The following is a 71702-nucleotide window of genomic DNA, read 5'->3' on the forward strand; positions in this document are numbered from 1 at the left end:
CATTGAATGTTACTAACCATTGACTAACTTTTATTGCCATTGTTGACTGTCGCCACTACCGTTAACCAAGGTTAAAATTTTTCAACAGGGCTTATCTTACTCAGTTTTTCACATAGATTCCGATTTTGGGTTCCATTTTTTCGTTTGAGGTATTTAAATCCCTCTTTTTGGTCATTTTCTTTATTATGGCTCAAGAAAACGAACGGGATATTATACGTCCTATCACCGTTATCCTGGATGGTCCTACTACCTATCATGCATGGTCTCAAAATATAACTATCTTTCTCAAAGGTCGCAAACTATGGAGGAATGTAATTGGTTCGATTCCTAAGCCAGTGCCACTATCTCAGTCCAAAGCCACTGCTAAAGCCGATGCCTCTAAGACTACTGCTGTAATTGAGGATGATTGTGAAGCACACCTAGAGGAATGGGAGAGTATTCAGAGTAAGATTCTATCTTGGTTTATCTATACCTATTTACCTTCCATTCACAATCTTCTTCCTCGTCTTGGTACTACTGTGGCTGCTTGGATATTTTTGTCCAATCACTACAATTGCACTAATGATTCAAGTCTGGAGTTCCACATTGAATCCAAGTTTTATCAGATGTGCCAAGAGACAGGTCAATCTATTTCTGATTATTATTCTCAGATTTCTTCTATGTGGGAACAACTTTCTGCTGTAGATCCTCCACTAAAGTATCCTGAGGACATTGAGCTCTTTGCCAACTATCGGGATTGCCATCGATTTATGCATTTCATGATGGGTCTACGTGAGGATTTTGAGCCCACTCAGGCTTCTTTGCTTAGCCAATCTCTTACTCCTTCTCTTGATGCAATGGTCAAGGAGCTTATCTCCGAGAAGAATCGTCAACCTACTTATCACTTATCATCTTCTGACCATGTGATGGCTACACCTTCTCCTCCCCCACCGCCTCCCATTGCTGCATTCACTGCTCCTCCACAAATAAACTCTAGGCATCCCACCTCTCAGTCTTCTAAAGGTATTCGATGCAAGTTTGCAGTGCCAAAGGCCATAATATCTCTGTTTGCCACAAACTACAAAAATTCATGCAAGAATAGAACAAAGCTCCTTTTCCTCGAGCAGCCACTATGTGTCCATCAGATTTATCAACTTCTACAAGTCTATCTTCGGCTTCCTTACTTACTACAGCTGATGTTGAGGCAGTAGTTTAACAAGTTTTATCCTGAACTTCCATTGCCATTTTTGTCATCTCAGGTAAAAATCTTTGGTTTTTTGATACTGCATGTTGTAACCATATGACCCCTGATGAATCACAAATCTCTGATAAGACACCCTTAGCACATCCCATCTCTATTTACACTGCTGATGGAACTCTTATGTCTGTTAGTCATAAAGGAAGAATCTCTTCTCCTAGTTTATCCCTTAGTGGCACTTTTCATATTTCAAAGTTGTCCCTCAATTTACTTTCTGTTGGTCAACTTTGTGAATTAAGAGTAGATATTCTATTTACTAATCATGGTGTGGATGTGCAGGATCCTTGGACGGGTCAAGTACTTGGGACAAGTCGTAAGATTGGACGTATGTTTGAGGTTCACGACTTGAAGATTCCTTCACAAGTTGTTTCTGTTGCTACTACTACTGCCACCCTCTCGCCTGATTTATGGCATGCTCGCCTTGATCATACATCTTTATCTTGTCTTCAGTTGTTAGTTTTTCAAGGTCATTTAAGTTCAGTTCAATTTCTGAAATTTGATTCTATTTCCTGTCATTTTGGCAAACAAACAAAATTGCCCTTTAATAATAGTGACACTTTTTCTTCTGCACCTTTTGATCTTATACATTTTGATATTTGGGGTCCTGCATCAGTTCCCATTGAGGGGGGATCTAGATATTTTGTCATATTTGTGGATGATTTTTCTCAATGTACCTAGATTTATTTGCTTCACCATAGGTCTGAACTTGTGTCCATTTACCAAAGATTTCATAAAATGATTGAAACACAGTTCAATCGCACTGTTAAGATCTTTCGGTAATATAATGTTCAAGAATATAATGATAAATCTTTCCTATCATTTTTAGATAGCCATGGTACCCTACCTCACCAGTCTTGTCCTTACACCTCTCAACAAAATGGTTGTGTAGAACGAAAACATCGTCACATTCTTGATGTTGTTCGCACCATTCTTATTTTTGCCTCTATTCTTGAGCGCTTTTGGGGTGAGGCAGCACTCATTGCTGTTTACACCATTAATCATATTCCTTCACCAACCACACACAATAAATCTCCATTCGAGCTTCTCTATGATCAAACCCTTGACTACTCCTCTCTTCGGGTTTTTGGTTGTGCTTGTTTTGTCTTTCTTCCTCCTCATGAATGAACAAAGTTTCAGCCTCGTACTCGTCTCTATTGTTTCCTTGGCTATGGTGTATCCCAAAAGGGATTTCACTGCTATGATCCCATAACTCATTGCCTTCGTGTCTTCAGTAACGTTGAGTTATGGGAACATCGTCCTGTCAGGAGTCTTTAGCAGTTTCCTATGTCCTTTTTCTCAGTATCTCCCATTTTTACTAATCTTTTCCTCCCTCTTTATCCTGAACTTGTGAAGGATTCTTCAACGTTGGTTGCCTTTTCAGACAACTTATCTCTGGTTTTGTCCTCGGCATATGACTTGCCTGTCTTGGATCTTGTGGCACCACCGACTCCTGAGCCTCCTGTTGGTCTTGACCTTCGTCATTCTACTCATGTAAACATTCCTCCTCCTTATCTCATTGATTATCATTACTCTTTTGCTCTTGCCACCTAATATGAGCCTCGCACCTATCATAAGGCTCATATTGACCCTCTTTGGCAGTAAGCTATGTTCAAAGAACTAGATGCACTTCACAAAAATCACATTTAGGATATAGTTGATTTGCCTCCTGGTCAGTTTGTAGTAGATTGTAGGTGGGTTTACAAGATCAAGACCAAAACTGATGGATTATTGAACGATACAAGGCTCGTCTAGTTGCTAAGAGCTTTACTTAGGAATATGGAATTGACTATGAGGACACATTTGCTCCGATTGCTTGCCTTGCATCTGTTAGATGTTTCATTGATGTGATCGCCGTTCGCTGTTGGCCTCTTTATTAGATGGATGTGAAGAATGCTTTCCTCAATGGAGGCCTCAAAAAAGAAGTGCACATGCAACCACTCCCTGGCTATACTCATTTAGGCCGTCTAGTTTGTCGCATTCGCCGTGCTCTTGATGGCCTTAAGCAGACACTTCAGGCTTGGTTTGAAAAGTTTAGCTTCGTTGTTGCTTAGCAAGGTTTCACTTCGAGTCCCTATGACAATACTCTCTTCGTTCGAAGATCCTTTGCTGGTATCACTCTTATTCTTCATTATGTTGATGACATGATTATTATAGGAGATGATTCTGTAGGTATCCACTCTTTTCAGCACTTTCTTAATCAGCATTTTGAGATGAAAGATCTGGGAACTCTCAGCTATTTTCTTAGGCTTGAGGTTACCTGATCCTCTGATAGATACTATCTTTCCCAAGCTAAATATGCTTTTGATCTTTTATCTAAAACCGGTATCACAGACAACAAGATTGTTTCCACTCCCTTGGAATTCAATGCCAAGCTCACACCCTTGGATGGTAAACCTATATTAGATACTACTCGTTACCGTCAGTTGGTTGGTAGTTTGATTTATCTTACTGTCACTCGCCCTAATATTTCACATACCGTGAGTATGGTTAGTAAATTCATGGACGCCCTTCGTTTTGTCCACTATGCTTCTGTTCTTCAGGTTCTCTGATACATCAAGGGTACACTTTATCATGGTCTTCACTACTTCTCTCGATCTTCTCTTGAGCTCCATGCTTATTCAAATGCGGATTGTGCCGGTGATCCGATTGATCAATGCTCCATTATCGGTTTTTGTTTCTTGTTGGATACTTCTCTTGTCTCATGGCATAGCAAGAAGCAGGACGTGATTTCCCGTTATAGTACCGAGGCTAAGTATTGTGCTTTTGTCAACACCACTTGCGAACTTATCCGGCTTCGATGGCTCTTGGCTGACATGGATGCTCCACAGCCTATTGCTACTCCTCTTTATTGTGATAATCATAGTGCTATCTACATTGCTCATAACGATGTCTTCCATGAACACACCAAGCACATTGAGATCGACTGCCACGTCACTTGCTAGTATCTCAAGAAAGGCAATCTCAAGCTGTTTTTCATCTCCTCTGCCGACCAATCTGCTGATATCTTCACTAAAACTCACTGGTCTAGTCGCCTTCGAGATCTTATGTCTAAACTCCAGTTGGCTTTTTCCTTGCCACCTCGAGTTTGAGGGGGGATGTTAGTATATAGCTTAGTCTAGCCTAGCCCAGCCCATCGTGCTTCGCCCAATATACTGTACTTGTAGTATGCTTATATTACTTGTACTTCACACATATTTAGCCTATATAAGGCTCTCTATTGTACAGTGATTACACACACAAAATATACATAAATATACAAACTATTCAGTTTTTTTCTCTCTCATTTTATATTCTTAACAATTATTAGACCCTAATGTAACATGGTGCTAGCCAGTCGACCTTTTAAATCACAAACTTCTAAGATGACCTATATAGGGTGGATAACAAATGCAATATATATATAATATACATTCAATCAATTATTTAAATGCTTGTCAAGAGTTTTGTAACTCAATTAATTAGTATTTTTTATTGTTTTCAATGAAGATATCCAAAATTCAAATCATCTCTCTTCTTCCTTTCATTGTAACTATTAAATTATCAAAATTAAATAAAATTACGTGAATAGGAAAAAAGCTAAGAAGTAAAAAACCCATCAATTTAGGAAAGTATTATCTTCTTCTCATAGATCTGTTGTCTTTTTTCTTTCTTATTAATTTTCTTTGAACTTTTTTTGGTTCTTCATTTATTTTCCACGGACCTTCTGCAGATTTGGTCTTAAGTTTGACCTCTGGTACCGCAAATTCCACACCACGAACCATAGGTTCTTTTTGTCTGTCTTTCAATAGAGCTTTTATGATTTGTTTGACCTGTGGTCCATGTGTAAACAGAAATATTGCCTAGAAAAGTGTAGCTCAATTAGGCCTTACACGGCTTGGCTTTGATGGAAGCCCATAGCCCCTTTAATGATTAAGTTCAGAATCCATTAGTCAGAAATTATTTGGAAATAATTTTTTAGTTGTAAGGGCCCATAACCCAAAACCAATTAGGGCTGTAAATTAATATAACTATTGACAAACAACTCTAGCTTGTTTAGCCCATAAGTCAAGTTTAAGCTCAAGTTTAGACTTAACTATTAAACAAGTTAAGTTCAAATATAAAAACATGTTTGTGAAAATAAGGCTCGATTTAATTATATAAAATATTATACTTTTATATTCATACTTGTCTAAAAATATTCTTACTTAAGATTAGACTGCATAAGTTTGTAAATAGATTTATATGATATCAAATTATTATTTGTACTTTATTGATTACATAAATAGGTCCATTCATGATTCTTAAAAAAAAGGTCAATTCATAGTAAAAAAATCATACATTTGAGAGAGGTGAAAATTTTAGTCTTGATTTTATTATACATGAGAAAAAAATAAGTTAATCAAGTAGTTTATGAACACGCTTGAGCTTGTTTGACAAGAAAATAAATAAAACTTGAAAATGTAATCTTATTAGTGATAAGATTGAGCTCAATTCAGAATAAAATTAAATGAACAACCTGAATTAATTTTTAACTTTTAATACTTGACTTGTTTGCAACCTTAAAACCAATCACATCTAAGTCATCTGCCACTTTGTTGATGTTTATAGAATGTATCTGAAACATGTATCAAGCATCTTAAATGAAAAATCCACAGTTCAATAATATCTGAGCCTAAAATAGAAAGCCTTTTTTTAAAAGAAAAAAAAAAAAGATTGCGGTACAGGTATCAACAAACAAAAGCCAAGATCTTCTGATAAATTGAAAATGTCCAAGCTCCTCAAAAGAAACTAATGGTAAAAAATATGGACAACTGTTTACATCCAATAATCTCAACCTTAACGTTTGGAGAACTGTGGGGCTTTACGAGCTTTCTTGAGACCAACTTTCTTCCTCTCAACAACTCTCGAGTCCCTAGTCAGAAGCCCTTCCCTTCTCAGAGGCACTCTGTGGTCCTCACTCACCTTTAGCAGGGCGCGAGCAATGCCAAGGGAGATTGCCTGAGCCTGACCAGAGAGGCCACCCCCATGAGCTTTGACAAACACATCGTAATTACTTTCATATCCCAAGGCTACTAATGGGACTTTGACATACTGAAGCCACAATGGATTGCCTTGAAGATATTCCTGCACAACATTAATACGCAGAATCACAAAGATCATGTGAATAATTCAATGAAACTGTTCAGAGAACAGAATAGTTCTTGCAATTCACTAAGACATATCCATCATACAAGAATTTGCTCCAAAAGAAAAACCAAAATTAGTTACCCTATAGGGTTTAAAGGCCATCCTTGGACCGTGCGCGATTTCAGAAGGCTTATAGTTCACATATCATACTAAAGTCCATGGTATCATCACTCTATTGCAACACAACTGAAATATTTCATGGATATGATTACAATATGGCATCTCATTCATGATTGGGGGACAACAAAAATCATTGGCACATTTAACCAGCTAGAGATCAGAAAACTGAATTTTTGTTGTTGTTGTTGATAAACAAGGGTATTCAGGCCTCTTCAAGTATCCGACTATTCCCTTGGGCATGTCAGCAGTCCCCTTGTCCCATCCACACTAGGTTATTATAGGAAGTAATCCCATGGGGGTGGCCCCAAGATGCTGTCAAGAGGTTTCGAATCCAGGATCTCATGGATATAATGAGGCCTTAGGAACCACTAAACCAACCCCTTGGGTTAGAAAACTGAACTTTTAACACTCAGTATACTACGTCACTTATTGGTTTGTTTCAAAACAATATGATACAAGCGTTATGCGCCTCCAATCAACAATCACAGTTTTATCATCAAATAAGATCATGCAATTAAGTAACTATCAACAAACAGAAACACAGAATTTTGCAAAGTACTAGAAAGGTGAGAGAGTAAAATACAGCTCATGCCAATTGAATAATTGCACTGCAAATACACGACTGATAGTAGGCAATATAAACATACAAAAACTTAAACAACTAAACCTTAGTCCCAATGGGGTCGGCTATGGATCTCAACAGACTAGTCAGAGTCGGCCACATTCAGCTAACATACTGTACAAAAATAACCATCTCACGAGAAAAGATCCTATTTTGCCTACTTCCATGAAATCGTTTTCTTCTAATTTTTTATAAATTCGACAGTTACAATGAGATTAGATAATCTATTAGTTAGCAAACTCTGGGCATTACAAATTTACAAACTTTATCATAATAATTTAAAGACTAAAGTTCAAATTACAAAATAATCAAAATTCAATTGAGATTTTTTTTTTGAATTTTACCTTGGCGTCGCGGTAATTGATGATAAGCTTGCCAGTGCCTTCTTGGAGGACAACACGAGCGATGGCACATTTTCTCCGGCCAGTGCCGATGATAGTTTGGGCGGCGAACCCACCTGGGAGCCTCGATTTCACGTACTTCTTTAGGTCCGCCGTCTCCACCTCTTGAGGCGAAGCCACCGTGGCGAGCACCGTGAGAGGACGAGGAGGAGTCCTGGTCGAGAGCGAGAGTGAGTTGGGTCGAGCGAAAGAGAGGGTGTTAGGTTTGTGGGAGATTTGGGACGAAAATGAGAGAGAAGAGAGGGAGGAAGTCAGTGAAGATAATAACGTAATTGTTGACATTTTCTTACAATTTTTTTTTTTTTTGTTTTCTCTGAGATTTGAGTCTCGGAGAATCGGAGCTATGAGCAGAGAAGGGCAGCCACTACTACTCTGCTGTGTACTTGGGGACTTTGGGAGGCCTGGGATAATGATAAATCATTACAGATAATGTGATCTCTGTTAGTTCACGGCCTGCCAAACGACGTCGACTTGGATATATTCAATGGTAGCCGTTTTATCTTTTTGTTTTTGGGACGACACAGCCTCTTTAATATTGTTACGTCGAAAGTGGTCGCCTTAATAAAGGTATCAATGAGTTATTGTCTATGGCCTTAAATTTGGTCCACTTGGTGGATTTCAATCTCCTTTCAGCCCATTTTAGACTAATTAGGTATTAAATTGATTCTTTTGAGTAGATTATCTTTTCAAGTTAACTCACAAAATTTTTTTTTTCCTTTCATTTTTGAGTTGAAAAGGATACAATTTTATTATATTTTGGCTAAACTTTTAGTTTTGAGTTAAAAAATACATAGAAAATATACATTGGGAATTAGAAATATGAGCCCTGAATACAATAAAAATGATAAATATTTAAAAGTCTTATTCGGTCCACATTGGTTCTATTCGGTCCATTCTGTCCTCTTCAGTACAATTTGGTCTTATTCAGTCCATAAGGTCCTATTTGGGCTATTCTTTCCAATCAGGTCCTATTCGGTCCAATTTGTCCACTTTTGTTCTATTCGGTCCATTCTGTCTACTTCAGTGCTGTTTAGTCAACATTAGTCCTTATTCAGTCCAGTCTGTCCACTTCAATCCTATTCGGTCCAATTTGGTCCTGTTCAGTCCATTTATTCTTATTTAGTCCAATTTGCTTCTAATCGGTCCATTTTGTTCCATTTGGTTTAATTCAGTCCATTCGAACTACTTCGGTCCATTTTGGTTTACTTCGATCTATTTTTGTGCACTTACACAATGGGGAAAAACATGCTTGGGTTGAAAGTACCTATTGTAAATCCAAATTTAGTAATATATATAAACCTCAAACTCGTAATATTTAAAATATTAAGCATAGTATTTATTATTGTTACACTCATAATAGGCTTTTGTGTATTTGTAGCCATCAAAGATTGTTCACACCACAGGGCTGTTTGGGCCAATATTGAAGTTCAAGGAGGTGACGAAGGAGATGGAGGCTGAGGGAGTTGAGCTTCCTTAAGATATATTGAATACTACGAAGCCCATAGAAATTCGGCAAGGATTACTTTACTTTTGAGTTTACCTTTATTTTTCTAGAACAAGGTCAGTTGATTATTTAAGTATCTTAAGAATAACTTTATTTACACCAGTAATATCCATTTCTGGTTGTGATTGCAAAACTTGAGCATGCGTAGAATTGCCTCAAATAGCAACCAGAATTGACTAAAAAGTGAAAAGTGGACACAATTTCATCAGAATGAGATATCCATGCACCCAAGATTTTAAGGATCTGATTACATTATTGGTCAGAAATTCGTTAATCAACTTATTGTCTCAAAATAGCTGAAATGTGCAAATCACTCCTGAGAATACAAAATTGATCATGACCAAATCCACTCCTATATATTAGTAGAATAAAGACTATTTTAGCTTGTTGCCAACTAATCGATCAAAGGGATTTTCTTGCTCAAGAGTACAACCCATGGGTAACATTTTGAGTAGTTCCATGATGTAATTCACTTCTTTCTAAACGTCTGCATAGAATTGACAAGAATTGCTTGATACAACATTGGTTCAATCTACCAATGGTTTCCGCCACAATGTTGCGTTTGTGAATTTAGATCACTCTTCACTAATTGTTCCTCCTCCTCCCCATTTCTTCACACGGCTGTCTGCTTCTTCAGCCTGCAAATTTGACAAGTGACGATTAATATTTTTTAGTTACAACAATGAATAATTTTGGGCTCCAAAATGCTTTATAGTAAAAATACTTACTTCTTTTCTCCAGTTTGTTATTGAAGTGACCACAATCAAGATTATAGTTTGCAAAACAATGCCTCCAATCATACCTGACCATATACCCTGCAACTCAGAACCAGTAAAATGTTAGAAGAAGAAAATAAAAGAAGGGTCTCTAAGAAATAAAATGGTGTACCAAAATAAGATGGTTGATGCATTCAAAAAGTCCATGATAATATATTAACAGTATTAGTATCTTACCTCAGCTCCAAAACCAAATGTGAATCCCAATAGTATTCCAGCTGGCAATCCAACAATGTAGTAGCAGCCAATGTTGATGTATGCGACAAGAGATTGCCATCCGGCTCCAACAGCAACACCTTAACCAACAGAGGCAGCAAGAAACTTTGAATGATCTAATATTATACAAGAGTATCTTCGTCCGGATACAAGATTTTGTTTTTCTTGTACTTACCAGATAACACTGGTTGAAGGCTGTTTAGAAGCACTGTGATTCCCAGCAAGACAGCAAGTTGGGTAGTTTCCTCAGCAACGGCCACACTAGTGGTGAAAAGGTATGGGAAATAATCCCTTGTTGCATATACTACGGCCATGCAAACAACCCCTATGGAAACAGATGTCATAGAAACCACTAGCACTGCAAATTTTGCAGTCCGAGCCTTGCCAGCTCCAAGTTCATTTGATACTCTCACACTGTTAATATCAATAGTAAGTTCATCATATTTTCTCTATTCACTTACTGAGAAGACAAGGGAAAAAAAACAAGGAAATGGAATATAAAATTTTGAATGGTAGTTGTAAGATACCAAATTTTTATACAATCTTGTAAGAAATAAATTGAACAGCACAGGAATTTTCATTTTGAAAAAAATTCTTGATTGACTTGCAGGTGGTTTACAAATAATTAAAAAAGAAAAAAAGAAAAGAAAAGAAAAAAAAGAAGAAGGGCAAAGCATGTAGGGTACATTACCTTATTGCAGCATTGAACCCAAGTGCAATCATCGCATCCCATCCTTGTATGTTCATGCTACAAAATTATAATAATAAGGTTTAGGAAACAACTTATTCTTACTGTATCTTCCTAAGATAGAAAATTTAGATGATATATGGAGACTTTATAAAAATGAAAGAGTTACTTAAGCTCATTTTGTTGGGTATACTCGTGTGGGTGGAAATCTCACATGGAGAGAAAGAAAAGAAGTTGAGAAATTAATATAACATAATTGGATTCAAACCCATAAGTTTAACTTTTGGGTTAAGTGGTGTCCTTATATGTTATATTAATACCTCAATTGGCATTAAAAGATATGCTGGTGATACGACAGTTTGCATTGAGCATAAAACTCAGTGATTTTTGAAGTATGAACTAGTATGAACTATTATGAACTATTAAGCATGCAAATTGCAATATATGGAGGTGATGGTGAAGCACCATACCAAATAGAGATGGCATCTACTGGTATAAGAGGATTCGGCAGACGACCTGTTATAACTACCAGTATCATCAGGTACCAAAACTCCAAGCTGCAAATCAAGTTACAGAACAAACTCAGTATCAGCCAATGTAGTATGACTCACTACGTAAAAAAGAGGAGAGTAGCATACCATAACATTACAGCAGAAGCCAATGAAAGCTTCACAAAGCCCCACAAGTCTGCAAATGCTAGCCATGAGAATCCGGCCCAAGCACCATCGGACTTGGTATAGAAAATGTAAGCCAATTGACCAAGAACAATGAGCCACCACGATGTATTCAAAGTGATTGCCGCTCCAGTTAAGCCCCACCCAAGATGCAATATTAGCAACCAACTGAAAAATGTATGTATCACCAGTACCGCAACCGATATATATGTAATGACTAGGACTTTCCTCTGTGCTTGCAGAAACTTTTGGATTGGAAAATTGAGTGCGTATGCGAACAACTGTGGAAGCATCCATATAGCAAATTTCCCTGCAGCAGAAAATCCAGTCAAACTCAGAAGTATACACAACCCATTGAAGCTCTAACTTTTGCCCTTTTTTTTTTGAAGAAAAGTTCATATGTATACAACAACAAACACAAACAAAACAAGCAGCAAGCTGCAAAGAGTTACAAACACCAGGACAAATTAGCAGGGGAATTTGTATTACATTAGCAGCAGCCAGCAGTTCAAACTAACAGGAAGCTCCAAAAAAAACCACCACAAGGTTAAATTACCAAGTAAAAACAGAAAGGGGAGTCCACCTTATGCCCTATTTATCAAAGACCCGCAAAGCCCATCTATCAAAGTTCTTTAAAAATAATTATAAACAAAATGGAAAAGTTGAAAATATTTTTTCTACTACTAAAAAGAAAGTTCTAAACATAAATTTTATACAATTAACTTAACAATTAAAAAAAAAAAAAGGTTGTGTTAATAGTGAGTGTTTACTGTTCATCGCTCACAATTTATCCCTTGTAAAAAAAAAGTTGTGAAATAAACTGTGTTCATAACAAAGTTGTTAACTCAGACTTAAGCAAGTACTACTTGGTTCATTGCATGGTTTCCAAATGTGGGTATGATCAACGAAATATAGATAATCTATACAGGTTTAATAACTGTAATGATCATGTAGATATAATAAGAGCAGAGCAATGAAGACTGACCAGCTGCCTCAGATATCTCCTCGGTCTCTCCAATTAGCTCAAGGATAGGAGGAGACCACACATAGATTGGAACCAAAACTAAAGCCGTAGTCAACAAAATGACCCATGATCTTTGCATGTACACTCCCAACATCCTGATTTGCCCTGCACCGTATGCTTGCCCGCAAAGTGTCTCCAATGCACTTCCCATTCCCAACTGATTTCAACCAAAAATTCCAAAAAGAAAAGAGAGAGAGAGAGGGAGAGATAAAAGATCATCAGGTTCTGCATTTAACTTTCTCAATGTTGCTATGGCTAAAGCTCATTAAGTATATGAGTTATGACATTCTGCGATTGGAAAAACTTTGTGTGTTACAAATGCAAGTTCTGTTCCACATTTTTCTTACATAATCTTGTCTTTGCAGTTAAGTGGCAAAAGCCAAATGGTAACATGGAACAAGAGTATATTTAGATTCTAATAGGTCTTCTTAACGAGTGCCAACATAGGCATCAAAGATTAAGAAATAATAAATATTCAATTATAAGTTGCAATGAAGAAATAATAAATATTCAATTATAAGTTGCAATGCACATTTTTTTTATTATTGAAAAATACATTTGTCAATGTCCATTAGTTTACATGCACAAATTCAATGTGGTTGTATGTTCTTTTTTTCCCTTGATACTTGCCTATAGTTTGACTTTATTTTTGCAAAGAAAGGTTCTAAAGTTACTTATTGATTTACTACAAAATGCTTATAAACTAATGTTAGTTTATAAGGCTTATGTATTAAAATTTATAGTAACTCTAGTATCACTTTTTTCTTTTTTTGAAAATATATTTTAAAAACACCACTCAACAAAATATTAAATATACCTTAACTTGTGTCTTGAGGACTCCTATTAATAAAAGTCTTTTAAACATGGAAGAACTTTTGTTAATGATTGTCCTAAGGGCACAAGTTAAGGTGCATTTAATATTTCATTAAATGATGTTTATAAATTTTTCAAGAAATAAAGTCAAACCATATACAAATATGAGAAATGCTAACGAATGCCTTTAGGGCATTGATTAATAATCAATTTAAAAAAAATTATTATGGGAAAAGGAAAAAAAAAAACAATTAATGTTTTGACAGTTTTTTTTTTTTTTTTAATTTCCCATAAAAGTAATGTCAAAACTTTCCTAAAATGAATTGTTAAACAATGTCATAAGGGCATTCGTTAGCATAACCCTACAAATATTAAGAAAAAACACTTAAAATCACAATGAATAAGTAAATGCAAACCAATAAATTATTGATATGTGTATTTTTGTTTTTGAAAATGTGCATTACAACTCATAATTAAATATTTATTATTCGTTACCTTTAAATTGCATTCTTATTGGTGCCGTTAACAATAATAGTAGATTCCAAATAGATTTAATTAATCAAACTTAGTGTGAGTTTGGATGTTGCTGAAAACTGAAAGTTAGTGTGTTTGACATTTTTTCTGTGGGTTCCTTGCACTGCTCACGGGATCGGCAAGTACGAAATTTAGCAAATATAACTTTAAAACTGGGTCCCACAGTACTATTCATACATTTAAAAATTATGTTGCAACAGTGTTTTTAGTTTTTAATTTTCAATTTTCAGCAATAAGCGGTATCCAAACAGACCTTTATTACTATTATGTGAAAGAAGTGAGCATAATTGTAGACTACTAGTTAAAATAGACAAATTGTAATTATGACATAGTCTCACATATAAATGGAAACTAAGTACTCTTTTTTATTTATTTATTTATTTTTATATAAGATAAAAATTCTACTCTAGCCTGATCTAAATATATATGTGTATAAAACTCCCTTTTGGAGACTTAAACTTTGGTCCTTACTCCCCACACCCTACAAACACTTACATTTGTGCAATGACCATTGCGCTAAAGGTGTTCAGTGGTGAAAACCAAGTACTAAGTCCTAACTCCTATGCACATGTAAGGAAAGTGTTTGTATCTCAAAAAAAAAAAAAAAAAAAATGTACTTGAAAAAATCCACAATTATTGCCACAATTCTAACATGTGTTATTATAAATGGTTAAAAAAAGAGAGTAATGTGTACATGTGAAAATAATGGATTACAAATCACAAAAATAAGTGTAAGCTGGTAGATGAATTGAAAGTATTATACACGCATGTTATACTTTTTGGCTTTTGCCTTTCTCATGACTCATGAGACCAACTAACGGTGTCACAGACCCATACTTGATTATGCCTAATATTTTTTTTAGTGGCGTTTATTTTACGCATTATCATATATAAGTGCACACAAACACATTTTTGCACTGTAGTCATGACTTAGAAGTCACAACTTCCCACGAGTTTAGTGCAGAAAGGTGCTTGTATGCATATTATGTGCAATAATATGTGAACCAGTTATTACCTTCCTATTTAATTATCCACCCAATTCTTTGTGGACTTTAAGAACACAGTAAAACACTGATAGTTTGATAGCCAAAAAAGCAAAGTCAAATACTTCAAAAAAATATTTACCATGACACCAAAGGCAAGCCCAGCAATGACCGAGTTTTCAACTGACACAGCTGCGAGCTCGATCTCTCCGACGAGACCCGCAAAAGTCTGAGTGAGTGCACCCAGTGAGTACTGACATATTGCAGTGAAGATTGCTGGGCCAGCAAGCTTCCATAGCTTCTTTGACTCTACACCAAAGTCCTTAACAAAACCCAATTGCTTTTCATCTTCAAGGTTGCTGTGGTTATTGGTAAGAAGTGGTGTGTCTACGGCCATGGCTTCCACAACCTTTACTACACAGCCGCTGATTTAGCTAGTGCTGTAATGTATGTTTGATGTTTATGCATAGACTAGAGTCTCTCTTTATCTTATATGCAAGATTTTTAAGATCAAGGTAACAATCTGTGATTCAGCTAAAAAAAAAAAAGGTAACAATCTGTGGTTCCTGGTCTAACCAGGTAGGTAAGGAACTAAGACCTGTTCGTGTTTGAAAGGTTGTTATAACTTATTTATACGTTTGAATGTGAGACCTTTTCTGAGACGGGAGAGTGGAGACTAATCTATAATGAGGCCAATTGGACATAGCTTCCTGGCCCCACAAACTTTTAATTATTTATATGATTTATGTGTGTTAACTTTCAAAATTAAAATTTTAGGAGTTTGGCTTTCAAAAAAGAAAAAAGAAAAAAAGAAGAATTGGCCCCTAAAAATTAAAATAGTATTTTAGGGAACTTTAAATGAAAAATAGTTTAAAAAAAAAAATCAAAATTACAAATAAACTATACACATTTTATAAAAACTCTACTCAAATTCATTACTCTTCTTCTTCTTTTTTTTTTTTTTTTTTTTTTTTTTTTACAATAATACATGAAAATGTAATAATATCAAAGATGGAAGAAAAAAAATATCTTGTGTTTTTCGGTGTATGTAATTAACCTTTCACAGCTTATGAATTTTATATATCAGTAAAACTCACATTATATGAGCGTCTCGTTGTGGACACATGATATACATTATATCTTCTAAGAGGCTCATTTGTTTTTGTCCATCGAACTGTAGTTGTCACGAAGATTGTCACGTGCCGTATATATAGCAGGCCTCCAATGAAAAAAACCAATGAGCAAACCATCTTTTTTTAATAGCAAAATGAGCAATATGTCTAGGTGGGGACCAAGAGAGGCAAAATAATTAATATTCAGCAAAAAAGAGAGGCAAATTATTATTAACTAGTACTTGTCTTGTTGTGGAAAATTGTGGCTATTGACTATTGCTGTAAAAGAATATACTAGAATACAGTGAATTTTGCACAGATTCTTCATTGAATTGCAAGAAAAAAAATTTAGGAATGGATCGTGGAATGGTAAGCTACCTAACAGATGGGTTAGCTTCAATGCTTCTAGTAATATTTTTGGAACCGAAGTTGCAAAAGAGTTCAAAGATCACTGGGAAACCAAACTGTTAGGTGGCCTCGTTACTGCTGTACCAAAATGTTGTACTTCTTGCGTTATTTTCCTTTGTTTTGACTGAATTACAGAAAAGGGAAATAAATTCATCAAGCATTTGGGAGTTGGGTCCCAAGATAATAATGAGGGAAGAAACAGATGTGAATCTTTCTATCATATATACACAACTGGCTAGGCCCCATTCGACAATATCATGGGGTCACAATTTACGAATTTTGGATTTGTGTGTTTATATACACATATATAATATATAATATTTGTATATATATCTTATTTATAATTTATTTATTTTGTAATATTTTATTATCATCTCCCAAAACACTTGTTTTCCCTACCTTTTAATTGATCACTACTTTTCTCTTTCATCTCTATTTTGTTAATGTCAAAGTCATCTTATTAAGGATAGAAAAATACCTCTAATTCGTCTTGCCTCCAACTTTTTGTCCCACTTTTCTACCACGAGTTTTTCTCGCCCTAAGAGGGGATGGCTACCCTTAATCTAACCCCACCCTGCCTTCCCCCGTTGCTCACATCTCATTACTTGTGAACAGTATGTTAGTGTAATGCAAAATTAAATAAAAATTATGTTTAAATGGAAAATTCAAAAAAATATCATTTAATTGATCTGTATACGTTTTATCTTTTCTAAAACTATTATTAATATTCTAATGTGTAATATTTAATTTATTCAACAAAAAATGTTGATTTAAAATGTTAAAAAATATTGTGGGGGTCAGTTAATCAGGAAATACTATTAATGCTGTACTAATTAGGCCTATGGCCCAATTCGAGGATATTAATTAATCCGAGAATGGCCAGATGAGGTTATAAGGGGAACAGTATAAAGAGAAAAATAAATATAGTATGAGATAAGTCCAACGAATGTCTGAGGAGAAAAGCCATCTCGGAAACAATAGTCCGAGGTCAGTAAGAGTGTCATATCATCATGGACTTTCTTCAAAGTTACATCACAATTAAGAGTTGGACGTTGGACAAGGGGTAAGAAAAGGGGAGGGCAACAAATATCTTCAAAAAACTGCTACCTCCACATTAAATGCCTCCCAACTAACTCTCTAACCGCATTAATGTGGAGGTGATACCTGAACAGTGGTCAAGCAGCCTTACAGCTACTAGTTGATGGTTCTGGGAGATGTTGGATGGGACAAGAACGAGTTCCCAGAATCTAACCTACACGTGTATGGTAGGGATGATACCAAGATTGTAGTATATAGTTGATGGTTCTAGGAGGTGTTGGATGAGACAATAAGGAGTTCCCAGAATCTAACCTACACGTGTATGGTAGGGATGATACCAAGATTGTAGTATATAGCATGAAAAGATGGCCTAAAGGGGGAGATTGGAGAAAATCAAGAAATTTTTGTAATAATACTGTGAACTCTTGTAAATTTGTTCATCAACAAGACATTATAATATAAGCTCCTCATGCCATTCCGAGGACAGACTTTCTTATCTTACTTGTGTTTAATAGCCTTAAATTAGCAAATTTTATCGTTTTTCTTCTGGAGTAGATCTAGTTCTTTCATCCATACTCTACAAATTTATTGTTTGGGCTTTTTGGGCTAAAACCCAATCCTATATTGGGTCCAATCCAAATTTAGTCCTTACAAATATTATTTATGATTAATATAATTTAAGGATAATTAAAAATTATTTAATGAAAAAAATATTAGTATTATTTTTTGGTTTTAAAATGATTTATATTTAGTTGTGTCACTTCTTTTGGCCAAAATTCAAAAATGGCATCCTTTAAATTTGGATAAATTGTTATTTTCATCCCTAAATGTTTTAGTCAATTTAGTCATTAAACTTTAACATTCTTGGCTAATTAGTTATTCTGTCCATTACTGTATACTAACATATAACCCATGCAAATGCATAGATGTATTTAAAATTAAACACAAACTTTATCATAAAAATATAATAATTAGTCAATTTTTTAAAAGTAAATGTAATTAGTCACATATTAAAATTCTTACCTAAATTTAATACTATTTATGATAATTTTTTTCTAATTTTTAATAAGATAGAACTTGTGGTGATCTTTGTTGTGTGATGATTTTTATTGAGTATATGTGATTGGTTTTTTTTTTTAATTAATTTTATTGTTTATTAATATTAGATTTTTAGTATTTTGCACTCATTAACTCACTTGGTACAAAGATTAAAAAAAATTTCATAAAAAAAAAATAAAAAACTTAAGTGGACACATGACACAAATTTAAGTGGATAATTATTATATAATCTACACGTAATTTTAGACATGTGACGCAAAATTGGATTCTAATTTCAAATTTTAATTGAATTTTCTTTGAGCTTTGCATATATATATATATATATATATATATATATATAAAACCTTGTATCATAATCTGATTATGGGTTTTAAAAGGCGTTTATTGCTTAGAATATTTAATTAATTAAAAAAATAGAACTCAAATAAATAAATGAAAGCGTACACAATTTGATTCGGTCTAATAAAAATGAAAAACTTGAAAGAAAGGTATTTATTTGTTTTTGTTTTCTGTTTTTTGGGATTGACTTAAAAGAAAGTTGAGAGTCGGTAGCTGTCAACAAGTGAAAAGTCAGCACAGCAACTAGTTATATACTTACCCACCGCCCACATTTGATTAGCGGATATCCTCGGATATTCTGGTTGAAATTGAATGTGAACATCTTCAAGCTTCACACCCAAATACCATTTTTGTTTGAGTAAGACGATCTGATGAGTTCCAATCGTTTTCCTCTAATTGTTCATTGTCTAATTGGTTTCAAAACTTTCTCCAAGCTTAAAGAAATTCAGGTAGAAAAAATAAAATAAAATAAAATAAAGACGTACTAGAGATGAAGAGTACTGGCCATCAACAAAAATAATTATCACATTCATTGAATATTTGTATTTTTATTTTTTTTAATCTCAAAGTGTATGGATCTTATATGGTTATGAAGTTCATAATATAATAATCTATTTTCATATTTTGAATTGGAATGTAATATTAAAAGTCTGTAGCCTATGTGGAACCCTCAGACAATGAAATTATATATATTGACATAATCAGATATAAATATTATTAAATATCATGCAAACGTATTATTTTTTTACCATTCCATTGGAGGAGAATACTTCATGGACCATGGTTCATGCAACGAAACTATAGTTTGAAAGAACTGGGATTACTTTAAATTTGTTCATATTCTTCACAAGGGACAAAAGTCCAAAACAATTGGTATAACTTTAAGATCTTGTCGCAGCTTGCAACCCTCCAAACTTTCAGCTCGGGTTTGACTAGAAAGTTAGGTTCCTAAATAAATTTACGTAAAAAATTAGGATTTTGTCAAACTAACTTCCAAGGCAAATCCCTCATTAATTAAATTCGACAATCACAAATCCTTTAAATCCAAGATCTTGTAATTAATTTCTTATACACATTATTGTAGTATATTACCAAAAAAGCAAAACGTGCTTTTGAAAAAAGCTGCTTCAAGTATTGGCTACATTCTCAATATAGCTAGGTCCAACTCGTTTTGAGCCAACCATTCAAGTAACGAGAAAATTCCATTTCAAACAAATCTCCACAGGGAAAAATACATTTTTTTTTATTGCTTCTTTCATGGAATCAACAAACTTATATTAATGTGGGCCATACCCAAGATTTGGTTACAACCACCTTTCCGAATGTGAGTTTATTTTTATTTTTTTGGGGGTGACAACCACCATTTTATTAGTAAGATTCGCTTTTCCGCAGCCATATCGAACACATGCATCCAAAATTTTATTTTATTTTTTTGCTTAATATATCCAAAATGTATTTGATTTTCGTTAATTACTCTGTATCATCGAGTTCCATTGGATCCTTCCTCTTTTGCTTGAATGCTGCCAACAAATCCAAGCACACAAGTTTTCACAATTTGTTGTTTTACCATTGTTAATTTGGTCTGTTCATAAAATTGGGTCCATATAAAGTGATGGTGCAGCGATCACAACTTGCCACCATTTCAAATTGTGGAAAAAAAAAAAATGATCCTAGTATTGCTCTACTACAATGTTGCAACCTCAACTTCTATGCCATTATTATGTATGTTGCTACAAGATTACTGCTGTATCAAGCCTCGATGATTAGTACCAAGGTCTCATCTAGCTTTGTGCCATTAACAAATGAACAGAACAGAATACAAGGAGTGAAGCAATTAATTTGGTTTATTAGTAGACATTTCCATGTAGCCCAATTTGATATACTCTTTAAGGTTGTTACAGGACGTACCTGGCACAGCTGGAGTTCCTTGCTCTGAATGTTGATGACTATGGCACCAAAGGTTATAATCCCTTAAGATGGCATTTTACGCCACGGGCCATAGTTTCCTTTTCATATTTCATCAATCCGAGTAGGTGTCCTAAACACCTATACAATATCAATGCAGCAAAAAAAATGCATTGTAAGCACTAGTAAGAAGTTCCTAAAATTTTCATTTTACATACCTATAAATTAGTTTGAGACTTATAGTGAAAAACACAGAACATGAATACAGGGCCAAGTTCAATGATTTCTACTATGGCATGGCAGCTTGGAGGTCCAAAAGAATACTCCCTAATTGTGTACCACTATAAATGTCATCATAAAGTTCTGCCAGTATGACAATTTTCTGAACATAAATAAATTGCAGAGACTAATATCCTTTTTTTTTCCTTGGCATGTAAGCTTTCAGCTGCCACACTGATAAATTATGGATCCATGTAAATGATTTCTGCTTGTACAGAGGCTCGCCTGAATCGCAGCAAATCTTTTAGCAATTCCCATCCTCCATTGTTGGAAGCAGGCTTAACAGTCATTTTTTCAAGCCCAGGGGAAGTTGATAGCAGAAGGTTGATGAAATTTAACTCAGGTTTGATACCAGAAATGCCAAGTATTTTCACTAGTCGCAGTTGGTGACAACTCCAATGGTTGTCTTCTTTTATGTTAGTTACTGTTCCCACAGCAGCCTGCTCCTCTGGACGAGCCTACATTAATTCCATGGCATTAAAATCTTTAGAAGTTCCCAATAGTAGATAACTAGATACCAAGTAAAAGATATTGTATAACCAGTTGATGTGTGCGTATGTGAGTGCATAAGGGATCAAACCCTGCAAGTATACTGACCATAGGGGTAGAGATGCCCCTAGACTGAAGGGCCACTGGTTATAAACAATTTATTCATTAGCAGAAGAAACAGGTGTGAGTATCAACATGACATACAAATCATGTGTCAGTGTGCACATGTGTGATGTTGGTTTACATAAAACTAAGGTAACAATCAAGAGAAAGAACTCACCAAAACTTCTAGTTCTTGCAGATTAGGGGAACTTCTTAAGATGCATAGAGCAGTTAAAACCTCGTCCACATCATTGAAGTTTATGCGTATAGAAAGATAATTGAGATTGAAACATGGATTAGGCAACTTTCCTGGCACAAAGCCAACGGACAAATACTGGAACAAAAAGAAGATAGAACAATGGTATAAATTAACCTCAAATTAATGCAGTAACATCGTGGACCTCCTCTGAAAATTGAATCAGTTCATTGGGATTTACCTGACATTATAAGCAACCAAGTTTTGTGGTGCAAATGCTAAGAAATCAGTACAATGGCCAAGTAAACATGGAAATGAGATCCTAAACAACCTTGTGCAAACAAGTGTTGAAAGAAGGAAACTCATTTCAAATTTTTAGTAATTTGTAAGGCCAATGAACACATCCACTTTCCAGAGGGCATCTAAGGGTACCTTATATCATACTAACAGAAATATTACCTTCAAAAAGTAACTCTGAATCTCCAACCTTCGGATATGAGGCAGATGAACAAAAAATTTGAGCAAATTGCTAGAGTTGGCATGGGATTGCCTTTTGTCATATAATCCAATGGAAACAACAGCTAATTGGAAGGCATTTTCAAAACTAATGTCGTTAAAAACACCTCCAATGTCAAAAAACTGGAGATTTGGTGCCTCAATGTTGAGATAAGTGAAACCATCAAAGTTCATCAATGTCAATCTCTCAAGTAGAGGACAACTAGAAATTAGATTTTCAAACACATCTTGAGCCAAGGTCACATGCTGAAGATCAAGGCTCTTCAAACTCTTGAAGCCTTTAAATGTCGATGGAGGTTTTAGCAAACAATTAAATAACTCTAAATGAATCAAATGTTGGCAAGAAAATAAACAAGAAGGCATCTTGTAGCGTTGCCCTTTCCAAATTTCAAGTATGAATTCTTGGATAGAGTGCCTTGATAGATGAAGAATCCACCGATCAATGTCACTAATACCTTGAAGATCTCGATGTGATAGCTTGAACTTGTATATTGGGCCATTATGAAGTAAGAGAACGTGATCAACAATATTCACAAGTTTACTCTTGACGGCAGTTTGATCTAATGAAGAAAATGAGTAACACTCATTATCAAACACAAGATTTGGAAGGGTAGCCCATTTATATCTCCACTTGCTTGACAAAACACTTGTCTTTACCGCCTCCCTAATTGACAATTGTGAAAGAATTTGATCTACAACATGCCCTGGTAAGTTGCTGATTTCATCTAGCTCCATTTCCCTCTAGTACAGGGACTTTGGTGCTTCTCTTTGTCTCTGAAATATTTGAAGAAAAAATAAATAAAAATTAGATACAAAGACCAGGGGTTCCTAGGTCATGTTAGTCACAGAGAGAGAGAGAGAGAGAGAGAGAGAGAGAGAGAGAGAGAGAGAGAGAGAGCATAAGGATACAATGAAGCAAGTAATTCAAGAGTGAGAGATGGAGAGCAGAAAGTTATGGTTCATCCTTTCAGTTCCTTCAAACAAAGTTTATAAATTCAATCAAGTAAGTTATCCCTATATTTAGTTCCATAACAAATTTCACGACAAAAAGAAGACACAAACTTGTATCCCATCAACTTTATACTTTGTAAAAAAAATTATTTGCTTATTTAAAAAGAGTGCATTTCAAGTTGCTTCAATTTCTGAAACACATGTTTCCACTTGAACAAGACTATTACAGATAGAATTCTACTTACATCAAGCCAATGAGCTCTAGCTTAAATGGCAACTCCTCTCCTTGTAAGAACAAGGTGGTGGGTAAATATCTTAGGTTCAGAGCTCATTGGGTGCATGTGTAATTACTAATGGAGAAAAAGAAAAAAGAAAAAAAATAATTACATTTTAATCAATCATTTGCTAGGGGCAAAGGGATACGGCTTGAGGCACATACGAAAGAAAAATGAGCCATATTCTTGATTTGTGGTTAGATAAACCCCAGTCTATGCTGGTCCAATTTTTAAGGTTGATTGTTGCCTCCCTTCATTGGTTAAACAAAAAATCCATAGAACAGGAGGAAGAAAGAATTTGAACAGCACTGTAAATTCGTTGAAAATATGTCTACGCTGGTTCAAATCCAGCTCAAAATAGCAGTGTTCTAACTGAAAGTTCTTCCTTCATACATTATTCTGGAATCAGAGACAAAGATGAATAACTGACAGTAGATCATAATACCATAAACACATGATCCTTGCAACAAGATGTCAAGTCAAACGCATCTCATTTTACCTGTTCCTCTCCTTCTCAAAAAACAAAAAACCAAAAAAAAAAAAAAAAAAGTTGTGATAGTAGGCTTCAAAAGTCACATACATTGTTTACAGAATCCTGTCTGGTGTTACCACAGGCAGAATATGGAAACTAGCCTATTCCAATACAATAGGAAAACCAAGGACCCACCCACTAATATACTCCCCTTGCTGAGCATTTGATATATATATATATATATAAATATATACATATTTTGCAAGTTCATAAGATGGTGTGTGCAGATTAATGTCTTACCACAGAAGAGTCTGCTCAGAAATTTAAGTGGGAGGTTCAGAGCCAATGGCCTATCCTTGGAACCTTTTCCAACACCATAAAGAGCAATCACATGTGTGTGTGTATATCTCACTAAAGAAACCCCGAATGCCCAAAAGGAATTCAATGGATATCCCAGAATCCTAACCTGCAAGACTGCAAGCTGGAACCACCAGCTCCATAACTATGTCCAGAACTTACAATTAGCAAAGGTTGTACCCAATGCACAAAACTCTCACTTTGCGGGGTCTGGGAGAGGTGATTGATAGGTAACCTACATTCTATCATCGCATTCCTATGGGAATACCTCGTTATTTTGCGACGTAATGTAGGTATTCAAATCCTATAAAACAAAGGGTCCCCCTAATTCTAATCAAATCAAACTTCAAATTTCAATTAATAGCTACCAAAATTTCACAATAGGTATTCCTTTCAATCTTTAATCGCACCATCAAATGCAAATAAAACCCATCTCAAATATAACAAATCATTACCAATTCTAATCAATATAACTTGAAAGAATGAAAGTAAATTCACAAACACCATGCCATATCAAAACCTCACAAACAATGCCTACGCAAAATTAAAACTTGCACTAGTACAATAATGGCAATGAATATTAAACAATTTCAAATGCTAATATTGTCAAATAATATGATCAAAGAAGAAAAGCTAAAAAGCAAAACCATTTGGTATGAATTAAAAGCAAAAAAATTAGATCGAAAAGCGGTACTTTGGAGAATTGGAATCGAATAACGATAAGGCTTCTTCGTTTGCTGGTACCTGAAAAAAAAAAGGTAAGGAAATGGATTCCAGTGGAAGCTCAGACCAAACTGAAAAACAGAGAAAAGAGTCAAAAAGATGAGAAGTCATAGTCCTACATTAATTTACTACTAGTACTAAAAAAATGTGTCTTTTTGTTTTTGTTCGTAGCAAGCAACTTTCATTTGAAGTTGGGGAAAAGTGGAGATGTCAATTTCCGATGCTGGGATTTGGACCCGGGTTGATGGGTGAAAGACAGTATCCTAATTTGGACTAGAGTTGCTATTGTAGAGATGAAAATGGATCATGTTGCAAAATGTGGTAAATGGGCTTTTGCCATAATGGCCCAATTATTTGGTTTTCATATGTGGGTCAGTGAGAAAAGAAGTAGGAGAAGAAAGGATACAAGAAATGCTATAAACACAATAAATTAAAAATATATATATATATTGACACACTACTTATCTTGCTTTTTTTACTTACATTTAACAATCTGTCACATTAGCTAGGTGTGAAATTTTATGTGTCTATAAACTTTCTCATAGAGTATTTTGTTTTTTGTGTGACTAAACACACTTTATTTTTGGCCTACTAATTTCAATGAGAAGAAAAAATCAATTAAACTTGCAAGATGAAGTAAAGTGTCAATTGTAATGTTTTGAATTTTGCTTCCAACAATATTTCTATTCGGTCAACCAAAATGAAATATTTCAATATCAAAATATATGGTGTACCGTTTCAAGATTACCATAATGAATAAAATTTAAAGAACTTAATATTATAATTAGTTCATAGAACTTGAGATATGAAGAAAAAAAAAAAAGATGTGTGCACTTGTGTTTGTTTGTTTCTAAAAAACAAAGATGGGTAATTGTCTTATATAAATATTGTTTAAGAGAATGTGTTATATAAATTGAATAGATCAGTGCTAGACTGAATAAATCGAAATAGACTAAAATGTTATACTAATGACCGCTCACCCTTGGTGCGATGGTCACTCTACAAGTACAAGTGCTTGTAAAGTATGGGAGGTAAGGATTGAGGTTCAAGTCTCCAGGGGAGTTTCACACATATATACATTTAAACTAGACTAGAGTAAAATTCTATCTTATATATATATAAAAAAAAAAATGTGACTCAAAATGAGCATAATAACAATAAATACAGTTAAAAGTTTTTTGTTGTGAATATGGGTTTTTAAAGACCAAATCACACATTAATTCCTTGCATTAAATATTTTTTAAAGCTGAAAACTAAAAATTTATTGCTGAAAATACTATAACAAAATATTTTTTAAAAGACAAAACACTTTTTACGCGTTTTTGTGCTTTGGCTGATCCATGAACAATGCCATGGAACCAACCAAAAAAAGCATCGCACACAAACGTAGCCGTTACGCGATTGCACATTATGTATCATAGTTGTGTTTAATCTTTTCTAAATTTTTATATTTTTTTATACAAGATAGAAATTTTACACTAGTCTAATCTAAATATATATTTGCATGAAACTCTCTCTTAGAAACTTGAACCCCGACTTTTACCTCCACACCTCACAAGTACTTATACTTTTAGAGTAACCATTGTGCCTAGGGTGCGTGGTGGTAATCTTTTATAAATTATAATAACTAGTTTCTCGGACCAAGAGCGTTGTAATTCAATGACATTGTCTGCTTTTCTATATTAGGAGAACCAAAGTTAGACTCCCACCTTACCTATTGAAAAAGTTTCTTGCGTCTGTTTGGGATCCACTTATTTTGCTGAAACTGAAAAGTTTTACTAAAAATATTGTAGATAAAGGTAAAATTTTTTTTTTTTGAGAAACAATAAAGGTAAAAGTTAGTTGAATTAGTATAGTGAGACTCATGAATAGTATTAAAAAGTAAAATGTAGTCATGAATAGTAACAAAAATAAACTAAATAATAAAATAAGCTGACAATTTCATTCATGACAAATGCACACACTTGGGCCTCTAAATGGGCTAGGGATTAGGCCAACACATTTTGGGTTTGTGCATTGGCATCACACGGTTTGCTGAAGTAATTTCATGTGGAATTTACATGTGGGATGGTCCTTTTCAACTTTGTTTTAACTTCTTTGTATTGTCAATTTAGCCAACCAACTTGTAGAGAAAGAAGTAATCAAATAAAGAGAGACATATCTGTGTGGTTTTGTTATTTGACTTTTGTCCAATATCTTCACCGCCAAAAGCCAAATTTTCCAATATTTATATCATACTAGGTCGGAGTCAATGGGTTTAAACCTATCTATCTCCCTCTCTCTACCATTGTCGATTGTTTTTGTTCAACTGTATTCTGGCATTTTACACTTGAAGAAACTTCTGGCTTTGGAGCTCCTACCACGCAAGAGAAACCAGAATGGGAAATTTGAATTGTATTTGTTCCTGTAAAGGCCTAAAGGGTATAAAGCGGTTGGTTCTTTCTTCTTTTACAATGTTATGATATGTTCATATTGTTTATAATATTTCAAGTTGCGAAATGGGATTTGGGTTTTTAAGACTTTGCAGAGCAAAATCCGATTTGAAGAGAAAGCCAATGAGTTTTAAGAACCACCACACAGCAAGTCATGAAGGAATAAAGACCGTTGGTGTGGATAATCTATTTGACTTCTCAAGCAATTCGGATCTGTGCGTTTGCATTGTCACTTGGAACATGAAAGGGCAGGTGAGATCAACTTACAAACTAAGTAATATAAACTAGTCTTTATAATAATATGCCAATTTTAGATTTCAATTTTCCTCGTGATAATTATTTTCTGATTGACATTTATAATTTATTTGCTATATATGAAGGTCTCTTATGAGGATATTGCAGAACTAGTTGGAAGCAGCAGAAAATTTGATCTTTTCATTATAGGTTTGCAAGAGGCTCCACGAAACAATATTTTAAGGCTGTTGCAGACAGCTTTGCTAGAAACCCACATGTAAGAGACAAAGACTATTCTTTAGTTAAATCTTTCTCTCGCACTTTTACTATAAAATATTTATAAATGGACTTAAATATAAATGTGATTGATGCTATTTTAATAACTTAATAAATTAGTTTATAAGATTTAGTAATAATTAGTGATAGTATCATTCATTTGCTGTCATTATCTAGTGCATGCCGTGACACGTGGTGCGTTGAATCTTTTGGATGCTATAGCTAAGTTAAGTAGCCCGGTACAGAGCTTCTTGTATAGTCAAAATATACGGTTCATTTTCTTCTGTGAATTTCTTGTCTTGAAAAACAAGAAATTTGATGTGTACAACTGTACACACATTGACAAAGACAATTATCCACTTATCGATAGCCATACGTACATTCCCAGAAGGTCATATATCCTTTTGTTCTCAAATTTTCAGATTTTTGTTTTGGCATAGGCTCATAAGTCATAACATTGCTACGTAAATATGACGTCTCTTACTTGCTTAATAATTGGCTTTTTATACAAGAGAAGAGAGGATGCCAATTAGCTAGTACAACAAAATTTTGTTACGTACAGGAATTGTTACATTAATTTTTTGCAGATTTCATTTCACCTTTAAAACTGAATGGACTTTTATTTGTGGGCAAACCTTATAAATAATCATGTGACAGAACTATTAATGCAAAACAAAATGTGTTATCTTATAATTATTCAATTACGTAGCTCATTGATCAGTACAGACAAGTGGTTGAATTTAATTAGATGACTCAAAAGTACAATGAATTGTAAATAAGTTTTGTCATTTATTTTTCTCTTTTAAACTATTCTCTTTATCCATCTTATAGTCATGTTTTTTGTTCCTATAAGCTATTTATTGATTTTATTTTGTAATCAAAGTCTGTTAGGGAAAGCCATTATGCAATCGTTGCAGCTGTACGTGTTTGGACCAAAGAACTCAGATTTGTTCATCAAAGGTAAATTTTGGTTTGGTTCCGATCGACGAGTCCAATATTTTCTCCTCAACCTCAATCTTCTTTGAGATCATTGCTAAGATTTCATAGTTTCTTATTTTGAAATATTGCATTATAGAATTACAGGTAGATAAGCATTCCATTGGCGGCTTGGGGGGATTAATTGGTAGAAAGAAAGGGGCTGTGGCAATCCGCATCAACTACAAAGACATCCAAATGGTGTTCATATCATGCCATCTTTCTGGTAGATCTTATTAGTTTTATATATAGAATTTGCTTTGAATTTTTGCTTAATTTCTCTTCTAAGTGGGAGTGTGGGGGCAGCTTTAGCTTGTATGATTTGATTTACCTTGCTGATACTAGATGATTACCCAAGGTTTTAAGAAACCCAACATTGTTTTATATGTTTTTCTACACATGAATTCTTGTAGCACACAAAAAACCCAAGAGCCCCAAAAGAAAATTTATAACCTTTTTTTTTCCCTTTTTTCTTTTCTGAAAATATATAACATGGTAAATTATACTTTTTGTTTCTAAAATTTGGTGCAGAACGATTTTGGTCCTTCAAATTTAACAATTTTGGATTTGGTTATGAAATTTTAAAAATGAACAATTCAATCCTACATATTTATTTTTGTCTTACATAACTAAAGGGATTCTGAAGAACCCCATTTTTTATGGACCAAATCAAACCAATCTCATATTTAATGGATCAAAATCAAACCAACTTTATATTAATTAGGAGACCAAAATCAAATTGACCTCATAGAGTCATAGACAAAGGGATGAAATTGTTCACTTTTGACATTCCGGACACCAAATCCGTGCTTCTTAAATTTGATGGACCAATATCTACCTATAAAATTGTTCACTTTATTGATTTTTTTATAAATTTTCTTTGGCATGCAGCTCATGCTCATAAAGTAGACGAAAGAAATTATGAGTGCATGCACATATCACATTCCCTATTCTCAAAGAAATGGAATCCTTATGCCAGACCTGCTCATATCACTATATGGTTAGGAGATCTCAACTACCGTATACATGGAATTGATACACAACCAGCAAGAAATTTAATACAGAAAGGCCTTCATGAAGTAAGTTGCCAACACGTTCTATTTAAATTATTGCTAATATAGTAGAACCCTATATTACTACTTATATAGTTTTATCTGAGATTCTGAGTACACCCACATAATCAATCTTTCAACTGCTTTTTGGTGGACTAATGTTTGCATAGTTAGATTAATTTAAAGGTGTTGTGTGAGTCTTAAAGTTAATATATTTATGCAGAAGCTCACAAACAAAGACCAACTCTTACAAGAGGCTGAGAGAGGTCATATCTTCAATGGCTATTGCGAGGGGACATTGACATTCAAGCCCACATATAAATATAATATTGGAAGTAGCAACTATGATACTAGTTACAAGGTATCAGCTTTCTTGTGTCTCAGAATGACTCAATTTTTAAAATTGAATAATCACAACTTGTATAATATGCATGAAAGTCTGATAAGTGGGCATGTGTATAATAATCTTTTTTTAAGACAAATTGCACTATCCTCTTTAAATATGATGCACTTTTAATGACTCTTCAAACTATGAAATTTATTCATATTTCCCCTGTACTATTGGTAATTAAGAACTCTGCTCCTATTTTAGGATTTCTATTAAATTAATTAATGGAAATTTCAAATTCCTCTTACACTTCTTTCCTCTATTTTTTATTACTTAAAAAAAGGGACTTTTCTGTTAAATTTGACAGTAATTCTAACAGCGTAGGGTAAAATACTTATAACCAATAGTTTAGGGAGACATTACTCATTTATGAAGTTTTAAGGACACATTGTAATTGCACAATAATTAAGGGGGAAATGTAAATAACCCTACACTTTTGTATATTCTAACTTTGAATTTGATAAAGTCAATAGTGGGTAGTTATAAATTATGAAACATGAATCATGAAATGGATAATATAGATTTCAATATTCGACATGCATTTAAAAAGTTATAAAAAAAAAAAATCAAAATTGAAATGGATAATTTAGATTTCAATTTATATTTTTGACAGTTCGAATAGCGTGTATATACATCTCTCTACGGGATTGGGATTTACTTTTTCTATTCTTCTAAAATTTTTATGCTCGTCTCTTCTTTACAGGTAAGAGTACCATCATGGACAGACCGGGTCTTATTCAAGATAGAAGACTCACAGAAAATCAATGCGACTTTACATTCTTACCAATCAATGGATGATATTTTGAGCTCTGATCATAAACCAGTGAAAGCTCACCTTTGCTTAAAACTTAACAAGCTATCATCACCCATGCACCAGCAGGAACACCGTTTTCTAAGTCGATGAATTGTAAAAAGTATATTGTTCATCTTTTGTTTGTTCCATCCATTTTGGATGCTTGAAGGAACAAGATTTTGTATAGTTCTTATGGTAATTCTAACATGAAATTTCAAATATTCTACCAGTCAATTTTAAAATGAATGATTTGAATTTTACCATGTTATCAATGTTTAAAAAAATAGTAGTAACTATTATCATTTTAGCATCTTTTTAAATTATTGTTAGTGTAATAAAATCTAATCCACTTATTTCAAAATGGACAGGTATGATTTTAAGAACCATAGAGCTTGTAAATTAGATGCTAACTAGTGTATAACTCGTACATATACACGCTGTAATTAAAAACAATTACCATATATGGGCTCAAATTATACTTGGTGTAAGAATTATACATTTTTTTAAGTATAGATGAGTTCACTTTTTTTTTTTTTTTTTTTGGTTTATTAGGTTTTTGATAGTTTATTTATATTAGACTCTTCGTCTTTTGATTTGTATTAACTCACTTACAACAATTTAAAAAAAAATTATATAAGACACGTGGTATAAAATTAAACAACAATTGGATTTTCTTATAGTTTTGACTTTATTTATAGTATATATATATATATAGATTAGTCCTATCTTTATTCCTGTAAATTAGATTCTATATTTCATATTAACTAGTTGTTAACCCGTGCGATGCACAGGATAGTTAAATAAAAATCAAAAGTATTTATTTTGTTTAAAAGTTTATAACTTGACTTAAAAAAAATGTATAACTTGAAAATAAATGAAAATAAGTAATTTTTTGTTCAATATAATGGTTTAGAAAAAAAAATTTCTTTCATATCATTGGTGCCACATAACACATTCCAACATGAGCTATTCCATGGTGATGACTTCACGTAATACTTAACTGCAATTAAATCTACTATCCATGGTCCACCAATCTAATCTATGGTATCTTGATAGTAGATCTACAAATTGCATTCTCATATCCTTAGAGCTTGCTACATCATTATTATTATCTATATATAATATAAAATCAAAATGTTTGACTTTTTGAGAGACTTACATTAGAATTAGGATTAAAAAAATAATTATAATTTTTTTAATTACACCTCACATTCGAATTAAAAAAAAAAAAAAGACTCACTTTAGGTTTCAAAAAAAAATTTGAGAGACTTACATTAGAATTAGAATTAAAAAAAAATAATTATAATCTTTTTTTAATTAGACCTCACATTAGAATTTAAAAAAAGAAAAAAAAATGACTCACTTTAGGTTTCAAAAAAGAAAGACTCCCATAAAAATTAAAAAAAAACAAAAAAAAACTTTAGGACGAAGGAAAAAAGAGAGAAAATCCTGTTAGGACTCTCTCTTCTCTCCTCAAATTTTTTGCAATTTGGTGTTGTGGGGTCCTGATTTGTGGCCCAAACCCAAAGTATATTGGATCTCGGCCCAATGAGCCCAATACAATAAATTTGTAAAAAATGGGTCAAAGAACTAGGCCCTTAACAAATTGAACAATGGCTAATATGGAATTAAATGACAATCAGGCACAAACAAGATGTATTGATATCAATAGACTTCCAGTCTGAGGAGGTTATAATTATGTATATTTATCACAGTTAAATACAGAGACAATTTTGATTACTACAATGTTCTCTTTTTTCTTTTTTCTATCCCCCCTCCATGAAGAGTCTGTCACCTTATATATCCTTCTTTGGATCATTTTCACCCCTCCACTTGTTGATCATCTGAATCTTTACTTAAGTACCTGTCCCATCAGACACTCTCTCTGGTTTTTTATGAGTTGTGGTAGCCAATGTAGTACTGTTAAGAGGTCTTCTCCACATAAATACGGCCATAAAAGTAGCTGCAGTGCATTTAATGCAGTGGTGGCAGCTTTCTCTTAGATATTTTTAGGTTTCCTTCATTCTCGTATGTTCCTGAAGCGTGTCTATATCATTGGAGTTTTTTGGAGGATTACACTAACAGATGGAGTACATCTTGTGAATTGTATTCATCATATCTGAGGAGGAGTTCCTCCTCGAACAACTTCTCACTTGTTCCCCATCTTTGAGACTTTAATTGGGAACGTTTAACAACTCCTTGTTTCTCCTCAGACCTACCAATGTCTTCGGACAAAGTTGAAGGCCCAATATACTATTTTGGGACCTTGTCCATACAGGTGTTATAAAATCGAAAGAATTAAATCGAATTAGATCAAATTAAAAAATATAAATAAAAAATATTGATGTGGAAAATTGTGGAGAGGTCAATCATAAGTTAAAGGATTTGGTTTTATATATAAGACAAAACTTAAATACAATACTTTAAGTGCTGTTCTTTGAGTTCTCTACTTAAGATTAAACCATGTGGCTATTTAACTAAAAAATACACTTTCATCTTATGAGGGAAAATTCACGTGGCAGAATCTTAAAGAGGAAAACCTAAGAAATAGTACATAAGTATTGTACCTAATTTTAGTGAAGATATTAAACCACTACTAGTGATAAGTACTTAATTTTAGTAATCATGGAGTTGAAGAAAGCTTTGTCACTAAGTTTATCTTAACTATTCCCCCCCTCCAACCCCAACCGAAAAAAAATCTTAACTATGAAATATGAATAGCATCAAGTAAGTGAAGACAATCGACTATAGTCAATATAAAATATTATTTGCATTGGATGAATGTAAAAATATTTTTTTTTAAGAATACTAAGTATTTTTAACATATACACACACAAAGATGGGAGAAGGTCTTAAAAAAACTTATATACATAATAGCCTAATTCTTGAATATTCAGCATAGACTTTAAACATTTTCTAACCAATATATAAAATTTTATTTTAACATAAGATGTTTATGGGCTCTGACATGGTCACAGCATACAACAAATCAAAATATTAATTTTATAAATAAAATCAATTCATTAATTCAACCATGTAAGTATTAATTAACAAGTTTTTTTTTTCTTTTTTTCTTTCTAACAAGACATGGTAGTTTATATATTTTTATTAAAAGATAGTTTTTAATTTATAGCGTCTGTTCTTTATGTTTTTTTATTTATTATACACCAATTAGTTTTTGTTATAGATGTAAATCGAACTCCATATATATCTATTATTTGACGATAAAAGATTTTATGGTTGAGCTAATTAACAGCTATTTTTAGAAAAAAAAAAAAAAAAAAAAAAAAAAAAAAACCTAATTTTTGAAAAAAAAAAAAAAAATGATCTTAGTGTGAAACCCCACAATTTGGAAGCATTCCTTTTGGCTTGGAATTCCCATATTCCCACTGGCACGACACGTTAATTTGTTTTTTTTGTTTGACCAATTGTTCAGTTCACGTTATAAAAGAACAGTCGTAAACCTTGCGTACGTGATCAAACTACGAGTACAACATTGGCAATCATTCAAAGGTAGCTTCTATGTGTTTTTTTCTGGGTGGGGTGAGTAACTTCTAAGTGTTAACAAAAGATAACACTATTTATATTTGTTCAATAGTGTTCCATTCCCTTATAAATTAATTAGTGTGTATTAATTTTAAATTATCGCTAATTTGTGTGACTTGTAAGAAAGTTTTGTAAAAAATATTTATATAATATTTTAATAAAATAAAATTCCAAATATAAATTGTAGAAAACTTAGGTGTCGTTTAAATATAGAAAAAATTTAGATAATACCCAACAAATTTAATGATAATTTGCTTATTTTGAGTTATTTTATGTAGGTTGTGTTTGCCATTGACTAAAAAAGACATTTTTTTTACTATTTAACTTGTTTTTGCTACTATTTATGAGTTCAATTGCACTTTTTGATACTATTCATGGGTCTTACTGTACTATTTTAGCTACCTTTTAGCTTTATCAACAATACTTTTAGCTCTTCAGTTTACCAAAAAAATACAATATTTTCATTTTTCAGCAAAAAAATTTTAGTTTCAGCTAAATAAGTTATTCTCAAACGGACTCAGTCTAATAAAATTCATTATAAGTGAGTTTTAATTGATTCAACTAACATTTAACAATCATCATAAGAAAATCGAACACTTCCTTTATATCATATTTAATGAATTTATATTGCTGTTATGTTTTTAGAGATTGTGATTTAAGAAAATAATTTTTTAACCTTTTTTAATCCAATTTTTAAAATATTTAAATGGTGCAAAACTAATTTTAATAGTTCTATTTCCATGTATAATAATATTATACAAAGGTAGCTTCTATGTGTTTTTCTAGGTGGGGTGAGTAACTTCTAAGTTAACAAAAGATAACACTATTTATAGATGTTCAATAGTGTTAAGTTCCTTTCTCTTATAAATTAATTAGTGTGTATTAATTTTAAATTATCACTAATTTGTGTGACCTGTGAGAAAGTTTTGTAAAAAATATTCATATAATATATTAATAAAATAAAAATCCTAATAATGAAATTTTTAGAAAGATTAGGCCATTTAGGTGTAGTTTAAATAAATAAATAAATTAGATAATACCCAAGAAATGATAATTTGCTTATCTTGGGTTACTTATGTAATCTAATAAAATTCATTATAAGTGAGTTTCGATTGATTCAGCTAACATTTAACAATCATCATAAGAAAATCTAACACTTCCTTTATATCATATTTTATGAATTTTTAATTATTGCTTTTATGTTTTTAGATATTGTGATTTAAGAAAATAATTTTTAACTTTTTTTAATCTTCAAACTATTTAAATGATGCAAAACTAATTTTAATAGTTCTTGTGGTTGCACGATTTTCCTGACCCAAATTTTATTGATCAGGCCTTGGCCCAAAGCGTAACCCACAATAAATATTTGTAGAGGATGAGTCAAAGAACTTAGCCTTAGTGAGCCTATTCGGTCTGATACATGGACAGTATGGTTGCAGAAAATAAAAACACAAGAATGGATCTCTCACGTATGATTCTATTTCTTCAGTTCCTGATACCGTTTTTTTTGTCCCCTTCTTTGAGGGACTCCACTACATTATATAGTTCTCCTCCTCTCATCTCAACTTTACACTTGTTGATCATCTAAGCATCTACTTGAGCACCTGTCCCATCAGACGCCCTCATCACTCCCTTTGTGAGTTGCAGAGGCCAAGGTGGTACTGTTCAGGGGTCTTTTCCTTATTAATGCGGCCAAGAGGGTGGTTGGGGCGCAATTAATGTGGTGGTGGCAGCTTTCCATGAGATATTTTGGATTTTATTCATTTTATATGTTGGGAGGATGAACTGAAATGGCTGGGGAGAGTTCCTCGTCTGGGCTTCGTGATGTCCGAGGAGGAGTTACTCCTCGGACAGGTTTCCTTGGCGTTATTGGGATTGAGTAATGCTTCATATGTGGTTTTTCTTCGGACAGGACGCTCCTCAGACGGGCCTGAATTTGGAATAGCCCATTATTTTTGGACCGGGCCCCACAGTTCTATTTCCATATATAATAGTGCATTCAGGGTTGAATAATTGGTGGGAACTTTAGGGCACTATTTCGCATTCTCTCTCATAATTTGTTGTTCCTTTAAATTAATCACCTGAAAATGATTTTTGGAATATATTTTGACTTGAGAACATGTTGCTTTCACGAAAAATTATTTTTAAGAATATGTTTGGTTTTATACTATTTTTTGTTTTTGTAAATTTAAAAATAGGAACCAAAAGACTGAGTTTCATAGCTTGAGGTGAGATCATATCAATCCTAAACAAAGCCATGATACTAAAAGGGTTAATATTGTGTTGGCAAAATCCGTGTCAAATTTTCAAATGAAATTGGAATAATTTTTCATGTATTCATTTCATTTGAGTTGTAATTCTAACAAGTCTTTATGGTTGAAGAGTTGAAAGAAGAAGTTTAAAGTGCTGCATTGAAAATCTCGGTCAAGCGAGATTGGATGTATCAAGCAAGTTTCCGAGCAAAATCATCAAGATCCTAATTTCAGTTACATAGGGAGATTCGCCCGATATTCACTCAATGCTCAGTCAAGCGAGATTTTTTCTAAATTTTCCACTATTTAATTTTTTTGATTATTCGCATAACCAACTAACCATTAATTGTAATTGATAAAGATTCAAAAGGGAAAATTACACTTTACTACTTTAAACTATATACTAGGTTACACTTTCCATTTTAAACTATTGAAACGCACACTTTGCACCCTAAACCATCACACTTATCACACTTTGTACCACAATGTGAGTTCGAATAGTTTAGGGTGCAAAGTGTGCGTTCGAATAGTTTAGGGTGTAAAGTGTAACATAGTGCATAATTTAAGATGATAAAGTGTAATTTACCCTATAGGGGATAGGGCCCAAAATAATGTATTAGGCCTTGGGCCTTGTCCGAGGATACTAACAAGTCCAAGGAGGAGAAGATAACTTAAATGATCCACATTACAAGTCTCATCAGTGGAGGATGAAGGGAAGGAGGTCCAAGGAGGAACTCCTTCTCGGACACGACAAATATAGACCAAGTGTATACTCTAGCAATTGAAATGCACCTCATGAACATGTGAGAGGGAAGGAAACTTAAAATATCTAGGGAAAAGCTGTTACCACCACATTAAATGCACTGCAGCTACTTTTCTGGCCACATTAATATGGAGAGGACCCTTGAACAGTGCTGCCTTGGCTGCTACAACTCACAAAAGGCTGAAAGGGGTGTCTGATGGGATGAGTACTCAAGTGGAGATCCAAATGATCAACAAGTGTAAGGTCTAGATGATCAGAAATGAGCTATATAATGTGGAAGAGCCCCCATGAGTGAGGGGTGGAAAAAAGAGGGAGAGAGAACACAGTAGCATACTAAACAATCTTAATATTCAATTGTGATAAGTATACGTTAAACTTTGGTCTCCTTGGACTAAACATCCATTGACACTGATGTCTTTTTATTTGTGCTTGATTTTCTCTTAACTCCATATTAGCCGTTGTCCAACTCATTAAGATCTAGTTCTTTGACCCATACTCTATAAAATTCATTGTATTGGGCTTATTAGACCAGGACTTCATACATTCGGGCTTGGGCTCCAAATCTTGCCCTTACATACCCGGTACAAAAATAAAATCATGTTTTCATAAGAGGAAGAGTCTACTTAAATCTTAGAGAGAATATCACAATCTAAACACCGAGTGCAACTTGAGTGTCTTTCAATTGTTAAAAACCACAAAAACCTTTAGCAAATCCTCAAGCAAAAGTATCCAGAAGATCAGTTGACAGTTGGCATCTCGACTTGCATCCCAAAGACCTTTAAAGAGAAACTATTGGTGTGGTTTGCTGCTAATAGGAGTTGAGACCTTGAGTACAAGAACATTATAATAATTGGAGGTTTTGTAAGTTGTTATGTACCACAACTATCTTCATGGTAAAATTCATTTACTAGAATAAGTGTGCGTTTGCCTAGCATATTTGCAGAGTTTTGCATTTTAAAACTGGGACACACAACATTGTAGCAGTTTCAGCCAACAAATGAAGACCCACGGTAGATTATTTGCTATAGTGTTTTGTTACTGTTCACATTTTAAAATTATTTTACTACAGTGTTTTCTTCAAAAAAATAAGCGGTATCTAAATAGATCCTAAATCTTAGATAGTTTTTTCCTTTCGGGTTTTCTTTTTGTCAGGGACGGACCTATACTAGGGTAAAGGGGGGCCATGCACACCCCCCCCCCCCCCCAAAAAAAAAAAACTAATATATGCATATAAATTGATATACAAAAAAAATTAAGATTTGCCCTTATATATATATATATATATTTTTTTTTGTCTTTCCTCCTCTAAAATATTTAGATGTTGACCTAAAAGAAAAGAAATAAATAAATAAAATTCACGCCCCTTTAACTACAAAAACAAAATAAAAAATAAAACACTTATTTTGTATGTTATACTTTGTTGATGTGTTTTATAATATAAAATGTTTAAAAAATACTTATTTTGTATTTAGTATTTTGTTGAATATGAAATAGATGTTAGTTTTTATTTTTATAAATTTTTTTTTTCTAGTCTTAAGCTTTGACCCCCCAGGAACCAAGATTGGTTCCGTCCCTGATTTTTGTCAACATATTCTCTCTGTGTACTTGTGTTGTTGCTTATTTATGATGCTTGCATATTCAATCTTGGTTAAGGTAAAATATGCTAAAATCAGTAGCAAGAAATACTAGGATCTAAAGACGTCACTCTCACTTTATTTTTTATTTTTTTGTCTTTAAACTGTGATTTACACTTCTATATGATTCTGAATGTTTGTTATATTTTCTGGCAAAAAGCTTGGCCCATGTGTGTGTGAATATGGAACCCACCCACGCACATTGGAAGTATCGAGACAAAAATAAATAATTGAGATAAATATAAATGGAAGGTAAAATTTTCACCAACCCATAACTTCCGACCGAGATGGGGAGGATTTGTGTGGAAAACGGAAATAATTTCGATTTATTTTTGGGGCCAGAGTTTGACTTTTCAAATCATTTGTGAATCTTCTTATTATTATTATTAGCCAGTTTGTTGATTAGTTTTCACACTTCAACTAATAAAGCCCTCATTATTGACATTGTCTATATATATATATATATATATATATAAATATTCATCCAAAACAATGTAAAAGAATATGCATGAGTGCATGACATGTGTCGATGTGGTTTTAACACCATTCAAACAGTTATAAAATAAAAAGTAACCATTCAAACAAAACGAGTAGCTATAAAACGTGTCGGCTATATGAAGTTAATGCTACTCTTTCTCGTTTCAAAAAACGAATGTCCGCCAAAAAGCACGGAGAAAAAATATTTTGGCCGCTTAGCTATTTTCAAGAACAAAAATAGATAATAAACTCACGAAGAAAAAAAAAAAAAATGCAAATGTACAAAAAAATGTAACAAAATTTGACTTGATGAGTAGCGTAGTAGTTAATAGCGTAGTCTTAACCTTTAAGCAAAAAAGAAGAAAATACCTAGCCTTAAATTAGCAAAACATAAAAACTTTTGTTAGTACCAACTACGTGTGAATTTGTGATTTAATTGTCTATTTGAAAATAACACTTCATTTTCTTTTTTTCTTTTTTCATTTCTAAACAAGTCCATTCAAAGTCCATTATCGGTTTTTTTTAATAAAAAAATTAACATGCTCCTACCAATTAAAACATAGCAAGTTCATTAGATACATCATTAAACATTGGCATATCTATATCCTCATGCAAATAAATTTATATACCACAACAATATTAAAGCTTTAATTCTATTTTTTTTGGTTGGTTATGGATACACAATAAATTAGTTAAGGTGGGTCACATGAATTATTTTTATCCATTCTATTTCATCTAAAATCATACTCTTTATCACATTCTTAATTTATATGTCTTTTTTTATTATTATTACTTTTACTAATATTTATATTTTTAGTTTTCCTATATATCCTTTTGCATTCCTTCAACTTTAATCAACTCCACAAATAAATAAATTTCAAATAGCCATGATTAAATATTGTAATTGGACACTCACATATAAATAATCTCAAAAATCAAATTAAAGTAGAGAATTATTTTAAATCTTATGGAGTGAACTATTTATTTTATTTTTCATGAGTGTCAGTCAACCTAAATTAATAGTGTCTATTTGGTTTCACTTTTTTTTTTTTTTTACTTATTAAATTTATTTGCTTATATATGATTTTTTAAAAAACTCATTTTGTTTTAGTTACAACTATATTTTAACTTGGCCTATGTACATCTTTTTTTTAAATATATTAAGGACCAAAAAAAAAAAAAGTTATACCTAAGATTGTATAGGCTTAACAATAAGTAAGAATTATATTGTCTTTTTTATATATAGGAAGAATTATATTATCTATTTGCAGCTACATCTACTATTTAAAAAAAAAAACTATCTTTTTCTTGTTTCTTTGGATCCATCAAACTATATATATATATATATATATATATATTCTGTTGCTTTTGGTAAGTGGTGGGCTTGGAATCTTTATTCCACTGTCAATTTATCAGATTCTTGCCTTTTCTTTTCTCTTTTCTCTTTTCTCTTTGACATTATATAACATTTTTTCCTCCTCATAATTGTTCAAAAAATTTAACTTTTGAGTTCTTTCTCTCACCGTCTTTAAAAAAAAATTTATGTAAATAATTATTCTCACAATAACATTAATGATATATTTTCTTTATTCAAAACAGTATACCAAAATTTAATAATTCGTTTTTTAAAAAACTTAAATTACCCATTTACCCTTTTTTAAACAACCTTTTTTTTTTTTTTTTTGGATGGAAAACAAACATTTTATTTAGACTTTAGTTAGAACAAAGTACATCATGGGCACACCCATGATGTTTAAACATTTTATTTAAACAACCTTTTTATTCAGTCAAAAAAAGAAAAAACCTTTTTATGAAGGTCTTATCATAGGTACAACCTTATTATTAAACTTTTAATGTGGATAATTACAGAAGACTCCAAAATATAATAAAAATAATAGTAATAAATCATACTAATTGAATTCATAATAATAATTATATAATAATGTGAGAGAATGGAGTAGTATTTTGTATTATTAGGGATTTTTATAATTCTATAATTGAGAGTTATTATTATTATTTTAATAAAAAAAATTATTATTATTATCGTGTGAGAGTTTAATTAAAGAGAACCAGACCGCACATGCAATAATATATATATATATATATATATATATATATATATATATATATATATTGCATTGCAGTCTTTGCAGACAAAGAATACTAGGAAAAACGGAAAAACCGAAAAAAACATTCAATTCCCAACTGGGTTTGATGAATTTTCGTCAAGCCCTTTTGGGTTGTTATGTCCTGTCCTCCTAATAAGGATATATCATCATATGAAAGCCTCAACTAGCTCTCTCTCCAAATTTGACTTTGAAATTGCGTACAATCCAAGTACCCTTTCATTATTTCTTTGCATATATTATTGGGGGAATTTCCTTGTACATGTGAAAAAAATCAAAAGTTTCAATTTTTTTCCTTGGAACAATCTTTTTTGGTCTGTCAGATACTGCTTCAGATTACGAGAGATAAAAAGGCTGTCTTTTGTTTTTTCTTTGGTTTTTTAATTTTTTTTTTGAATAGATTAAACACAAAGAGAAAGAGAAAGAGAAAGAAAGAAAAGGGTGCGAGTCTGAAACAATCTTTAAATTTGTTCAATTGCTTATGTTTATACAATCTCTGTGTTTGTAATATCTACTTTTGAGCCAATTGGGATCTTAGCTGATCTGGGTCTCTTCTGCTTCAACCATCTTGATTTTTTTCAAGGTGAGTCATGACTCCACTATTTGATTCTCTTAACTTTTTTTTGCTTTAACCTGAAATTAAGCTCTTGTACGTTATGAATTTAAGCATGTTGAGCTGGAAGAATCTCTTTTTTATGTCTGTCTTTTATTTATTTTTAATGTTATATTGAGTAGTGGTGGCGTGAATTTTTGTTGTTCTGTCATTCACGTTGTAGCTGAAGCGTTCTGGGTCATCAAGATGTTTGGTGGGTTTTTTCTCTGATTTTCTCTGGTGGGGTTTTTCTCTAATTTTCATATCGAAGTGAAATAGATGAATTTGATAGCTATTGGTGGAATGGGGGTGTGCATGCAAGAAAAAAATAAATAGTAAATATAGTGTGCTAGTTTGTATGGAGACATGATCAGAGTCTGGCATACAATTTTATTAGTTCTAGTTTCTTATGGATTGCTTTGAACCCATTTGACCTTTTCCTTTTGCCAAATGGGATTGACCTTGATCGAGTCATTGAAGAATTAATTTCTTTTTTCTCCATTGTTTTTGGTTTATCATCAAATTAAGAACTGCCGGCTTAAATAGAATCGCTTATAATATCTCCATATTTGAGAAGCATAAACTTGTGAATGCTTCACTTTGAAAATTGGCTTTTGCAGCTTATTTTATGTGGTTATCATTAGCTATAGAAATCCACGCAGACTAATCAGAAATATCAGAAGCTTCTGTTGCATCTTTTATTCAATTTTGAGTTTTTTTTGCTTAAGCAGATGCTTTATGAGCAGGTATAAACCTCTTTGACCATGAGCAGATAACATTTGGCATAATGGGTTGGTTTAGCAAGATTTTTAAGGGCTCAAGCCATAAATTTTTGGAAGGGCATTATGATTCGAATTATGCAGAAGATCCAAATCATTATGGACCTTCTACCTCAGGGGTAATTACATCTGTCACTCCTTGCCATCCTCTTTTATTGCTATCATTGCAATCTTGTATTATTGGAATGGGACATGCAACCAGTCATATCTCTTAGTTTTTTGTTTAATCATGTAATTTGACATTTTTGCAGTTGATGCAATAAACATTGATCTTATTGTATAATTAAATTGTTTCCCTGATGTTAATATACTATTTAGAGTCTTTGTTTATGGCTTTTTTGAATCTGTTCTTTATATAGTTCTCCTTTAACATGTTTCAATGGGAACTTGAATGTAGGATGTGTGGTCAGAGAATGATGAAGAAATAGATCGTGCTATTGCAGAATCTCTTTTAGAAGAAAATCAAAGAGGAACAAGAGTGATTGGTGCGTGATGCTTTCAGATGCTACCACCTCCTGCCATTGTATATTGTCTGTGCACTTGCATTATTTTTGCACACCAGTGTTTTCATATAATTTTTTTCTAGATATTATGTTTTTTGGCCGGTTATTTTTTGAAGTTCCCTACATGATATCTTAAAGTAATTTTGAATATGTGTTACAAAAAAAAAAAAAAAAAAGTTTTTGGGCATGTGTATTTCAGCCATTTTGTATTCATTGGTAGCTGGCTCTTTCAATTTTGGGCCTGCATCTGTTCTGGGTCTTTTAGAGTCAGTATTAGGAAGTCATACTTCAACAGTTTGACTAGTGCTCCTAATTTATTTGGTCCCCCAATATGGTTGCCCAGACAGGCAAATGCAGCCCATATAAGTGATACGTTGACTTATTTTGAAGCACATGAAGAAAGTTTCATAGAGCCAATTGCTGTTTCATGGGGTGCGATGCGCTTTTTCTATGGTGTGAATATGTAACCTTGCCTCCAATCTGTACTCCAACCTTTAATGTAACCTTTACTTGATTCTTAAATGTCCTGCATTGCTCTTAGACCATCCTTGAACATCTTCATATTCCTATTAAATTGGTGCTGATATATGAAATGATGCATCAATTTCTGGTCTCTGACCTGCTGTCCTACGCATTGCATTTGTTTCTTGGGGTCAATTTCATGAAATTAAGCACTTTTTATTTAAATTTAAGTGATGGAGCATATTCATCTCTCGTTTTTTTTTTTTTTTTTTTTTTTTTTTTTTTTTTTTTAATTTATTTTATTATTATTATTATTAATTTTTTATAGCGCATCTATATAATAAAATTCTACAGTTTCAATTAATAAGTTTCTCCAAATTTTGGGTAGATCGTGATTCTCAATTGGAAGATGATGAACAACTTGCCCGAGCTCTACAAGAGAGCCTAAATTTGGAAAATGTGGAATCTCCGCCTCCCCGATATGGACATGGGAATATATATCAACCCATGCCAATGTACTATCCTTTGGGGTCAAGGTATTTTAGCTTTGAGTTAAATCAATTCATCATCTCAATTTCTGGCCCTAGTTTAGCCCACACATTTATAGAATGTTTTTTCACAAAAATAAACTTTAGCTGTTGGGTGCAATTATCAAGCCCCATCTATTTTAAAGGTTTTAATTTTTTTTTAAATTTATTACTCTCTCTCTCTCTTTTTATTAATTTTGGTTTTCCCTGTAGAATTTGTGCTGGTTGCGGGACTGAGATTGGTTACGGAAGATATCTGAATTGCCTTAATGCAGTTTGGCATCCTGAATGCTTCCGATGCCGTTCTTGCAACCTACCAATTTCTGATAATGAGGTGCAAAATTTTATTCCTACTCAGCTCCCAAATCACTCTAGTTTGTTGCTGATTCAAGTCTTGGCATCTGTGGTTCTTTTATTAGAAGTTTTGTTTGAATTACCTGTAATCTTTCTTTTCCCTCTCTTTTTCTTGGTTGTTTGTAGTTCTCTACATCTGGAAATTATCCATATCATAAAGCTTGCTACAAGGAGAATTACCACCCAAAATGTGATGTTTGCAAGCACTTTGTAAGTATCTCTTGAATGAACAATATATATCTTAATTCTAATTTTGCATAAACTGGCATGCTTCACTTTTTTGTATTCATGGTGAAGGAGAGTTAATAGATAAAGATGGACTTTGAGATATGATGCATCTTTAAATTTGATGCAGAGCTAATTTTAGATATGATGCATCTCATTTTAAATCTGAAGGAATGTAAATATGATTACCATGCATGTGCATATGAAGGATAATTAGAGAGCAAACTCTAGCTAATAAATTGGCTTGAACACCCACATTTTAGTCCCTAGAGAAGGAGAAGACAAGCTGCAACGTCAAATTGCTTAAATATATAAACGGGGTTCCCTCCTAAAGATGCAATCTCAGCTGTTAAAATTTTTTTCTTTAATAAGTATCTCAGAACTTAAAACGTAATCTAATCCATTGGCTTGAAAATATTTTATCGAAAGGTCAGTAAGTCACATGACTCATTTAAGAGGTCTCATGACTTATTAATTGACTTAAGCTTAGACAAGTGACTCACATAAGACTCTTATAGAGATAAAGGGGTATTTGCATACAAGGTGCTCCTGACATCTGTGATATGTCAATTTTTTCTCCCCTTGCCGGTGTGCCCTAGCTCAAATGACACCTCCTTTTCCCCATTCGAAAGGGTGAAGGATAAGTCATGGATTCAAAACCCACTGGGTGTGTGTGATAAACTTACCAATAATTTTTTTATTTTATTTTTTTATTTAAAAAAGTGTCATGTTTTAAAGATCAAATTTGGAACATTTTTTAAAAAATTGACACATTCCGATTGAATTTCTTCTTCCTTGGATATATTACTCATTGCAGTTGTTGGGCTTTTCAAATATATGTATCTTTTCAACAGATTCCAACAAATCCTGCTGGTCTAATTGAATATAGGGCACATCCCTTTTGGATCCAGAAATACTGCCCTTTTCATGAACATGACAATACTCCTCGGTGTTGCAGCTGTGAGAGAATGGAGGTCGGTGATTAAGTCACTTTTATCTGCCAAGAAGTTCCTTTAAACCAATCAAGCTTCTTGGCAAAATGTTAATTGCATGATATATTTGTTCATTATATGCAGCCACGAGACACAAGATATGTTTCCCTTAATGATGGTCGGAGGCTCTGTCTGGAATGTCTGGACACTGCAGTCATGGATACCTATGAATGCCAACCTCTATATCTTGATATACAAGAATTTTATGAAGGTTTGAATATGAAAGTGGAGCAGCAAGTTCCGTTACTCTTGGTTGAAAGACAAGCATTAAATGAAGCAAGAGAGGGAGAAAAGAATGTAAGGGCAAATGCAATTAAATCATTTTACATCAGCTGTTGTATGCAAGGTTTTTATTGTTTTGTTCTTCCGTAGTGACAATTGGCATGCCAGACATGAAAATTCATAGGATTTATTTATTTTTTGAGGGAAGCGTGTCTATACATGTCCTTACACTAGATCTCAAAGAATTTCGTAAAAGCTCCAATTATGTGTCCGAATGTAATATTTCCATTAGCGTCCACAGATTGTCGTATATTTATTTTGTCTGGTAATTCTTCCTCATTTCTTAGAGCTACAAAATTGAGTTTTTATTCTCTTGTCTTGGCCAGGGACATTATCACATGCCTGAGACCAGAGGGCTCTGCCTTTCTGAGGAGCAAACCATCAGCACTGTAAGAGTGGTTTTTTTGTTTTGTCTTTTTTTCCCCAGAAGATTCTTTAAGTTTATTCACTGGGATATATGGAGCTCTGTTATGATTATTTGTTTATGGCTTACAATTTGTCTCATTTTGACCCTCAAAATCAACAGGTAAGGCGAACAAGGAATGGGGCTGGAAAGAGAAATGTGAACATGGTAACAGAGCCCTACAAACTAAGCCGTCGTTGTGAGGTGACTGCAATTCTCATCTTGTATGGTCTTCCAAGGTATTGTATCTTTATCTTTCATTGCTTTTACAACTTGTTCTAGAAGGGAACCCATTCAACATCCAATAAAATCAGCAAGTCTAGGGAAGTTAACTGGCTTGTTGTGATTGCTGCATGATAAAAATAGCATGATGTGATTGGTGCATAATAAAAGTAGTGTCAGTGGTGGACTCAAATGAAAGTGACATTGCTCTAATCACAACATGCCATGTCAGCAGTTGTGAAAATTTTTGTGTCCTAGTATTACTCTAAAATCAATGGATTTGGAAATACATTTGTTCACAATTCTATGTCAGCTAACACTTCAGCAAAAGGGTATATATATATACACATGATGTGTGCATGCACACATGCGCGTATACATGAAGTAATATTCTACATATAAAAACAGACGCACACATGATTTTTGAAAATTTTTTGCAAGTACTTATTTTTTGTAAATAGGATCTCTTTTTTATGATTTTCTTACATCCATATCTCCATGCACACACACATCAAAGATCAATGTAGCATATGTAAAGAAATTTTACACACTAAGACAAGATGCGAAAATATTTCTAGATCAAACAATTTTACAATACCTAGTTTTTGCCTTTATTGATAGAGGCTCTGAAAATAGTATTTCAAATGCCTTCAAAAAAAAAAAATCTGTAAAAGAACCTGGATGTTGCTTGGTAAGGTAAAATAAGAATACACTTTAGCAAGTGCTTCGAATATTTCTTTTGTTATAACCTGAATGTTGCTTTTTTTTTTGTTCTGTGTGTGGTGGTGGTGGGGGGGGGGGGGGGGGAGAGGGGTGTTGAAGAAATGAGCATGATGCATGACAATTTGAAACTGATGCATCAATAAATTGAAGAACAGGGAAAAAATATCCTACAAATTAGCACTTATTCTATTTATGCACACTAAATTAATAATATGCAGACAAGTTAGACAGTTTGCTTGATTAATAACATTTCAAGGACACAGTTAGTCTACTGGAACTAAACTCTAATTATAATTGAATTTGAAAAACTCAATTATTGAGTTACAAAAGCAATGTTAACACTAGGAAATTAAATAAAATACTAATAACCTGCTGAACTTATTAAGACCTAAAATAAAATCCAATGGACAAACAAATACAATTAACTTCTAAATTAAATAGAAATAAATTAAAATAAAATTATTTTTCCATTTTCTGCATTAGAGAAATTCTTATCAAAGATACTGTCATTGAGTACCTTCTTTCTTTCCAATTTCCAAGAACACTGGTGAACTTTTGAAAATCTACTTAAATTGAAAAAAAATAAACTGTAATTTTGTAATTGAAGAAAAGCAGTTGACGAAAATGACAAATGAGTTTTAAACAATCAGCAAAATACTGCAGAAATTACTCTCTTTCTCTCTCTATTAGCAATAATTAACCTAAGTTACCAACAAAACCCTTCCTTTTTACCACCTGAGCTGAGGCACAGCAGCCTTGTGGACATTGCTTAAAAACAACATGTTTCTTTTTAATTTTTGTTACTTTTTTTTATAATACATGCATGATCAACAAGAGATATATGATTTGCATGTTATAGCTTTTCTTCCAATGAACTTGGAAAAGGTGGAAGTTGGGGGCAAATATGCTGACTGAAATTCCTTAACCTGGAATCAAGTTACATGTTATTCTTGGTGTAAAACCACCTATGTTTTTGCTTAAATTTTATATAGTGAAGCTCTGATGATAGATCATGATTGCAATGATATTATTCTTGAGGGCTGATCCATCCTTGTAAATGTAAATATGCAATTCTATGAGTAGGAGAAAAGAAATGTAGTTGCATGATTTTCTGATTCTATGAGACTACAGGTATATGTTCAGGGTTATATCATTTTTGTAAAACCAGCTGTATCATGGAGATTCAATATTCTATATCTAGAAAATGCTTTTATATTTCCTTCCTTATACAATTTAGATATATAGGGAAAATGAAGTTCAATCACTCCCAGACATGCACACAAACAAATCAAAATAACATTATCGGGAGAATTGATTAAGAGAATTAATTATTAATTATAGTGATTTTTATGAAGTCCAGAGTCTATTAGGCCTCTCATATTCTACCTTATTTCCTTTCTAAAAGATTTTTTTTTTCCTTAAAAGAGAGAGAAAAAAGAAAAGAAGCGAATAATTAGTAACTGTGCTGTGTAAGTGGTGGTCTCTGTCTTCGTTCTGCTAGCGTACTTCTTGTCTGAAATGTTTTATGCATGACTGGAGTTCTCTTTTCATATAGGTTGCTTACTGGATCAATCCTAGCTCATGAGATGATGCATGCATGGCTGCGACTTAAAGGTACTTCTATATTTCATGACACATGTCATGTTAAGTGGGCACTGTAAAACATATAACTTATTTCCCTCCTCAGTGAAATTAAGTCTCCCATGCTTACAGTATATAACATGTATCAATTTCTTCCTCAAAGATCACATCAAGGTTTCGAGGAATGACCACCGAGCCCTGCCTTTGGTTCAAGGGTACCTCTGTGCCCTCCCCAATAGAAATGATCACAGGAGGGCTTAGTCCCCCTTCAACAACAACAACAACAACAATCAAGTCTTAGTCTTAAATATTTGGGGTCGGCCATGAATCCTCAACCAAGCCTTAGTCCCCCATCACTTGTAGCAAAAAAAAAAAAAAAAAAGAAACAGAAAAGCTTTCTGGGAAATGACCTTCATTTATTACACACTGATCACTTGAACTCTATGTTGGAGTTTGCTCGATTCATTATTCAATGACACAACTTTCAATTGTTTCTTTTCTTGGTTATGAGTCATTTTTTCTTCTCTCTTATTTATTTATACTTAGGAAATAAAAAAGAAATGACTGCTGACATATATGCTGTATATGTGAAAGGTTACCGGACTCTCAGTCAAGACGTTGAGGAAGGTATCTGTCAGGTTCTAGCTCACATGTGGTTGAGTTCCAAGCTCATGTCAGGCAGCAATGTTGCATCAAGCTCGTCGTCTACTTCCACTGTATTGAAAAGGGGTACAGGGTCTCAATACGAAAAGAAGCTCGGGGAGTTCTTTAAACATCAGATTGAATCAGACATATCCCATGTGTATGGAGATGGATTCAGAGCTGGCCAACAGGCAGTGCATAAATATGGTCTTCCAAGCACCCTTAACCATATACAGATGACAGGGTGCTTTCCTCCTTGATGAAAAGTCTGTCTAGGTCCTTTGACTTTTTTTTTTCTTCTTTTTATAGGGTGCTTCCTCTTTCAATTTACTGAGTTTCAATCCTGGCCTTTCCATATTAGAGCCTAAAGGCCAAAACGTGTAAGAACAAGTCTTTATAGAATAGTTTTGACAAGTGCTAATTTTTATGCCATGTGTAATGGCAACAATTACTTGTTTTTTTTTTTCAATTAATAAATTAGTTAATGATTTTTATTTTATCTTCCAGTATCAGTTTTTCTCCTTTCTCTCTGTTCTATTGACATTAATTAGGCCTGCACGTGTATGTATTAGTCTTTCTCTTGAGTTGTCACTAGTTTCTCTTTTGGGGGGCTAGTCAATTAACAGCTGAGAGCTTTGACATGGCATCCAGGCTATTGGCTTCTTCAAGACCATTCGAGCATTTATCCTCTGGTAAAGTGATAATTAGCCTGCATCTATGGAAAAATGACATGAAGCTTTTCTTTCTAGTCCTTTTTATTTATTTATTCTTAGAAGCAACAGATTTAACCTATGATGATTGTTCCATTATAGTTGTTCTTTATCTTCCGTTATAGTTGTTCTTTATCTTGGTAAGATGTTATTTGATTTTTGGTGTAAAAGAGATTTAAATTCATATTATTTATTCAATAATAAGAGATTTTACCAGTAATATTTGAACTTTTTTTTTTCCTCAAGTCTAAACATTGGCTTTATGATCCAAATAAAACTTTATAGATCTAAAGGCATATGTGGTGTCATGTGATTAAAATTGATCCAAACAAAACTTTATAGATCTAAAGGCATATGTGGTGTCATGTGATTAAAATTGCACGTAATTGCCCGCTTGAGCCATAAAATGTAGTGCCATGGAGAAATTTTTATCCATTAAATTCTAAAAGACATGGTACTAACTACTAAGTATACCAATAATAATAATAAGAAGAAGAAGAAGAAAAAATAAAAATAAAAACGAAATCTTAATTGTGAAATGGGGCTGAAACATTCAACCGGGTAAAAACCCAAATTAGGTTGCCAAATCTCAAGTAAAAATATTTTGGGAATAACATCTCTTCATCTCTTGAAAGGTCAACTTCATAGTTATAAAATGAATTCGTCTAAAATCGCTTTTTGGAGACATAATTCATTGTTAGCAATTAAAATTTATCTTTTAAAAATCCTTCAATTTTTAACATTGAAGGATTTTTAAAAGAAATTTTTTTTAAATTAAAAAAAATCATCTTAAAAAAAAATTCTTCAAATACGACAACAAAACCGATCCCCCCAGTCCTCAACGAGTAATGTCTTTTGATAATCTTCATTGAAGGATTTTTAAAAGAAAATTTTATTTAATTTAAAAAAATCATCTTAAAAAAAAATTCTTCAAATACGACAACAAAACCGACCCCCCCAGTCCTCAACGAGTAATCTTAAATTTCCTTGTAAGCAATTTAGCATTAAAAGTAAACGTTCACCCCAACAAAATTAATATTATGACCCGTAAAACCCTACATCATCAAGCATTCGTCACTATTTTATTTTTTATTTTTTAATAGAATCAATTCTTCACTAATTTTAATTAGCTTCCCCACTTCAAATTAATTATAAAAAAATTATTATCGACATAAAATTATTGAAATTCCAAGAGGTAAACGTATGTTATTAACTTATTATCAATAATTCATTTTATTTTTGTAAATTATCAGTATTTTATTTTATTTTCTCTGATAAACTCTAGTATATATATATTATTATATTTATACTATTATTTGAGGGTTTTCCTGTTTGGGATCCTCATTTTTTCGGTTCAAAAATATCTCTACACCCTTATATTTAAGTAGATACAAAATTAAAGGACAATTTAGTAAAAATACAACTCTAAGTCCTACTAAAACATTGCCTAAAAAATAGAGTCACCTTTAATTTTCTACTACTAACAGAAACTCTGTCGATTCTTTTCTAAAAGAATCCACAAACGGCACCTTTCCCACAGGCTAACAGAAACTTAGTTGGATCTTCTAAAAGAATACAAACAAAAGTATCTATTATTAAATCCCATTTTCCTGAAACAATGGGGCAGCAGCCAAATTAGCCTCTCTCGTCTTTACCAAACAAGCTTTTTTTTTTTTTTTTTTTTACAAAAAAATTGCTAACAACTTTGCATCATCTAAAATAGGACAATTTTCATATGGGGGAACTCATGAGAACCTCTAATATAGGTGTTCAGAGAAATTATTCAGTTCAATGAGAGAGCAATCATGTGAATGTGATCATCCCAACCAATAATAAGTGATTTTTGTCTTGTTTGTAGTCCTACAAAACCTAAATTTCGTGCTTCCTAAGTTATTGAGGCGATTATAAGACAACACCATTGCCCTAAAAAGTCATATATTGTACCCACTATTTCCAATGACATCTCTTTACTATTTATTTATTTATTTTTTTAATTGATAGTTAAGTTAGGGAAATACCAACTCTGGACTTTTTTATTAAAAAATACCGTGAGATATTAGTTAAGTGGCGAGACTCTTAGTAATGACATCTCTATTTGTTAAAACCAAAAGATTCATGTCTCAGAAGTCTCAATAAATCGTTGTAAAAAGGCTTCCAGTAATGAGACTTTATATATCGTTACCAAAATGGCTGCTGAGGCTGAGGCAATTGTGCATCTACTCTTACCCTTACCATATGTGGTTGTTAAGGCCATGTCGTAATTTGTCAGGGCTAATTGTATCTTTGTAAAATACAATTTCCGTAACACATTTACACATCTTCAAGAGCCAGTAGTAAAATCTTATGAGGCGAAAATTATAGTTGCAGAGTGGACGACATAGTTGGTGGTGCATTACAATGGCTTTGGGGGCAAAAAAAAGGTTGTTATTGAAATACTTTTACAAGCTTACAATGCCATTGTCTATTTGGTTTACTATTTTTTTCTCCTAAATAAAGAAAGTACAACCTCAATTTTTTTCAGGATACAGTTTACCTTGAGAAAATTTAAATTTACACTCATCATACATAAGCTTGCAAGGATTGATATGCAGAAAAGTGTATGTTTTTATTTATCGCAAATAATTGATGATGAATTAATAACAAGAGTACAATAATCAAAATATTGGCTTGATTGGTGTGCAAAGAAACAAATTTTGATATGCTGCGATAAATTTTACTCTCTAACTAGTATCACTATCCCTAAAATGTATTAAAGCCAGCCTAGAATGATTTTGTTCTCTCCAAATCCGCCTGAATTTTCAGCAAAGTGGACACTATCTCCCACATGGTTGGCCTCCTAGCTGGTTGTTGGGTCAAGCAGGCTACACTTGGTTCAGCCATTCTCAGAAGAAAGTTTGTCCCATTATTTCCATCCAATGTAGGATCAACAAGCAGACTAAGCTCAGCTTCTGGGTTCTTTGCTTCCATGGTGGATACTATTGCAGCAGAAAGTTGTTCTTCCATTCCATCTCGTATAAAATTAGCATCTTTCCCTGTAATCAATTCCAGCATTAGCACTCTATAGGCATAGACATCAACCTTTGGAGTCACTGGCCCTGCCTCTCCGTACTCAAGTGCCATATAACCCCTAGTCACCACAACATCTCTTGCTAGCTCACCACTGCTTGTTTCCCTCATTGCTGCTCTTGCAAGACCAAAATTTGCAATCTTGGCACACAAGTCACTGTTTAGAAGAATATTGCTGCTCTTAATATCCATGTGAATATATCGAGGTTCAGTGAAGTGGTGAAGATAATGTAGTCCATTGGCAACATCCAAAGCAATCTGAATTCTCTTATTCCAGCTCCCTCTATCTTTGGACTTGTTTCCATTTAGCCATTCTCTTAGAGATCCATTTTCCATGTACTCGAAAACAAGATAGTAGCTTCCATGTTTTTCGCAGACACCCTCAAGCTTTATCAGATTAAAGTGGTTGATCTTCTTCAGCATTTTCACTTCCTCAGTTGCTTCTCTACTCATGTTCTTGACAGCAAAGATCTTCTGGCCAAAAACCCCACGATACACGGAACCCTTTATTCAATTCTCATTGCTGAAATTTCCCGTGGCTTTCTCTATGTCACTGAACTCGAAAACTTTCAAAGCTTGTCCAAAGTCTGCAATTTCTACACGGAGACTAGCGGTTGATTGCCTATGGAGACTAGCATTTGATTGCCTTCCTAGTACTGTGATGTCTTTGCAACCCTTTTGCCAAAACCCCCTAAATATCTTCCTATGAAATACAAATACAGCAGCCAGAATGACACTGAGGACTATCAAAAGACTAATTGCAAGAACTATATACACTTTTCTTTTGTTTTTGGAATTATAAAATGAACCTGAGATGAAAGGTTTTTGGTGGTGAGTTATGGTCTCTGAGCTTGAAGGTTTAGTTGGCAGAGGAATTAGAATTGTTGTAGAATTTGTAAGATTTGGATTTTTGTCTGGAAACCCATTTGCTTCGAGTATTCTTTTTGTGCTTACATGAAATCTATAGCAATATCAGGAATGGTATCATCCCAGTTGACCAAATCAGTTAGCAGATACATTGGGCCATTTGCAATTTGATGTGTTGTAGGACAAGCACATCTAAGTGGTACTTGCAATACTATATCAGGAAACAAGTGGAATTGATGATATGGATTCTCACGCATAAGAGAATAACAAGTAGATAATCCCTGGTATGTGTTACTTGATACGGTGAAATACGTGTCATTGGGCTTCAAAATATATGTAGTGTTGGACTGGTAGTACTGACCTTGACCATAACAATTGATAGGAACTATTACCTCTGAATTTGTGGGAAACATTGCTTTACTTGTGACATTGTTGATTCTAGCAAGCTCACTTGGTTCTGAGGTTGTGAGATTTGAAACGTTGGTAACTGAGTTATAGGGAGGCTGAGATATGAAGATGAGGAACGCTTTGCAGGATTGGTTGCCATTGAAGGTGTAAAGGAAGGCTGGAGAAGGTCCCTCATCATCTTTGTTGGTGCAATTTTGTACTAAATTTCCTGAATAGTTCTGTTGAGAACTGACTTGTGAAGTGAGAAAACTTGAGTATACAAACACTGAGGAGAATATGATTCATGGTGTGAATTAATGTTCCTGTGGAGAAATTGGCTACAAGGTGGACGAGAGTTTTGGTAAATATAGAAGAGGTTTGGTAACTATAAAGTTTTTATTAATCACAAATTTGGCTAGTAGCAACCCTTCTTATTGGGTCCGAAAAATCAACTCATGAAGCACAAACTTTCTTCTAGTATGATCCATTAATTTATGGTGAGAAAATAGACAATATAACAACAGTTCTAGACAAGAAAACATATGTTAATCTAAGTTTGTGCCGGCCCTTCATACATGTTTGCTTTGAAAATTGTCTAGTTTAGAATGATTTAATGTGTGGTAGCGTGCATATATTAGTCTTAAACCGGCCACTCAATCCGGTTGAAAAGTTTGCTTTCTTTTTTTTCTTTTCCTTTTTGATCGATCATTGAGAAATCAAATTATTGACATGCTGAATTCCACATTGTTTCAAACCCAACACCTTGCTTTGGTTGAGAGACATATTGTCATTACGTAGACATAATTGTTGTAAGATGAGGATTGATCAGATTGTAATTATGTATACTTTCTTCTATTACCATGTGACTTATGTGACAATCAATCAACTGCATAGATTTTAAAGAGTTGACCACATACTTAGTTGATACAAAAGGACAAAGGGTTTGTCAAATTTAACCTGTAAACTTATCTTCAAGAAGATAAGAGTTTTACTTTTACTATGAAATTTAAAGCTTAAGAATACTTTCACCATCTAGCCGAGTGTAAAGTGTGTATGAATTCATTGCCATATACCAATAAAATTGGAATTATCCCATCATACTAGCTTAGCATTCCCATCTAATCTAATATGCGTATGGTTGATGTAATGTCAAGAGCCTTGTTGTGCATATATATATATTTATCTGTGTGTGTATGACAGTTTTAACTTTTCATAGGTTATCAAACTAAAAATATTACAGTTTTCATAGTCATCGAGATGAGGCAAAGACCCCGAAAATATACGTGGTTCATAACTCATATGATATTAGGTGAACATGGTCTAAATTGTTGCCTAGTACATGCTCGCTGGCTGTGTTTTATTTATTTTTTTGGCCGGCTTAATATTGATGTGTGTTATGCAGAAAGAGCCTGCATTGGATTCATGACGTTCGACCTTATTCAGAATCTAATAATAATATGGGTCCGGTTAATGGGGCACACATTAACAAATCCATTTTTGGAAAAGTTTTATTGGTAATTGAAAAAGTTGTCAAAACTTTTTTAATTTTCGATAAACTTTTTCCAAAATTGGTTTACTATTGTAAGGGCACACATTAGTAAAATCCTAATAATATTTATGTTTCAGAGATGACTTTTTGATGCAGCCTATAATATAAACTAGCTTTTCTAAATAAAAAAATAAGGAGCCTGGCAAAATAGAGTAAAAAATCACTGAACCCTGCGAGCTACATAAGAGGCACTTCTTCTTGTATTATCGAAAGCTTCATAATTTGTTCAAAGGCCCTGAACTCCTCCAAAAAGATATCATATTGTAGCACCTATATGGCATATAATACAATATATATATATATATATATATATATGGTCATCACTTGAGGGGCGAGATTTACTGGTAAGAAGTTTTTGTGACTCATTATACCTGTGAGTCAAAGAGTTGTAAGTTCGAGTAATGACAAGTTTCATTATTACTTATGTAATCTTAGGATGTACATGACAAGGGCAATGACCACGCATGAGCTCTCTTTTAGTGTGACTTACACAAGTGTTAACCACATTAAATATCAAATTAGTGAACATTAATTTTATTTATTTATATATATTTTCCTTTGATATTGGTATTACAATAGTCACAAAATCCCACAGTGCGTGGAAAAATATAATATAGTAATTGTAATAGGACCGAATTGGACTGAATGAATTAAAATGTTGCACTAATGTGACTTTACAGAAGTGTAACAACAATAAATATCACACTTCACCTTTTAGATTTTATTATATATATATTTATTATTATTATTATTATTATCTATAAATCTCTTTTTTGTTATACAATGACCTATCTTGAAGTTTTTTGTTATTACACTCACCTTCCCTAAAATGTAAGATATTTATACTAATTTCCTCTAGATGACTGAAAAGAAAATTTACAAAACCCCCAATTTAAAAAAAAAAAAAAAAATTCTCAAATAGAGAGAAAGTGAGTGTGAATGGTACATTTTAAACAAGTACTATGTTTAGAGGCATTCTTCCAATTTTTTGAAGCCTGCACCATTTTTTTTTTTTTTTTTTTTTGAATTTCAAAACATGGTATTTTTAAGTTCAAACCAATAAGTATTTAGTGGAATTGACTAAAAAGGACTAAATGGTTAAAATTTAGAATGAAATGGAATAAAAGGGTGATTCAAGGATGTACCTAATAGTAACATAAAGTTGTAACCTATAACCATGTGGGACATTAAAGTGGTTGAATCTTCATTGCTAATGTGGGATTACTATGATGTGATCAAGATCTAGTGTAAGGGCTATTACACCATGCAATCTCTCTTACATCATTTTCACTTTTTCAAAATTTTAAACATTTTTTTTAACTCTTACCTTTTTAACTTCCTCAATCTAATGGTTGATATTAAAAGTTTACTTTTTTAACTTTTGATTTGAAGAATGTATTGCATGGTGCATCAGATCTCGATGACTCGATCCCTAGATGTGGCTGGCCTGCTGGTTTGTGTCCAAAACCCCTCACCAAACATGGGTGGGTAGCATGAAAAATACAAAGCCCAAATCCAGGCCCAGGCCACGCCCAAAATTATCTAAAGGTCCAATACTCAAAAATAACCAACAACAGAAAAATTCAAAAAAAAATCCCAAAAAGGAACGAACACAGCTACAGACTCATCACTGACTCAGTTTCAGACAAGACTTTCAGTCACACTCACAAACACTTGTACTTCTCTGAAGTCCTAAAAATGCAAAACACAAACCAAGTCCAAGTCCAAGAGTTGTGATTTTCGAAGCCTATTATGATGGTACGGACACAACACCAACTCTCTTTGCAAACCAAAACCCACATCATCGGATCATTCTCCTCCTCCAATGCTCAGGTACTCCACTCCTCTCCTGCTCTCTCCTCTCCACCCAATCAGATTCCTCCACGTGTCCCGTCCCCTTCACCGGAGCGAATCCAAGCTAACCCGACCCGAATTAACCGATCGGATCTCCCGCCTCCTCGTACTCCAACGACAAGACGCCCTATCCAACCTCTCCTTCGACTTCTCCAACGGACTCGTCGACTCCGTTCTCCGAAAACTCCGTTTAAACCCTAGCGCTTGTTTAGGGTTTTTCGAATTGGCCTCTAAGCAAAAAACGTTCAGACTCAACGTTAAGTCTTATCGTAAGATTGTTCACATTTTGTCTAGAGCTCGAATGTACGATGAAACGAGGTCGTATTTGAATGAATTGGTTGGTTTTTGTAAGAATAACTACACTGCGCTTTTTGTTCGGGACGAGCTCGTTAGGGTTTATAGGGAATTCACGTTTTCGCCGGTTGTTTTCGATATGGTTTTGAAAATTTATGCTGAGAAAGGCATGATAAAGAATGCACTACATGTGTTTGATAATATGCCTATGGTTGCATGCCGAGTTTGCTGTCTTGTAATTGTTTGTTGAGTAGTTTGGTTAGAAAAGGCGAATGTCACACTGCTGTGTTGGTTTATGATCAGATGATAAGGATGGGGATTGTGCAGGATGTTTTCACGTGCACGATAATGGTGAATGCTTATTGTAAGGAAGGGAGAGTGAGTAGAGCTTTGGAGTTTTTGAAAGAAATGGAGAGTTTGGGTTTTGAGACGAATGTAGTGACGTACAATTGTTTGATTGATGGGTATGTTGGTGTTGGGGATGTGGAAAGGGTGTTAGAGGTTGATGTCTGAAAAGGGGATTTCGAGGAATGTTGTGACTTATACAATGTTGATTAAGGGTTATTGCAAGCAAGGTAAGATGGAGGAAGCAGAGAAGATGTTTCAGGAAATGGAGGAGGAGGAGAAGGAAGGGTTAGTCGTTGTGGATAAGCATGCTTATGGAGTGTTGGTAGATGGGTATTGTCGAGCTGGCAAAATGGATGATGCCATTAGGGTTCGGAATGAGATGTTGGAGATAGGCTTGAAGATCAATATATTCATTTGCAACTCGTTAATCAATGGGTATTGTAAGCTTGGTCAGGTTCATGAAGCAGAGGGAGTTTTAATGCGTATGGTGGAATGGAAGTTAAAGCCAGATTCTTATAGTTATAGTACTCTCTTGGGTCATACAAGCAAGGCTTTCAAGTTTTGTGACAAGATGCTATATGAAGGAGTTGAACCAACTGTTGTAACTTATAATACTCTTCTCAAGGATCTACGTCATGCAGGTGCCTTTGATGATGCTCTATGACTTTGGCATTTAATGCTGAATAGAGGGGTGGATCCAAACGACATTGGCTATTGTACTCTTCTTGATGGGCTGTTCAAGATGGGGGATTTTGGCAGGGCTTTTGTGGTGTGGAAAGATATTTTAGCACGGGAATTTACTAAGAGCAGGGTTGCTTACAATACAATGGTAAATGGATTATGTAAATTGGGGAAATTAGTTGAAGCAGAGGAGATTTTTGACAGGATGAAAGAGCTAGGATGTTCACCTGATGGAATAACATATTGAACCCTGGTTGATGGATATTGTAAGGTTGGAAAAGTTGAAGAAGCTTTAAAACTTAAAGAGACAATGGAAAGAGAAGCTATTGTTTCTTCCATTGAAATGTATAATTCTCTTATTTGTGGTGTTTTTAAGTGTAGGAAATTAAGTAAAGCAATGGATCTTCTTGCTGAGATGCAGACTAAAGGATTATCCCCAAATGTTGTTACCTATGGCATCTTTATCGCTGGTTGGTGCAATGAAGGGATGCTGGATAAAGCCTTTAGTGCATATTTTGAGATGATTGAAATGGGTTTTGCACCCAATGTAATCATTTGCAGCAAAATAAGTTTCTCAAGGATGACATTAGACATCTAAACATATTGAAAATTTCTCTACCCAACAAAATTGTGAACAATATAGCTATTTTTGGGCTATGCAAGTCTGGGAAGGTAGATAATGCAAGAAGATTATTGTCAGAACTGTTGCTTAGAGGCTTTGGTCCTGATAATTTTACTTATTGTACCCTAATTCATGGCTGTTCAGCTACTGGCAATGTGAATGAAGCTTTCAACTTACGGGATGAGATGCTGAAGCAGGGTATTGTTCCAAACATTACTACATACAATGCTCTTATTAATTGCTTGTGTGAGTCAGGAAATATGGATCGAGCACTGAGGCTTTTCTATAACTGTAAGGGGTTGAGGCTTTTCTATAACTGTAAGGGGTTAACTCCTAATGTAGTTACCTATAATATTTTGATTGATCAGTACTGTAAAATTGATAATACTAGTGAAGCCCTTAAATTGAAAGATAGAATGGAAGAAGAAGGGGTTGCTCTATCTATTATTACCTACTCTGCGTTGATCAATGGTTTTTGCAAGCTGGGAGATATGGAAGAATCTACGAAGCTTTTGGATCAACTGATCAAGGCTGGCGTGCACACAGACATGAAGCAATTCTCCAAGCTTCATAATATGACTCAGATGAGATGTCCCTCTTCTGGTATTGTTTCTCCTGAGCCAGCGATTTTAGACGATTGCTCAGATGCTGAAGGAATGCCTGATAATTACTACATGTCTGAAGCTATGAGTTGATGCACTCTGTGAACTAAGAACTTTTTGTGAGAAACATTTTATCATGGAAATGATTTTGAGTTTGCCATGGCATTGTGTTCACAAGTGCATCCTTATGCATTAACATGCAAATTGTAGAGTTGTAGGTTGTAACCTCTATATTAAGGAGGGCTATGTTCTAGTCTCTTAGAAACCCAGGTAATTTTCTTTGCAAATGGGATCTGTTTCCTTCTTTGTTGCAAGATTGTGCTAGTAAAGGTGGTTTCATTGGTGCAGGACACATTTAGTCAGAGTCATCCCAAAGCATATGTTCCTCTGTAGTTTCTTTGTCATCAAACTACATGTCACTTCTTCATTCCAGAAGTTGCACAGTTAACTGCTTGAAATTTTTCATGAAGTAGTTCCCTGGAGGTCCTCTATTTGGAACCAAGGGGATCGTTATTATTGCAGACAAATTGCTGATGGGTCAAAATCCAAACCTATTATTTCTAGGAGAAATTCCTGTTATCTAATTCTCGCATTCTGTCTCTAGTGCAAAGGTATTGCAGACTAACACGCTGGTCCTCTATGTTGTTTAGATTGTCTAGCAATTTTCCTGCTCAATAGCTCTTAGTTGGCATAAATGGTTTCCTTGTAGTGAAAAAGAGAACAACATATGCTGAATGTCTTAAACGTCATAAGGTGGCGGTACATGGAACCCAGGGAATCTACAGAAAATGGGATGTATTATATGTGCAGCTCCTTACTGAAGATCTTGTCCAATGAAGCTGGAGTAGCATTTTTTCTCCATCAGGTACTCTTAAATTGTTGTGCAACTATCTGACCCATGCAAATGTTGTATATGGTTTGAACTTTTGAAGGCTAAATATTTTCGTCATGCATCTGAATTCTTATGGAAGTGTACTTAGAAACTTGTCATGGGAATATAGAGATATGTATAGGTTTGCATTATACAATTAAACTACATAATTTAAGATCCATATTTTGGCACCTAGTTAGATATGGAAAGTTTGAAACCTATACACATTCTGATTGTTCGATTTTTCTTTAATGTTCTTGGGGAATGAATTTCTAGTAAAATATCCGAATAAGTTTTTGTTTTTTCTAATCGTCCTCCTTTGTCCATGTTACACACTTATTCCAGGTTATTGTTTTGTGCTTTGAGAAGCCCTCTCAATATGTCTTTATTACTTGACTCATCTTATAGGCCAAGATTGGGGCCTGAATGCTTGTTTGCATGTTCACCGCCTTTTCAAGCTTGCAATAGAACTTTTGCTCGATGGTCATCCACCTGATCATGCTTGCAATAGAAATGTTGCCTGATCGTTGTCCAACTAATAACCTCAACAGCTTGTCTTTTGGGGATAGGCTGAGCCAAGAAGTACAATTTTTGGGAAACAGATCTCAAAGAATGTCAAATTTAACAAATGTAGATAATCAGTCAAAAAAAAGGAAAGGAAGGGATCGAAGTACATCTAATATGTGCAAGAGATCCTCCAAGGGAGATGTATTCTCAACACTACTCATTTTTGTTGCATTTTCTAAGAGTTTGTCTACTCATTTTTGTTGCATTTTCTAAGAATTTGTTTTAAGTGCTTAAACGAGTTTCTTAGTGAAGTGTATTTCTAAAAATTAAGCATACTGGTTTACTTTCTACAAACACCTCGACTCCCTGCTTTCAACCTTTTTCCCTTTGGATGGGTTTTACCAGTATAAATTTAATTGAGTAAAAAGAACACTAAGGAAATTATTATATTAGTATAAGGATTAAAATTGAAGGATTTTTGTTCCTGTTTATCAACTGAAACTTTTCTCTGAACTCAATATTGGATGTTCTATGAATGACTGGCATGCTTTCTGAACCATAATTCATCAAGATCAATATCTTGTTAGACTTCCATTCCATATACCTGCTTCATCTCTCAAAGTGAGAAATCCCACAATTATGGTCATAATGCCTTTATGTAACAGTGTGTTTGGATGGTGGTAGAGGAAAGGGGGTAGAGGGGAAGGGGGTGTGGGGCCTGTGGGCCGTGTGGCTCTATACTTTCTCATGTTTGGATTTATTTTTTATTTTTTTTTAAGGGGAAGGGGAATGGATCTGAGTGGGTTTGAAGGTGTATCAAACCCTTTGAGTTCCCCCCCCCCCCTTTTTTTTTTCAATTCCCTGAAATTGGGAGGATTTGGAGGGAGAGATTCCAAATTTAGGACACTTTTTGAGGATTTTCATTTTACCCTTAATTAAACTCTCAAAATTATAATATTATCCTACATCTAACATGATCAAATTTCCACTCAGTCAACAGTAATAATGGAGTCCTCTTGCACCCGGCCACCCACACCTCTCACTCTCTCAACTCATCTCAAACATTCAGCTTTTTTTCTTCTTAATCTATTCTTCTTCTTCTTCTTTTGTCTATTTAGTCAAGGTTGTATTGTCTCAATAAAATTCACACAAATTTAGTTTTAATACAATCTGTAAAAGAAACTAGGATTTGTCTCAGCAACTGCTGAGATTTTTCAGGCCAAAATTTTTAGGCTATTTTCAGAACTGAAACCATAAGAGGGGTTTAAATTTAGGAACGTAAAAGTAGTAGATTTGAAGAATTAGGTTTTGGGTTTTGATTTTTGTTATTGAAGAATTTAGTCTGGGTTTGAAACTCCTAAGCCCTAGCCAACATCTTGGGGCCACCCCCAAGGGAGTCCTCCCCATAATTACTAATCATTTTGAACTCTTTACTCTTTTGTTTTCTTTATATATAAAGAATTGGGTTTTCTTTGGGAAGTAGTATATAGTTTAGCATTTTGGCTTTAAAGGGTATGGCTTTGATTATTTTGAGGATTTGTGAATTGGGTTTGTGATAGTTTAGGAAACTTTTCAAAGCTAGAAACTATTTTTGGGTATTATGGATGTGGATTTGACTGTTGTAGGGTTTGAGAATTTGTGAGGATTAGTGTTTTATTGCGAGGATTTGAGAATTGATCAGAAACTATAATAGGTGAGAACAAAGTACTTTTAGTAGGGTTGCAATTTCTCTATTTTATGTATGAGTGTTAATTATCGCATGCGGTCATGTGATGGTGTGCACTGTAGATGTTTTTTCTTTGAATTGTTTGTGCTTCAGTGCCATCTGCATGTTGCACTTATCCATATTTACTTGGCAGGGATAAAAAGAAAGATTTTGGTTCAAACTGTGCTACGTATTGTCCTCTTTGCATCTTTTTATCTCAGGAAAATTAATCATATCACTTGTTTTTTGGAACTTTCTCATAAAAATTCAGCTAGAGATATCCCTTAAATGCTAGTTGTGAATCTTCAGGTACATCTTTGTTGCACCTTGTCTATCTTACTTCATAGCGAGTGGAAAGATGTTGCAAAGAATTATGGTTCTTATTGTCCAACCGTGGTGTCTGAGCTAGACATTTGATGATATTCTTTTTGTTCATCCTATAGGATTGGTTCAACTACATTGATTGAGATATGCACTGATTCAACTACATTTCCAGAAAAAAGGTTTTGAAGCTTTCCATGACTGATTGAAGACTTGTATTTTTTCGCCTGACAATTCAGGTAACCATCTTTACTTACATAAAAAAATTAGGTAAACATCTTGAGATTCTCAGCAAGGCTAATTTTCACTTTTATTGAAGATCCATATCTGACCTATGCTGGCTTCTTGCGATTTTGAAATGGCTGAAAAAGGCTGAAGACCTTTTTTTTTATAAGAAAAAAGGCTGAAGACTTGCCAGCGCATACCTTATGTTTTATAAGGTTGACTACACTGATTATGACCAACTGGGCATTGATCAACAAGTGATTGAATGCCATAAGTTTTTTCAATCAGCGAAGAATTAAGATTGTCAACCTCAATGTCTATTGAGACATCCTTCCTGTTCTGCCTTGTTTACCAGTTGATAATTAGATTTCTTAGTCTCCAATTTTGACACTTGAGTTTCCTCACTCATTTATAAATAAACTCTTACTAGAATGTACAGTATAAGAAAGAGAATGTAGCAAATTGCAATATATCTTTTCTTGATAATTCAGTATCTATAATGATGCTTTTGATTTATCTTTTGAAACTTTACCAAGCCGTATTGCTTTTAATCTAGTTTAATGCAAGCTTTGTTGTCAAAATAGTTATGAATTGATAAGAAAAGACAGTAAGAGATATACTTTTTTTGGGGGGCTACTTTGTTCCTGCATATTTCTGAAACATCTAGTTGATCTTGAAACATGCAGACTTTCATTTATGTTTTTGGAATTTGGTATTTTGTTATGGTTACCCTTATAGCTGACTCCGTTTTCTTTTTCTCCTCAAAATTGGTGGACGACACATAATTGAGTTACCATTGTGACAAATACAATTTTGAAACTTTTTGTTTTTCTTTGGATGTAGTTTCTTGCTGACTTCTAAATGTTTCATTTTTTGTTAGTGTTTTTTAAACATTAAAGAAAAGGTTTTTGAATCTTCCAATTTGTTCACTGATTATAAACGGGTCAAAATGAGTTTTAGAGAGTTCAAGTGACAACCAAGCCACACGAGTAACATGTGCAATATGAATAATAGTATTTTTAGGATTACATCATTTGTCAATTTTTACCGTAACTTGTTGAAGTAGTTAAATGTGAATGATGGACAATCATGTTTCATATGTATCTATCACTTTTTTTTCCACCACTCATGATTGACCACACTAGTGGTGATAAAGGTTCACACAGGAGTTGTGATAAAAGTTGTAGGCTTGTAATGTAACTCAAAAGTTTTATACTTTTTCATAGGATGACCAAATTCATAAGATATGGGTACTAAGCATGGTCCAATTAGTAATTTTTTTGTGTATAATTTTCCCATGCCAAACATTTACGTGACAATGACAATGTATCCATCCGTCAGAATATGACATGTGAGAGTACCCATAGTCTAGTACACTAGTTGAGTGCTAAACTATAGCACATGGTCCAATTAATTTGGGTATAATTACTCGTCCCATAACATGCAAAGCTAAACACGGTACAAGGTAATTCTAATCCATTTGGTTAATTTTGTTAATTATTCAATTCATTAGCATAGATAGTAATTCAATCAGAATATGACATGTTGAAAGTGGGAGAGAAAAAAAAGAAGGTAGATAAGTATTGATGTTGATGAAGTGTTTGCCGGGAATGTCCATGAAATTTATCATTCTCTTGTTGGTCCAGTTTTACTTCAATGTGAATGTAGTTAGTTGATTCGAGGTTCGAAGTACCATCAACTATGGCATAACTAAAGCAAATCACCCTGTCCTTGTACTGAACCCACTGTTATGTCCTAAGTTTAAGTTTTTACCTATTCAATTTGTAGGTAATGAAAATTGACTATACAACATAATTTTCCGTGCTACATGTTCTCGACACTCGACAGCTTGTTTTCAACCCAACCGACACAACTAAAACCTAGCTAAACAGAGCAAACATCGTATCTTTTGGGGCTCCTTGAAAAACGTGGGGTTTTAGCAAATGCTGATTCAAAGAAAGCAATGTATATGTGGTACTGGCTAACCCTGTGAAATACAGCATTTGATTTTTGTGTGGAATGAACAATAAGCACGCAAGGATACACGTATACGCATTTAACAGCCCTTTGAAAGAGAAGCAGTGCTAAAAAAAAACAAACAAGCTGCAACACGTGGAGGCATATATTTATGTATAATTATATATGAAACGAGAGAGAGAGAGAGAGTCTTGCACTTTTGCTCTATTTTTTTGGTCTGTTTTGGTTGGTAGGAGGTTCCTCTCACAACCATGTTTAAATTATATGTTGACACACAGTCAGTTGAATTGATTTTTCATCTTATAGTTAAAAAATAAAATAAAAATAAATAATAAAAAAAAAAGAAGAAGAATAAGAGGAGAGACTGATAGAGTGAACAGTGAAACGTTTCAAATATGATTAATATTTAAATTATGGTGGTCCTTAATTTGCTTGCACGCTTCCATTTTTTAAGAAATTGATCTTACAGGAAATTTCTTTATTTTTCTTCAAAAATAATTTATGTTCATTGTACTTAAAAATATTAGTGTATAGGAAACATCATTATGCTATTTATTAACTTATATACTAATTAATGTTATTGTTTATGGAATAATAAATGTAGATCAGTTCCCATAAAAAAAAAAAAATGTAAATCAGTGACAGTAGATCATTCTCAACCGAGTCAACCCTTTAGAAGGAAGAGGCATCAAGTTTTAATTAAGTTTTTTGGATTATTTTTTTAAATAAAATACATGACTAAATAGTCTAAATTATGGCTGAAAAATGTAGTTTTTTTTTTTTTTATCTTTCTCGGTAGGAAAGCAATCCAAGTGTAACATAAAATCCTAAAATCTGAGAACCATTGATATGACATATGTAATGACTGGGAGTATAAGGTTTGATCTCTCAAAGGAAAATACGGAGTGAAAGCTCTTGCTTATCTAAAACCCAAGGGAGCTTAGAATTTCAGGAACCTCCAAAATTGATGGGCAGAAAACTATGCCTCATCCAACCGGAGAGCTACTTCAAGATTCAGGCAACTACTCGTGAAAGAGTAGGGTAAGGAGTAATGTACCTTTCAAATTTAGCCTATGATGACATCCAAGAATAGCACAGATGGGTGTTGTAGGACTTAGGAGGTGAAGTACTTATTGCTTTGCTTTGGTCAAGATAAAATCGTCATGTATATAATTAATGTCATAATTTGCTTCTTTCTTCTTCTTTTTCTTTACATTTCTTAAACAAGACATAAATGATTAGGAGTGAATTGAAATCTCCATTTAATTATCTTTTTGCTTTGTGTTTTAAATGTTGATATAACAAAATCCATAGTGACTGTATGCTTGCAAAGTCCACTGATTTGCAAAACACTCTAATCAAACTAATGTAGAGCCCTTTTTTTGTTTTTATGTGTTGCTAAAAATGTTATAAATTTTATGTACTATTTAACATTTACAAACTGATGTGTTACTAATCACAAAAAAAAAAAAAATAAATAATAATAATAATTTTAACATTCAACTATTATATTTTTAAAATTCATCAATTATTTTCATTGTCACATGATTTGTAAATAATAGTCATTTTAGTATTGTTTTCTCCTTTTCAAAATGACCTACTCCCTACTCAAGACGTAAGGTAGCAGAAGCAAATCAAATTGCTGTCTTTTTTTTTCTCTTTCTTGTTTCTTTATAAGATTTTTTTAATAGTCTAACTATAACAACAAATATTGTAGTTTCTGATAGATAGATACAGCCTAAACAGAATCTGCATAAAGAAAAGGAAAAGAGCATCTGTAGTTGTCATGCGGCAACAATATCATTCTTTTCTTGTTTTCAAATAATTAAGATGTTTTATTATTATAATGTAAATTACACGGCATTGCAAAGAATCTAAAATGTCGTAATACCAAATTAAATATACTTATCTCGCCAGTTCATACGTCTTTGAAAGCAAACTTTGCCATTTCAAAAGTGTTTCTCCTAATAAATGTGTACCACATCTTCTTCTTCTTCTTCTTCTATATTTAAGAAAAATCTTCCTTCTAGTGCAAAATTAACTATGAAACATATTGATACAACGTGATGTTACAAACAAAATGCTTATGAACACACTACAGAGAAGAATAATTTGGAAAGCATCAAAGCCCAACTAAACAACAATGTGATCACTTTGGATAGAAAATTAAAGTACGAATTAAGAGAGTGCTTTTGTTTCGAGTTAATTTTGGCATTAAACTTCATCAAATATGAACTAAGTAAAAAAAAAAAAAAATATATATATATATATATATATATATATATATATATAGACGGCTGAACTACAAAAAGACATGGGAGAACTAAACCAAATTTGGCATGTATTGGACTTTTAGAAATTTCTTAAAATTCATATTGAATAAAAAAAAAAAAAGCAATATTTAAAAAAAATATTTATTTATTTGTTTTTGTTACTTTTCAATAGAGTGAAATCCATTAAATTCTTCTTTTAACAGATTCATAATACACGCGTTTACAAAAGCCAAACAATATTTACCATAAATTCATGCATTGAATTAAATACTACGATAAGAACATGCAGTATAATGTGATTTACAATTTATAGTATAATGTACAGCTGCAAGTTTACGCTATCATGCTCATGCATATATAAAGTTAAGAAGAGAAATTTTACTTTTAATTCAAACGCGTTTCTTTGATTTATTTATTAGTTTATTTTAACCTTTGTCCCCTCTTTTGACAAACTGAAGACATGCATGATTCATGATGTTGCTTTATTAATCTTTGATTACGTACCTATCAAAAAAAAAAAAAAAAAAATCTTTGATTACGTAAGAATATTCTTATAGAGTTAATAGGAAGTCAATTGGAAAATCTTTGAAAAAAAAGTAACTTTCTGTCTAATCTTTTTTTCTTTTTCTTTTTTTAATTTCTGTCTTCACTTTCTTCTGCTCTTAATTCAACTAATTACCCTCTATTAGGCTTAAAAAAAAAAAAAAAAATTTACCCTCTATTACATTGTTGTAGCTGGTAAGTTAATTCTTTTTACCGGTTGAGGTCTATTACTCAACCGTGCAAGAAAATATTTAATATCAAATGATATCATGTCAATAGTATCAAAATTTATTAAGTATGAAATATGTCAGTAAAAAATAACTACCCCATTAACAAATGAATGATATGTGTTAGTGGGTAATTATTTTTATACACGTCTCTCATTTATTGAATTTTGATACCATTAGAGCATCCGCAATGGGCTTGCCATATGCCAAATGTAAGGAACATTTGGCATGTAAGTCCAAAAAACGCCTGCAACGGGAAGGCCATATGCCAAAAGGCTAAATTTTTTTTGACATATAGCTACAGTACCATCTTACATTTAAGATGGTACTGTAGCTGAATGGTATAAAAAAAATAATAATAAAAAATTTAATACTTTTTAACCCAGGAATTTCTCTTTCCTCTCTCATTATTTCTCTTATTTTCTCTCTCTTCCTCCTCTCTTTCTCATTTGCTCTCTGCTCTCTTCAGACCCAAGCTCTCTCCGATGCTCCTCTCTCTTCGATAAGTTAGATGCTTCTCTCTTCAATGACCCTCTCTCTCCGATAGTGATTCCAACAAGGCATCGGTGCTTCGATCCCTTTACCTATTCACTCAAGCCAGTCCGTTCAAGCCCCGTTTAACTTTTCACTCCATCTCATGCTCAGCCTCTCTCATGCTCAACTTCTCTCACGCAGCAACAAGGATGCCATAAGGTTGAGATCAGTGTGTGGTTTCGATGTTTGGGCTTGATTTGTGATTTGATCAGCGTGGGTTTCGGTGGCGTGGGTTTGATTTGTGATTTGTTGTTGTGGGTTTGTTTTGTGGGTTTGTTTTATGGTGGCTGTGGGTTTGTTGGTGGTGGCTGTGCTATGTTGGCGTTGGATTATGTTTTTTTTTTTTTTTGGTTCAGCTACTGGGGTTTGTGGTTATGGCTGGTGGGTCAACGGTGGAGGTGGTGGAAGTAGTTGTGGCTGGTGGGCCGACGGTGGGGTGGGTGTCTGTGGCTCCGTCGGAGTGGGTTTTGGGTCAGCGGGTGGCGACGTGGGTTTTTTTTTTTTTTTGGTGTTGACGGTATATTATGGGTTGTTGCTGGTGGTGGTGTTAGGTGTGTGTAGTGCGGCGGTGGTGGTGATTGTGGTTGTTGAACAGAAATAAAGAGAGAGAAAGAATAAATAATGTGTTGTATTGTAAATGATGGAAATTGTGGGATATATTATTTTATTATGTAGAAATATTATTTTAATGAGTAGAATAGGAAAATAAAAGTTGGGATGCTGGGTGTATTGTAAAATGGTATAGTATAATTGATAAAGTAATTTTTTGGAATGGTAAAATAAGATGAAATAGCAAAACCGGCTGTGGATGCTCTTAACGTAGTATAATATGGTACAAAATACTTTTTTTTGGAAATGAGAATCTCAAGCACATAAACACAAAAAAGTTATAAAATTTGCCATCTACGCTCGGATGTCATAGATTTTCAGCTGAAATTGACTTGAAGCATGCTCAATCGTTTAATTCTTTATTATATATAGATTTTTTTTTTTAAAAGAAAAGAAAAAAGATTGGGCAGCAGATGCAATCCCATTAAAAATTTTAAAATAGAAATATCAAACATTATATAAATGTACAACTGGGTGGAATAGCTTATGCATTATTTGTATTTATTTGTATTTTCTTATTTTATTCTTGTTTTGGGAAATAGTCGACCAACTTATGAAATGATCAATACTAAGAACATGACTATTTCACAAACTTTTTTCACTAGTTATTAAGATAGTAAGTTATTACTGGAATAATTTTACATAGACTTTTCACAATTTTTATTGGTTCATCGGTCATAGTAGGCTTTCTTATTAAAAGTTCAAATTATACATTT

The 71702-nt window shown here is 33.4% G+C and overlaps 5 protein-coding genes and 2 pseudogenes across 15 annotated transcripts; 3 read left to right on the forward strand and 4 right to left on the reverse strand.

Moving 5' to 3' along the window:
* Positions 1-5775: 5775 nt before the first annotated feature.
* LOC115974267 (30S ribosomal protein S9, chloroplastic) lies at positions 5776-8052 on the reverse strand. The gene is made up of 2 exons (XM_031094530.1): positions 7490-8052; positions 5776-6340 (listed from the first exon to the last, which is right to left on the reverse strand). Exons 1-2 carry the CDS (start codon positions 7826-7828, stop codon positions 6053-6055), a joined length of 627 nt encoding a protein of 208 aa, XP_030950390.1. The 5' UTR covers positions 7829-8052; the 3' UTR covers positions 5776-6052.
* Positions 8053-9234: 1182 nt separating this feature from the next.
* On the reverse strand, positions 9235-15304 carry LOC115974268 (protein DETOXIFICATION 33). The gene is made up of 9 exons (XM_031094531.1): positions 14901-15304; positions 12390-12585; positions 11369-11714; positions 11201-11287; positions 10734-10790; positions 10218-10456; positions 10004-10122; positions 9779-9865; positions 9235-9688 (listed from the first exon to the last, which is right to left on the reverse strand). Exons 1-9 carry the CDS (start codon positions 15153-15155, stop codon positions 9626-9628), a joined length of 1449 nt encoding a protein of 482 aa, XP_030950391.1. The 5' UTR covers positions 15156-15304; the 3' UTR covers positions 9235-9625.
* A 5100-nt stretch (positions 15305-20404) lies between these two features.
* Positions 20405-25232, reverse strand: LOC115974269 (F-box/FBD/LRR-repeat protein At1g13570-like). Of its 5 annotated transcripts, XM_031094532.1 has the most exons (5): positions 25099-25232; positions 24951-25000; positions 22145-22975; positions 21668-21823; positions 20405-21356 (listed from the first exon to the last, which is right to left on the reverse strand). In XM_031094532.1, exons 3-5 carry the CDS (start codon positions 22934-22936, stop codon positions 21081-21083), a joined length of 1224 nt encoding a protein of 407 aa, XP_030950392.1. In that variant the 5' UTR covers positions 22937-22975; positions 24951-25000; positions 25099-25232; the 3' UTR covers positions 20405-21080. The 5 variants fall into 5 exon arrangements, with proteins under 5 accessions (XP_030950392.1, XP_030950394.1, XP_030950393.1 ...); XM_031094534.1 differs by lacking the exon at positions 24951-25000 and having other exon boundaries at positions 22145-22981; positions 25006-25232; XM_031094533.1 differs by lacking the exon at positions 24951-25000 and having other exon boundaries at positions 25001-25232.
* A 1950-nt stretch (positions 25233-27182) lies between these two features.
* LOC115975473 (type IV inositol polyphosphate 5-phosphatase 11) lies at positions 27183-31364 on the forward strand. 2 transcript variants are annotated; one of them, XM_031096257.1, is made up of 8 exons: positions 27183-27410; positions 27498-27663; positions 27792-27922; positions 28805-28881; positions 28997-29122; positions 29788-29975; positions 30172-30309; positions 31040-31364. In XM_031096257.1, the coding sequence occupies exons 1-8, from the start codon at positions 27358-27360 to the stop codon at positions 31238-31240; spliced, it is 1080 nt and encodes a 359-aa protein (XP_030952117.1). In that variant the 5' UTR covers positions 27183-27357; the 3' UTR covers positions 31241-31364. The 2 variants fall into 2 exon arrangements, with proteins under 2 accessions (XP_030952117.1, XP_030952118.1); XM_031096258.1 differs by having other exon boundaries at positions 27183-27400.
* Positions 31365-41955: 10591 nt separating this feature from the next.
* Positions 41956-50641, forward strand: LOC115974270 (protein DA1). 6 transcript variants are annotated; one of them, XM_031094539.1, is made up of 12 exons: positions 41956-42510; positions 43251-43417; positions 43696-43783; positions 44652-44799; positions 45004-45124; positions 45271-45354; positions 46224-46343; positions 46446-46658; positions 46970-47032; positions 47170-47285; positions 49547-49605; positions 50167-50641. In XM_031094539.1, exons 2-12 carry the CDS (start codon positions 43307-43309, stop codon positions 50472-50474), a joined length of 1431 nt encoding a protein of 476 aa, XP_030950399.1. In that variant the 5' UTR covers positions 41956-42510; positions 43251-43306; the 3' UTR covers positions 50475-50641. The 6 variants fall into 6 exon arrangements, with proteins under 6 accessions (XP_030950399.1, XP_030950397.1, XP_030950401.1 ...); XM_031094537.1 differs by having other exon boundaries at positions 43266-43417; XM_031094541.1 differs by having other exon boundaries at positions 43292-43417.
* Positions 50642-53684: 3043 nt separating this feature from the next.
* On the reverse strand, positions 53685-56313 carry LOC115958279 (annotated as a pseudogene).
* Positions 56314-58380: 2067 nt separating this feature from the next.
* On the forward strand, positions 58381-65354 carry LOC115974272 (annotated as a pseudogene).
* The last annotated feature ends 6348 nt before the right edge of the window (positions 65355-71702 follow it).

The sequence above is a fragment of the Quercus lobata genome, chromosome 2, assembly GCF_001633185.2.
Source record: "Quercus lobata isolate SW786 chromosome 2, ValleyOak3.0 Primary Assembly, whole genome shotgun sequence".
NCBI classification, from domain to species: domain Eukaryota; kingdom Viridiplantae; phylum Streptophyta; class Magnoliopsida; order Fagales; family Fagaceae; genus Quercus; species Quercus lobata.

Coding starts and splice junctions, on each gene's coding strand:
- LOC115974267 (XM_031094530.1), bottom strand. CDS start 7,828: ATGTCAACAATTACGTTATTATCTTCACTGACTTCCTCCCTCTCTTCT. Junction 6,341..7,489: donor TCAATTACCGCGACGCCAAG/GTAAAATTCAAA, acceptor AATGTTGTGCAG/GAATATCTTCAAGGCAATCC.
- LOC115974268 (XM_031094531.1), bottom strand. CDS start 15,155: ATGGCCGTAGACACACCACTTCTTACCAATAACCACAGCAACCTTGAA. Junction 12,586..14,900: donor GGCTTGCCTTTGGTGTCATG/GTAAATATTTTT, acceptor GGTTGAAATCAG/TTGGGAATGGGAAGTGCATT. Junction 9,866..10,003: donor CATTTGGTTTTGGAGCTGAG/GTAAGATACTAA, acceptor TCTGAGTTGCAG/GGTATATGGTCAGGTATGAT.
- LOC115974269 (XM_031094532.1), bottom strand. CDS start 22,936: ATGGAGCTAGATGAAATCAGCAACTTACCAGGGCATGTTGTAGATCAA. Junction 21,824..22,144: donor TTCAGAGTTACTTTTTGAAG/GTAATATTTCTG, acceptor TTTTTGTTCCAG/TATTTGTCCGTTGGCTTTGT. Junction 21,357..21,667: donor TGCAAGAACTAGAAGTTTTG/GTGAGTTCTTTC, acceptor GAATTAATGTAG/GCTCGTCCAGAGGAGCAGGC.
- LOC115975473 (XM_031096257.1), top strand. CDS start 27,358: ATGGGAAATTTGAATTGTATTTGTTCCTGTAAAGGCCTAAAGGGTATA. Junction 27,411..27,497: donor GGCCTAAAGGGTATAAAGCG/GTTGGTTCTTTC, acceptor TGGGTTTTTAAG/ACTTTGCAGAGCAAAATCCG. Junction 30,310..31,039: donor ACTATGATACTAGTTACAAG/GTATCAGCTTTC, acceptor TCTTCTTTACAG/GTAAGAGTACCATCATGGAC.
- LOC115974270 (XM_031094539.1), top strand. CDS start 43,307: ATGGGTTGGTTTAGCAAGATTTTTAAGGGCTCAAGCCATAAATTTTTG. Junction 47,286..49,546: donor ATCTTGTATGGTCTTCCAAG/GTATTGTATCTT, acceptor CTTTTCATATAG/GTTGCTTACTGGATCAATCC. Junction 49,606..50,166: donor TGCATGGCTGCGACTTAAAG/GTACTTCTATAT, acceptor TATATGTGAAAG/GTTACCGGACTCTCAGTCAA.